Consider the following 72089-nt stretch of genomic DNA (forward strand, 5'->3'; position numbering starts at 1 on the left):
CTATTGAGTTTATCCACACACAAAAAAAGTGTAACTGATCACTTGAGCACAGTCTAGAAATATCTACTATGGGAAGATTTCATTTACCAAGGGATCATAATGATCCCCTTTGGCCTTAAAAGCCATGAACACCTGGGAAGCAGTGATGCTGAAAAAGAGTAGGCAATATCGGGCAGCAAAATGAGTTATGTTTGTAAGGCGGTATTGCACAGCAGCAAAAAATAGCCAATGAAATGATGAAAAGACCTCGCTTCAGGAATCAGAGAGGTAAGGGGCCTTTCCTTTGTATGAGCCAAATGGAAAGTCAATGGCTCTGAACGCTGTTAGACAAAAACCAGCGCTAAATCAGAGAAAGCCGGCAAAAGTAATTAGGAAGATGCAGCGATTGACCTCTGAGGCTAAGTGACGACTTAAGCTGTACGTACCAGAAATGTCAAGAGAGTTATTCTTAGATTCTGTGATCATTTGGTCTGACCTCCTTCATAACACAAGCCACAGAATTCCTACAGCAGGTCTTTTAGAACAGGGGCGGGGAACCTTTTTCAGATCAGAGCTGCTGACCCAAAGAAAAATCAGTCGAGGGCTGTGGGCTGTGGGGAGGTGGGGAGACAGTTGGAGTGCCCGCACAGGCTCTCCAATCCTGGGGGAGGCCCTAACTTTCGGGGGTCAGATCCATGCAACCCAGGGGCCACATCCGGGCCCCCAGGCTTTAGGTTCCCCACCCCTCTTTTAAAAGAACATCCAATCTTGATGTGAAAATGGCCAGTGATGGAGAATCCACCATCGTCCTTGCTAAATTGTTCCAATATTTTATTACACCACTATTATTGGTAATTCTGCCATTTCCATATAGTAATGGACAAGCCCCATTTTCCCATTGTGGCTGAGGCTTTTCACAGTCTGCATCAAGGACACATAGTATGAGTTGTAAATCTATTGTCAAATAATGACTTCAGTTTAACAACAGGCGTCTGTTTCAGTGAAAGTAGTTGGAAATGGGTAACTTCCAGGAAATGCTGGATGCCAGCTATATCACATTTTAGAGCTAACTTGTAATGACTGAAAAGACTACTGCGGTGAGATGAGGAGAAACAAGGAAAATTACCTCCAGATATTTGTCAAATTAAATAAAATACTCTGAATATAATGTTCTCCAAGTAAAAATGTTGGCTGACTTCCGACAAGTGACCTAGCGTACAGAAAATGATAACGTCCAGGTGTTTGAAAAGTACAATTTGCCTCAGAATCTATAGCAATTTCATGGCGCCTTTCTCAGTGGGGATAGGTGAACCGGTTCCGAAGAAAAGTTATGTCTACACTCTGATAACAAAACCTGTTCAAGTACTCTGATTTGGGCTGATTGTGGGGTAGACTTTCAAGCTTCCAGGTTCTAACAACATGGGCTTCATCACAAGCCTCACTATCTATATTGCAACTGGTCAGCTGACCAGGCTAGTTGCAGATATGCACCAGGTGTTTTACTGCAGTGTAAACATACTTTAAGGGCCTGATCCAAATCTCATTGAAGGCCAATGCACCTTACTTGAATAAACACCTTTCAAGCTGCTCAAGGACCACTTCTACCTCTGTTTTTTGCCACCACAGCAGGTAGACCTGACAGAATTCAATTTTTTTAAATAATATTGATTTTTATGTTTGTGCTTTTTCAATTTAAATTTTCATAGTTGCAGGAAATGGAGGAGAGGGCAGGGGGGTTGACAATAATTTCATGACAATATCCATGGAGAGTCAAGAAATAAAAGCTTCATCACTGTTAATACACAAACTGTCAACAGTGCATGTCAAAACATACAAAGTCAACATCTTCGAATCAAACTTTAAGAATTTCCCAGGCAAAGTAAGACCCCCCCCGCCCCGCTTAGCTGTACATTTAAATGATTATCGATTGAAATATTGTTTTGGTTTGTGTGTACCATGAAATTGAGGTTTCTCAATATTTACCCATAAAAATTCAAACTGCTAAACAGAGAGGAAATGGAGGCATGGGGTAAAGTAGCCACAAAACCTAATCCACCAGGAGTCCGCTGGAAGGAGGAACACAGTAGAGTGCAAAAAGTGGGCAGTGCTGGCAGGAAAGGAGGTGCGGCGATGGCAGGGGTGGGCAATAATTTTTGATGGGGAGGGCACTCCAAGAATTTGGAAAGTGGTCAAGGACTGCACTCTCCCATGATATTAATGGAGGAGGTGCGGTGTCTGGGATGGAGGTTGGGTGCAGAAGGGAGCTTGCAGTAAGGGATTGGGGTGCAGGAGAAGGTATGGGGGTCTGGGAGGGAGTTTGGGTGCAGAAGGGAGCTTGCAGTAAGGGATTGGGGTGCAGGAGAAGGTGTGGGGTCTGGGAGGGAGTTTGGGTGCAGAAGGGAGCTTGCAGTAAGGGATTGGGGTGCAGGAGAAGGTGTGGGGGTCTGGGAGGGAGTTTGGGTGCAGAAGGGAGCTTGCAGTAAGGGATTGGGGTGCAGGAGAAGGTGTGGGGGTCTGGGAGGGAGTTTGGGAGCAGAAGGGAGCTTGCAGTAAGGGATTGGGGTGCAGGAGAAGGTGTAGGGGTCTGGGAGGGAGTTTGGGTAAAGGAGGCAGTTGTGACCTGGGTTAAGAGACTAGGGTGCTGGAGTTTAGGTTATGACCTAGGACAGGCATGGGCAGTGACCGGGGGCAGGAGATTGGAGTGCAGGATCTGGGAGGGAGTATGAGGGCAAGAGGGGGGCAGAGGGTTTGGGTTATGTGGGGGAGAGGGGAAAAGGGTTGGGGGGCCAGAAGCAGGCTCTGGCTGGGAGACTTACCTGCTTGACACCCAGCCAGCAACCTTCTCAAGCAGACTCCCTGCCTGCTCCTCTCTGCACTGGCTGCAGGGACCATATGGTTTTTGAAGAGCTACAAGCCTCAGGGGAGGGGGAACGGTGCTTCCCAAGCTGCCTATTGACAACAGGCAGCTTCCATTGGCCAGAAATTGGCCAATGGGATTGTGCTGGGGGCAGGAGCAGTCTGCTAACCCTCTCCTCCCTCCCCTGGACTCACAGCTGTTCAAAAAGGACCCCGCAGCAATATTTCTCAGCAGCGTGTCGGGGGCAGTCAGGGAGTCTGCCTGAGGTTCCCCGCTGCGTCCGCGGGCAGGATCTGGCAGCTTAGCGGGCCGCATCCAACCCGCACAGTGTAGTTTGCCCAGGCCTGGATACATCTCAAATAGGCTCTGAAATGTCTTGCTCATTGAGACATGGGCAACATGAGAGAAAACTGAAACGTCCGCTGGGATGCCTTGTGCTGGGCTGACACTGTCTCAAGAATTGCTGCCACAGAGGCAGGGGCTGAACTTTTAGACACGTCTGCAAACTCTGACACTTGGAAAAATGCAAGATAAGCGGTGGCAGCTGGTCCTGAGCATAAAAGACAGGCCTGTAGGTGGCCAGCTAGACTTTCCCTCTCCCCTTTCCCATCCCCACTGACTGGCAGCCCTATGCCCAGTGGAAAACTGAGGCATAGTGGGGTCAGTGGAGCTACTGAAAGGTGAGATTTGACAACCCCAAAGAATCAAGGCCTGTATTTATCCTCAGAAGAAATACCAGAACATGTAGACAGCACCGGGCCAACATGCTCCAAGCCTGTTCTCGTACAGATGAAAAGGGAATTCAGTTCAGTTTCCATGGTCCGCTTAGCACGTCCCCTCACCTCTGAGGCTGTCAAGAAGGGGGGGCCAATTAGCGCCAGTTGCAGCAGCGGCTTTCACGCCGTGAACACCTGGGGCTGGAGGGAGACCCCTCAATTCATTCCACATACATTCCTGACCGATGGTAGCGACTGGGGCAATCGCGCTGGCCCGGTGATATTTGAACTGATGGCCTCCAAGCGACATATTCTATCATCCATCACTGGCCTCCTCTCAGCTAAGCACCAGCACTGTCGCCCTCAGCGTCAGTGTTATTTCAGCAAATGACTTAAGTGAGTACTGCTCTCAACACAGACGCCAGAAAGGCTGACGCTCCCGGAAGGCTGCAGAAAAGATTTTGGTCCTCTTGACAGCTCACATGGCACTGAAAGGAGCAACTTGTAAGCAGTTTAGTTTAAATCCTAAATCAACCGAGCGGATTAGAGTCGGGTCAACCCTCCCTCAGTAAGTGGTGGGGCAAAACTTCACTCTGATTTACATTAAGCACATTAGATGGTGTCCTGGCTTCTATCATTTTAGCTGTTTAACGTAAAGCCGTTTAAGGGAAAGTGGTTTTTTTAGGTTTCAGACTAATCAGGGCAATTTGGGATTGGTTGAATGGTGGTACAGACACGCACCCTCTTGTAGGCTAGCGATAATGGAAGAAACCCAATGTCCATCCTGTAATATGCTCCAATTTCATCTTTAACATGAAACTCGGTGAAGACATAAATATGCTGAAAACAGGTGAAAGTAAAAGAATCAACGTCTGCCTCTATCCCTTGGATTTAAGTAGAACCCAGCACTAATTTAAGGCGAGAAATTATTGATGCATTTTGCACAGCTTTCTATTAATCAGCATCAGATTGAGCACAATTTGCAAAATTCACGTGGCATCTATTAAACATTTTCTTCTAAGTAAGTAAATGAAAGAGATTTCCAAATTCTGGCAGGCACTTCATGCATCAGTAATGGGTGAGAGATACTAAACAGGGAGGGACATAGTAAATCTATGCAAAACTGTCCTCAGATCTCTGCTAAATTCATTTAATCCTTTTTTTAAAACATTTTAAGGCCAGTCAAATTCGATATATATTGGTACAATGCAGTGAAAGGTGACACCTTGGGTTGGAAGGAAATGTTGATGTCTATTAATGTTAAAGGACACTGCGACTGAAAAGTCCCAAAGGGGGCGCCATGTTAGTCTGTAACTTTAAAAACGAGTAGTCCTGTGGCATCTTACAGACTAACAAAAATATACAGAATCACAAGCTTTCATGAACTCATCGGGTGAAGTGGGTTTACCCCAGAAAACTCATGACCCTGTATAAATTTGTTAGTCTCCAAGGGTATGTCTACACTACAGCGCTATTTCAAAATACCTAATTTTGAAATAGTTAATTCGAAATAGCTTATTTCGAAATAATGTGTCTACACACAAAATGCATTTCGAAATAGCGTTTTTCTATTTTGAAATAGCGCTTCCACACTTAGTGGACATTGAATTGCATTAAAGGCTGGTTGGAACCACTTCTGGCAGGGCATCAGGTCAGAAGTTACCTTGTGGCCAGCAGGGCACCCTGAGAAGGGCTGGAGGCCCCCTATTTCAAAATAAGTGTCTACACAGCGATTATTTCAAAATAGCAATTTCGAAACTGGCACTATTCCTCGTGGAATTATGTTTACCAATTTCGAAATAAGCCATCTGCTATTTCGAATTAATTTCAAAATAATGGAATGGCTATGTAGACGCTAGGAAAGTTATTTCGAAATAACGGCTGTTATTTTGAAATAACTTTACTGTGTGGACATACCTCAAGATACCTCAGGACCACTCGTTGTATTTTATGCTATGGAAGGGTCTTTTAAACCACACCTGTATTACATGCTACAGACTTGGATTGTGTTACTTCCTCCATCCCACCCCTAACTGCAGACCTGACTGAAAGAGGTTTTGCAGAATATTCAACCCTATTGAAGGAGGAGATGCATAGCTTTCAATGCCTGCAGACTGCCAGGCATTTGAATACACTGCCACAAAGAATCAAAGATCTAAACCCGTGGTGTTCAATCAGTTCTGAAGCAGTTGCACTATAGTGACGACTGCTATAGCAAACTAGCCACATTATTCTGAAAATGTAAATAATACAGTAGATGCTTCGATAGCCAACTCGTCACACTCAACCGGCCAAATAGCCCCTTGTGACTAGTAACTAGCATGTTGGACACCATGGAGCCAAACAAAGCTTGCCATCTTCTGCTCCAAGTGCATCCTTCTTTGACCTTGTCTTCCCTAACAACAGCATGTCTTTTTTCCCCCTAAAACCTAAAACCCAACCTCTGTTGCAGACGCTGCTTCCCCTGGAACAGCGATTCCCAACCTTTTCCAGAGAGGGACCCATTTTGACAATTCAGGAAGACTTGGTGACCCAGGGCAATTCAAAAAATGTGTGAATGGCTCCTTCAGAGCCACCTGGTGACCCATAGGTTGGAAAACCCTGCCCTGGAGAGACAATGAGAGAGCAATTAACTCTGTTCAGTGCACTTCTGGACGGTGCTCTGATGTGACAGAGATGAGCCCTGTATGAGAACCTAAACCAAATGGAAGAGACTAGCTGGAACTAGAGAACCAACCCCGGTACCACAGGCAGAATTGCATGGATGCTCTACCCTATCATTAACTCCAGCAGCTCTTGGTGGAGATAGGCATTCTCATTGGCTTCTAGACGTATTCCCCCGCCCCATCATATTTTGCTGAATTCCAGTTGGCTCCCAGGAATAGTTCTTGTTCCCCCAATAGCAGAAGCCCACTCATTACTATTAATGCAAATGATTCCTAAGGAGGTAATGGGCTAGACTAAGCTTTGCCTGAACATTAAGTAGAACACCCTCACTGTGCTAATAACCACATCACCATTTCTACCGTGTGTCCCACAAGTGAGTTCTACAGATGGAACCCCGGGACATCTTTGCAAGAAACCAGCTTGTGTGGGTTTCTGAGTTGCAATGAAGCCAGAATTCAAACCACAGACCAAACTAGGATTCCATCGAAGTCTAAAGCAAAATCCCTACTAACTTCCCTATGGCTCGACATTCTCAGCAAGGTTTGCAAAAGTTCCCAAACCTCTTGAATCAACGTATGGTCCGTGGTAAGTAAATTCTGAGGAGGTTTATTGTTTCACAGTGAGCCCTGGTGCCATGTGGAGTGTTGGCTGATTCTACATGAATCCAGGTGCATCACAACATGACTAAGTAAGTGTCTCTCAGAGATTGTTGGCATTTGCTCCCGCACAAAATGCAAATTAAACTTTCTCTGTCTGCTCCCAAACCCACCCACATAACAACGGAGCAAGCATTTGCACAATCCCTTTTGCACTGTGAGTCTCAACACAGACCCAGGCATAGAAAAAACATTTCCCTTTCTGCTTTTAGCCTCCCAACCTGCCTCAGGCTTAGCTGGCAAGAAATACTGTGCATGTAAATTCTGCCATGTTCCAGGGTTCTTTGCTATTTGCTTTATTAGAATGTGTTGACTATATATTTTGCACAAAGCAATGTTGTCGTGCCAAACATTGTACCGATTCATGCATTATTTACTAGTTAATATCACAGAACAGATGTCTCTAAAAGAAATATTTTTTCCCCTTCCTGGTCTGGGCAGATGTTAAGAGACCGTGAGTTTCTCTTTGAAGGTCCTGAATTCTTTAGCGTCAGCAGGATTGGATCAAGCTCCAAACACGGCCTAAACAATGAATGCTTGCCAGCAGCCCTAGATGGATTAAGTCAGTCTCAATGTTAATCAGCTCTCCTGGCTCCTGGTTTCACCTCATCACATTAACCTTCCAATTTGTGTCTTACGTGGTTGTTAAATCACATCTATTATTAGGGATGGGGAAGATGCAAAAGGCATCCGATAGGGTACGTCTACACTGCATGCTTATTTCGGAATAAGCTATTCTGGAAGATATATTCAGAAATAGCTTATTTCAAAACAGAGCATCCACACTACAGGGAAGTCTCAAAATTAGTCCAGGCAGTGGATGGACTATGTAGATTTAGAGCCCCAGGAAGCACTGGGGAGAAATTACTTACAATAGCCCTGGTGAGGAACTATTTCAAAACAGCAGCAGTGGAGCGTCCACACTGCAGCTATTTCAAAATAGCTATTTCGGAAGAGGAGTTATTCCTCGTGGAATGAGATTTACAGAAGTCTGAATAAGCCACCTGTTATTTCAATATTATTTTGAAATAACAGAATTGCTGTGTAGACGCTTGCATTGTTAACACTAGCATTGTTAAAATTCGACACTTGCCAACAAGGACTTAACAAGAATTTGAACTATCTCACCCATTACCAAGACAGTTTCCCCAATTATCACCTGTAATACCATTAACTCACAAACATCCCACTCTCCCTACCTTTAATATCATCAATTCACAGACACTTACCTTCCTTCCTCCCTCCCCCCCCCCCCGCATCCCCCTTCTGTTCTGCAATGTGATTTGTCCTTTTCATATTTGTTCATTTTTTTAAATGTATCCTTTGGTATATATGGTTGTGACTACTTTCTTCCACTATTTGATCTGAGGAAGTGGGTCTGGCCCACGAAAGCTCATCATCTAATAAACCATCTTGTTAGTCTTTAAAGTGCTATATTGTCCTGCATTTTGTTAACACTAGTTATTCCAAAATAATGATGCAGTGTATATGCACACATAGAGTCCCTGGAGACTTTCCGTCTGACTCCCTTCAAGGGGGTGCCCACTAAATCTTACTTGGTGCACTATACCTGTATCACTGACTGATCTGAACTATACATACAATATGATGGGGACTAATTTGGCTCCAACTACTCAAGAGAGAGATCTTGGACTAATTGTGGATAGTTCTCTGAAAACATCCACTCAGCGTGCAGCGGAAGTCAAAAAAGCAAAGAGAATGTTAAGAATCATTAAAAAAAGGCTAGAGAATAAGACAGAAAATATCTTATTACCTCTACAGGCAGTCCCCGGGTTACGTACAAGATAGGGACTGTAGGTTTGTTCTTAAGTTGAATTTGTATGTAAGTCGGAACTGGTACATATTGTAGGGGAAACTCTAGCCAAACATTTCTCCAGAGCTCAGTTTTATTCTCCCACACCTCACTTCCCTCAGTCCTTTATTCTTAAGCTGAGGTGTCTGCTGAGAAAAGCCTCTCCGCGTCTTCCTGGTCTGCTGGGGGGGGGGGGGGGGGCGCTAGCTTCGCGTCTCCCTGGTCTGCTGGGGGGGGCGCTAGCGTCGCGTCTCCCTGGTCTGCTGGGGGGGGCGCTAGCGTCGCGTCTCCCTGGTCTGCTGGGGGGGGCACTAGCGGCGCATCTCCCTGGTCTGCTGGGGGAAAGCAGCTAGTGCGGGGTTGCCTCACCCCGTTTGTAAGGGATCCAATGTAAGTCGGATCCGTGTAACCCGGGGACTGCCTGTACATAAAACCATGGAACGTCCACATCTTGAATACTGCATACCAATGTGGTTGCCTTATCTAAAAAAGGGTATCTTGGCTTTGGAAAAAGTTCAGAAAAGGGAAAAAAAAAGTCCCATATGAAGAGAGATTAAAAAGACTGTGACTTTTTAGCTTAGAAAAGAGGAGACTAAGGGAGGGATATGATAGAGGTCTATAAGATCATGACCGGTGTAGAAAAAGTGAATAAGGAAAAGTTATTCACTTATTCCCACAGTATAAGAACTAGGGGTCACCAAATGAAATTAATAAGTAGCAGGTTTAAAACAAACAAAAGGAAGTTTTTCTTGACTCAGTGCACAGTCAACCTGTGGAACTCCTTGCCAGAGGATGTGGTGAAGGCTAGGACATTAACAGGGTTCAAAAAAGATCTAGATAAATTCATGGAGATTAGGTTCATCAATGGCTATTAGCCAGGATGGGTAGGAATGGTGTCCCTAGCCTCTGTTTGTCTGGAAATGGGTGACAGGGGAGGGATCACATGAGGATTACTTGTTGTGTTCCCTCCCTCTGGGGCATCTGATATTGGGCACTGTTGGCAGACAGCGTTCTTATGGGTGTTCTTATGTTCTTATGATCTTTCTGTGCTTTCATATTTTGCTTGTCTCTGTGGCATCTGAGCGCTGTGCAAGATTTTTGTCTAATACTTCTCTCCTTTTTGCATAGTACGTGTGCTGTGGGAGAGCGGCGTTAAAATCAGGAAGCCATTCATCTGACACAGAGGGCAGTGAGATTTGCATGTCAGCAATGAGTACTCCAAGTCACTGGCCATGTGATGAGCAACCTCTCCGCCCTGTGCTGTTAAGTCTCACCTTTACGAGCGTTGGCCATTCCACGGGCCCACTGGAACATCAATCAAACATCAAGGAGGCAGGTCATCAAGTGACATGGGTCAGTCCCGTGGAGAGCTGGGTCCTTCAGGACCAAAGCCCAGTATGAGATGGGCCATACCATTGTGAGTCAGAGCAGAGCACTGGGGTGTTGTGCCCTCAGACCCTTGCAAAGTGAGTGGCTGAGGAGTTCTGGAGTGATTGGAGCTTTTCCATCCTTGGCAGCTTTATTGTTACTTACAATGATTGCAATAAACAAGCCTCCAGGTTATGAATGCACCGATACCTGTGGCCAAGTCAGAGTGTGATGGGAGAAGGTCCCACCTGCTGGTCGCTATAAATCAAGGAGGGCATGTGTAGCAGCCCTGGATATCAGCCTACCTGGAAGATAGACTGGAGCCACCAGATCCTTCTGGAATCAGAGAGCAGATACCAGCCCATCCTGCGGTAGTGTAGTACTGCTGGCTTGTGCAGAGGGGGAAAAGCCAGGGTCATTCCTCACCACACCCTTCTCCGCCCTTTCTGTGGTTTCTAGCATCATCCCTCTCCCTTCTATTCTCATAGACATGGTATCAAGACATGCCCCTTTGCAGGTGAAGAGAAAGTTTCTTGAGCACAGGCCCAGACACAATTGGGCCAATAGTGTTAAAAAACGGGGCCGAGTGATTATTATTTGTAGCCCCTAGCAACTTCCACCAAGTTCAGAGCCCCATTGTGCTTGGTGTTATACATACACCTCGTAAGAGACAGTCCCTGCTTCCAATGGTTTGCAATCTACATAGACAAGATGAAGGATGGGAAGAAAGAGTTAGTTACATCCCCATTATAAAGCAGGGCAACAGAGGGATTAAATGACATGCCCAAGATTACACGGGAATTCTGTGGCAGGCCCAAAAATTAAACCAAGATCTGCAGAGTCCTAACCTGTTGCTCTAACCAAAGCCCAACTGTCCTCTCTGTGCTGCCTTACTCCCACAGGATGTGCACTTTCCACAGGTGCGTGTATGTGTGTGTGTTAGAGAGAGAGAAAGAGAAAGCCCATGCACCGCTAACATTTGGGAAAACTCATTTTCCAAACTGTGGTGAGATTTACAGAAGGAGCGGATCGGTTTCAGATAAATAGCTAGAAATAACCTGGACGTCACACTGCTAACGGCAAATTATCTAATTAGAAGGAAAAGAACCAAAGCCAACTGTTTGTTAACAGATTTCTCATTCCCCCACCTCCCCGAATCCAACCCATCTCATAATGACTCCCTAGTCATTACCAAAGAGTTAAACGCCACCCTGTGAAAATCAAGAATGTTACGAACGGGCCCAGCAAGGTAGCATGTGCCAGGCTGCACTCTCTCGCGAGCCACAGCAAGCGATGCTACATTTGGCTCCTGTCGGGGTGTGCATTAGTTAGGGAGAATAGGCCCACTCCGCCGGAGCTAACGCTCAGTGGTTAGCCTGCTCAGAAGAGCGGAGACATTTTGCTTGCGCAGCAAGTCTAGCAACACAATCGATGGGCCGTCAGAGCAAGGCTTGACTCTGCCTGGCCTTGGCACCTTTCCCAGCTGGGCAAAGCGCAGTCAGTTCCCACAAGCCGTCCACACTGTGCCCGGGTGCTGACGTCCATGCCCGGGAGTGGGCAGCGGAGTGTCAAGACCCGGGAGTTTGATTTCTGTAAAGGAGGCGTTCCTGACAAAGTGCACACAATCTGTCTTGTATGGCCTCCTAGGGCCCTTTGCAAAGTGATAGGCAGGTATCAGTGGGGCAGAGACCGGTGGCTGGGTTCACACGGCAGGCTAGGCTCAGCCCTGAGCTAGGACAGCAGTGGGAGAGGGCTAGCGGCAGAAAGAAAGCTGCAGCGGTTCAAGGTTATCGCCTTTTAAAGCAGACTGCAGCCCTGTGTCTCCCCTCCCCGCCCTGCCCCATCGAGTTGGCTGCCAGAGCTGGCTCCCCACTGCTGGGTGGGGGGGGGGAGAAAAGCCTCACATGTTGGAGTCAGGCAAGCTGGGGCTGGATCTGACCCACAGGCTCTTCCTGGTGGGGGGAGGAAGCTCCTGTACCCCCTTCCGCTTTTGCACCCTATCTCCTCGCCAGACCCCACCCCATTCCTGCAACCTCTCTTCTGCCCAGACTCCACACCCACAATCTACTCCTGCACCCTGCCACTCTCCCCCCACCCATCAACTCCCAACCTACTTCTGCATCCTCCCTCCCTCCCAGACCCCACACCCAAATCCCGCTTCCTGGCAGCCTCCTCCCCCCCACACTGAGCCCCGCTTTTGGGCCCCACCCCACAACCTACGGGGGCCCACAAAAATCTACTAGCCTGAGTCCTTCCCCTAGGGCTCTTGTATGTGAGGAGAATGTGAGGAGTGACTCTCTGCTTCTCAGTCCGGGGCCATGTCAATGAGGCGGGTTTTTCTTTCTTCTCACTTTTGTGCAGCCCATCACTGATTTTTCTCTGGGTCAGCGGCCCCTGGCTACCCAAAATAGGTTCTCCACCCCTGTATTAAAGGGAGCCCATAGCTGGTTAGTGCAAGTGATGGACAGGCGTTACCTTAATTCATTGCCTCCTCAAACCAGCTGCTGCCCATGTGTAGTTCCTTGGGCATCACAAATGTATGTTCAAGCGGCCCATGCACCGTCTGCTCTCAAATACCCTCTGCAGCACAGTGCACCCCACTGGTGTAGCAGGTACAGTTTGCACATACCCAGACCTTTGAGACAATGTGGATGAGCCGGGAACACTAATATCCTAGGAAAGGAACGAAGGAGAATCGTCTATGCAGACAGGTCTGAATCAATATGACGGAAATCAGGCAAAGTTTCCCATTGACTTCACTGAGCTTCAGATTAGACCGCAGGGGAAATATAGATGAATGCAACATATTCTCCTGTAATAGTGGTCAGGCCACCAGAGCTGTGTCTACACTGGGCCACTTATTCTGGAAAAGCAGCCGCTTTTCCGGAATAAGCTGCGAGCTGTCTACACTGGCCCCTTGAATTTCCGGAAAAGCACTGACGATCTACTGTATGAAATCAGTTGCTTTTCTGGAAAAACTATGCTGCTCCCACTCAGGCAAAAGTCCTTTTTCTGGAAAACTGTTCCGGAAAAGGGCCAGTGTAGACAGCACAGTAGTGTTTTCTGCAAAAAAGCCCCGATCGCGAAAATGACGATCAGGGCTTTTTTCCGGAAAAGCGCGTCTACATTGGCTGCGGACGCTTTTCCAGAAAAAGGGCTTTTCCGGAAAAGCATCCTGCCAATGTAGACGCTCTTTTTCCGGAAATACTTATAACGGAAAATTGTTCCATTTTAAGCATTTCCGGAAAAAGGGGCCAGTGTAGACGTAGCCCAGCTGTAAACCACCCCTTCCCTGAAAAGAAAACCCTTCCTGATGCAGCACTGGGACCATTCTGATTTCACAGGCAGCACTGTAGTGTGTAAGCCCATGCTGGAGGATTGGTTGAGTTCTGATCCACACCATCACTCTCCTAAGTCACAGAGGGCATGTCTACACTATGGAGAAGATCGACCTTCCGGAGGTCCATCTTCTAGCGTTCAAGTTAGTAGGTCAAGTGAAGAGATTTTTGTGGGTCCCCGTAGGTTGTGGGGTGGGGCCCAAAAGAGGCTATTAAAAGGCTATTAGCCAGGGGATAAAATGGTGTCCTTGGCCTCTGTTTGTCAGAGGCTGGAGAGAGATGGCAGGAGACAAATCACTTGATCATTGTCTTCGGTCCACCCTCTCTGGGGCACCTGGTGCTGGCCACTGTTGGCAGACAGGATACTGGGCTAGATGGACCTTTGGTCTGACGCAGTACGGCCATTCTTATGTTCTTATGTAAGACCCGTTAATTCAAACTGAGAGCATGTGCCTGTTGGTGCTGCTCGTTCTGCTCCTCACGAGGAGTAAGGGAAGCCAACGGGAGTGTTTGCTCTCATGGACCTCCCATTGTGTGGACGGCATGAAAACTCGATTTAAGATACATCAATTCCAGCTCTAATTGACTTTCCCTTTTAGTGTAGACCAGGACAGAGAACACCTCCTGAGTTGACCATCTCTCCCTGGCAACTCGCCTGTCCAAACAGGAAATTGCCGGGGAAACTTGATAGGTCACAGCAAAACGTGACCCACCAGGGTGCCGGCCACTTTGTTTGATGAGTCATTTTCTGCATCCCTGTCTGCTCAGAAAATAGTTTTACTCCTAGCCCAACCTACGCTGAAGGCCAGTCTTCTAGAGATGTCAGACCTCAGGATTGGTACCATGGCAACCCATTGCCATGACGATGCAAGTAGACCTGTCTGGAATTTTTTCAACAGCACTGGTTTTCTATCAGAAAACTGTTTAGTAAAAAACTGAAACATTTTGTGGGAAAGTGTCACTTTCAATGCCGTTTTCAATGGAAGCATGTGAAACCATGTGAAACAAGGTTAGAGAACATTGACACATTTTTTTCATCATCTGTTTTAATGTTTTAAATTTGTCTGTTGAAATATGACAACATTTATGTGATAGACTATAAAACATTGTTGATGTCTATTAGAGTGCTTTGACATTACTGACATGAAATGATCAAAACGGAGTATTTCAGTGTCTCGGAATTGAAATGTTTCATTTCTCTTCTGAAAGACATTTGAAATTTGTCTTTTCATTCCAATTCCAAACAATTTCCCCCCTGAATTGTTGGAATTCCCCCCTCCCCCGCCCCGGGATGGAAATTCTGTTTTCCAACCAGTACTAAATACATGATATTACAAATTCAGTGTTGTTGCACAAGCCAGTAGGAAAAGATGAGTTAGGAAGGAACCCATAGTTGCCTTCATTTATTAGCAATGATGCATGGATTTATATGTCAAACCCTCAGAGAGGTAGCCATGTTAGTCTGTAACTAAAAAAAACCTGCCTAAAAACTAGTGGTCCTGTAGCACCTTAGGGTGCTACAGGACCACTAAACTCAAAATAAGATTTCTGTGTAAACTACACAGAACCCTAAACTCAAAATAAGATACGCAATCTGAGCTATGCAAATTGCGTATCTTATCTCAAATCTATTTTGAAATAGCTTATTTTGAAATTTGGCACATCCATACAGCACCAAATTTTGAAATAATATGCTATTTCGAGCCATCTCTTACCCTTCGTGCAACGAGGTTTACCAGGATGGCAAAATAGAGCATCCGTTATTTTGAAAAAATATTTTGAAATAACGGGTGGCTTGTGTAGATGCAGGGTAGCTATTTCGGGATATATGAGCTTTCATCAGAAGAAGTGGGTTGTGCCCATGAAAGCTCATGATACTATATTTATCTTTCAAACCTTGTAGATTTCAACGTGCGCCTCAGTTCACATAGCATTTTTGTAACATCTGAGCAGATATTTCAAAGGGAAAAACCATTCATTCCACTGCAGGAATCTCAAAGAGAAATTCTATGGCTTGGGCTATGCAGGTGATCAGCTGAGACCATTGCAATTTCCTCCTCTGATCCTAAAAAAAATCTACAAATTGCTAAAAGAGTTTGTAATTCTTGAGACATCTTTAGGCTTAGAATCTAAATCCTGCCAGATGTTCAGTGCCCTCCGTCCCAATTGAACTGAACCCCATATAGCATGGCATGCTAATTTTGCACACCCCAACAGTCTGGATACTGTGTAAGAACATTTGAGAAACATCTGGTTTAGGATGATAGTCTGAAGTGTAATAATATGGTTTTTCTGTGGCCATATTGGAAGTCCTGTAGCCACAATGGAAGGCCTAAAGCCTTTTTTGCAGCCACACTGAAGAGCAGTTGCCATCGATGACCTCTCGAGGTCCCTTCCAGTCCTAGTATTCTATGATTCTATGATTAGTTGTAAAGCTTGGTGTCACAAACTCACAGTCTATCTAAACTGCATCAAAATAGTGTCACACCAGGCTCTTGAAAAAGAAATCGTGTCCTAATGGCCCCTACTGTCACCAGATAACAAAATAGATCTCAAGACGGGTAGAGAAAACTTAACTTAATAGCTTTTTGTCTGGCAAGAAACTGGTTATCAATAGTTGAGGTTGTGGAATCCTCATTCTACGATTATTGTCCTCACTTTCCTATTGATTGTCTGTGTGATCTCTGTTTTTTCATTGTTTCTGTTGGATGTCTAATTAATTTTTCAAGATGTAAATCAACGTAAGATGGTGGCATATGATTGGTTAGGTAATTCTGTTACAGTATGCTCTGATTGGTTAGTAAAATTATACTAAAATAATTGGTGAAGCTCTAGCTAAGCAGGACTTAAGTTTCACTATGTAACCTGGGATCCAAGAAGGAGACCAGGAGGAAAAAAGGGAAAGAGGAAGAGAAAGAAGAAAGGAAGAAAGGAACAGCAAGAAAAAGGATGGACGACCTGGAAGAAGAATTCACCTCCAAGACACAGCCTGAGACCCAAGCTGCAAAGACTCCTCTGCATGATTTTTGAGGTGCAGCAGCTCAGATCCCGAGAGACTGACCTTGCCTGGCCAAAAGGAGGGCTACGTCTAGACTGGCATGATTTTCCGGAAATGCTTTTAACGGAAAAGTTTTCCGTTAAAAGTATTTTCGGAAACGAGCATCTAGATTGCTACAGACGCTTTTCCGCAAAAGCACTTTTTGCGGAAAAGCATCCGTGCCAATCTAGACACGCTTTTCACAAAAAAGTCCCGATCGCCATTTTTCGCGATCGGGGCTTTTGTGTGCAAAGCAAATCTCAGCTGTCTACACTGGCCCTTTCGCACAAAAGTTTTGCGCAAAAGGTACTTTTGCCCAAACGGGAGCAGCATAGTATTTCCGCAAAAAAGCACTGATTTCTTACAGTAGGAAGTCAGTGCTTTTGCGGAAATTCAAGCGGCCAGTGTAGACAGCTGGCAAGTTTTTACAGAAAAGCGGCTGATTTTCCGGAAAAACTGGCCAGTCTAGACAAAGCCGAGAAGTCTGCCTGCCTTTATCAGGATTGGTGAGCATGACTCTGTGTGCTTAGCATGTGCATTCTGCTTCCTTGGCAATTGTCAATAAATAGAGAATACAAATATTAACGTGTAAAGCTCTTTCACTAGTAAAAGATCCTGCAGACCTGCTGGAAGTTACGCCCTGAGCCCTAGGAACTGGGTACGGGTGGGTGTTTAAATTAACAGGGTTGCACCTTGAGCCCTAGGAATTGGGAGAAGTTGTGTGTCTCTGAAGTGTGGAAGAGATAAGGAAATTTTGCGGGTAACAAAACTGAACCCAAATGAAGAACCGTGTAAGGATCGTGCATTTCTAATTGCTTTGCTATTCCAGTGTTCAGTGATTCACCATGGAAATGCCACTATCTCTACTTGAACTGGAGTCTTTCATTTTCCAATGTAAATGGGATGCAGCCCCGTGTGGACAGGAATAGTTTCTACTCTTGGTTCTGCTACTGTTTTCACTGCAGGACCATGGACCCAGCACCCTGGAGATGTCTCTTCACCTTGGTCCCTCTTTTTTTTCCTGCTTTGGGCAGGGGGTTGGACTCGATGACCTCCTAAGGTCTCTTCCAACCCTAGGATTATGCAACACCCCATGGAGAGCAATAATCAACCACTTTTGCTGTGGTTTGAGATATCTGAGTGAAAAGTGCTTCAAAGACCAAATCCTCAGCCAGTGTAAATGAGCTCCTTTGTTTGTTTTCTCCACTCTCCCTGACCTGCCATTCATTTTTGCTCTACTGACTGGCCAGCATTTTCGTTTCTTTAAATTTTGGCTTGAGTAGAGGGTGCCAAAAATGTTTCCCACCTTGGCTCATGCAACAGTCAGGGCTGCTCCTTCGGCATTATACCTGTAAAGCATTGATGTGTGCTCTGCTTTCTGATTCTCACACCCGCAGTGCAATGCAAACCAAATCTTTTGGAACTGGCTTTAAAAAGCATTTGTGCACTTTGGAAACCAGGAGACCACATTAAAGCGTGTAAGTGGACTAATTACTCGAATGGCATTACACTGCCAACTGAACGTGGGTTTTACAGCCCTGTATTTCAGTCCATGCTGTTTCTCGTTAATGAAGTTGCCCATAAAACAAACAGGGGGATAGTTATTTTTTAACTGACCTGCCAAACATAAAGACTTTTACTACCCAGGGTGCAGGACAGAGTGCAGGGCACAAGGACAGCATGAGCAACCCTGGTGAGGATCTGATATCCTAGGGACAAATCAGAGAAACCTGTCACTGCCTCCTGAATCTAAACTCATCTTCCCCTTGACATTACTTTGACTTGGCAATCTGGGGGAGGCAAAAATCACACTCTAGCACACCTCCATAGGCCAGGCTGACTATATGTCTGACAACAATAAAAGAAAATCGGAGTGTTCGTTACAAGTAGCCTGGTCAAGTGGAATGAGAAGTAGATGGGGACTTGGGAGACTAGGTTTTTATTTTCAGGTCTGCAGCTGGATGAATTTGGGCCTGGCTCTGGGCCTCAGCCTTCCCCTCTGTAAAATGGGGAGAGAGATACTGATCACCCTGGAGGAGTTTTTTTTCAGGTCTATAGATAAATATCTATGGAAGAGCATAATTATGAGCATGAAGCTGACTTTGTTGATCAGAGTGGAACAAAATGGTGACACGTTATGTCAGAATCTTCAGTGTTGTGTAAATAGATATACCGGAAGAAAGGCAAGGTATTAAAAATTAATGGCAAAATCACGAGTCTGTTTTCATTTGGTCCTTAATCAGACTAATGCCAATTTAATTTAGTAGGGCAACACTCACCCTGCTGCACCCAAGACTTAAATCAAAGACTCTATGGCCTTGTCTACACTGGCACATATTGTTGATAAAAACTGCCTTTTGACGACAAAACAGTGAGAGGGTTTACACTGCAGTGTGACTTTTTTCAGGAAAACACCCAATTTTCGTGGCAAAAAACTTCCACCTCTGTGAAAGACTTTTGTCTTTTCCCCTCCCTTTATTGTGGACAAAGAGCCAGTGTAAACTCTGCTGTTTGTTGTCAAGAGAAATGGCTTCCACCAGTATCCCACAATGCCTGCCCTTATGGCTGTGCTCAGTGTTTTGTGATCTCTGCTGCCCTGCAGGCATGCAATCCCTCCCCACCCTTCAAAGCTCCAGGAAGTCTCTGACAGCTGAGTGAGCTGCTCCCTTTGGAGAACAAACAAAGAGCAAATCATTGGAATGTTCCTGTTCTGCCTGACACTAGAAAGACAGCAGCGGGCAGACTGATGCTGTGGAAGGAGGGCTGGTGAGATGGCTGTGCTTCTTTGACATTCCTCAGCAGGAAGAGCTCACAGAGCTAGGAAGGACTCCCCAGAAGTGCAGGGATCAACTCTGCTTTCCCACAACGCTACCCTGTGGGATGCTTACCCACATTGCTTTGCTCTGTGTGTTGACCAGGTGCTAGCAAGGTGGCCATGAAATGTTAATAATGGGAGTCAGAAAAAAATGGCGTAACCAGCTCTCACTTTTGTTGACTTTTGCATGTCAAGAGCACTTTTGTCACCAAACCTTCCCAGTGTAGACACAGCCCAAGTAGGGCCTGAGCAAGTATCTCAAGACTGGATAGTCATTGTGAATACTCTCAGGCTGTGTCTAGACTACATGCCTCTGTCGGCAGAGGCATGTAGATTAGACACATAGGCAAAGGCAAATGAAGCCACGATTTAAATAATCGCGGCTTCATTTACATTTACATGGCTGCCGCGCTGAGCCGACAAACAGCTGATCAGCTGTTTGTCCGCTCAGCGCGCTAGTCTGGATGCTCCCCTGCCGACATCAAAGCCCTTTGTCGGCAGCCGCATTATTCCTCATTGGACGAGGTTTACCGGGGCTGCCGACAAAGGGCTTTGATGTCGGCAGGGGAGCATCCAGACTAGCGCGCTGAGCGGACAAACAGCTGATCAGCTGTTTGTCGGCTCAGCGCGGCAGCCATGTAAATGTAAATGAAGCCGCTATCATTTAAATCGTGGCTTCATTTGCCTTTGCCAAAACAACAAATCTACATGGCTCCGTCGACAGAGCCACGTAGTCTAGACGTACCCTCAGAGTAGAACAATGTAATATGATCCTAACAATAGACTAGCTGTCCTGACTAGCACACCCATCATACCATGAACGACCCCCACATGAAGTGATGGGTGAAGGGACCATCTTCTGGGAGGCTAGTAGTCAACTTCCCCATCATTCATAACAAGCACCCTCATTGAGTGAGGGTACCCAAGAAATGAGGTCCTCCCTCTGTAGTCTGTCCTCTGAGAGAAAAGGTAATTTTTCCTTTTCTAAATAGACCTTCATGTTATGACCAGAGAGGCCTCAGTTACCTTCACCTGATATAACTAGTTTAATAACAGTGAATGCATGGACATTATTATCTGTCCTTAATGACATAGTTCATTGGTATCGTTATTGTAGTATTCATTAGCCGCCCATCTGTCGCCCAGTGGACTCAGTGTATGTGTGGCTTTTGAGTTCTTTGGGGCAACATGGACACAATCTCTGCAGCCCAACAAATACGAAAAAAGACTTGTCAACTGAGCAAAGATTTCTACATTGTGTTTGTCGAGCAGGCCTTCCACACAGTAAATCACAAGGCCTTCCACACAGTGAATCACAAGAGACTATGGAAACTCGTTCAGAAATTTGGTTGCCCAGAGATGATGACTGCTAACAACTGCGTATTTCATGATGGCCAGGGTGCTGGGTGAGGTGACGCATCACAAGTCTACCTTGGCACTAAGGACACCAAGCAAATATGTGTAATAGATCCAGTTCTCTCTGCCATTGTCAGCCCAGTTCCTATGTGCATTCCAGCACTTGGACCAAGGTGTACACATCCAGGTTAGATTAGATGGGGTCTATTCAAGGTCCAGCGGTTCAGGACCTTCACCAAGAGAGCTCTGGTTCACTGATGACAATGTCCTCATTGCACACATGCTAGAGGACACTCAACTTAGTTGTGGACTGTTTTGCATATACCTCAAAATGCTGTGGTTTCAAAAAGACAGAGGCCATGTAACAGCCAACACCAGGCCACCTCCACAATGAACACCATGATGCCAGCATTGCAATTAACCAGTACATCCCTCAGCTTGGTCAGGAATTCTGCATACTTTCCAGCACCACCACATTAGACTCCATTCCTGGCAAAGGCCAGCTGGGCACGTGATGGGCTCCTCCTCAGACTGTGGAGGGAGCATGGAGTCTACTTCAGAACTGTGGTAAAAATATGTTGCGCTGTTGTCTTCACCTCACTCCTCTAGGGTTGCGAGACTTGGTGGCTCTACTGACGCCACGTCAAACAGCTGGATGGCTTCCACCATTACTGCCTCAGGTCCATTTTCCACTCCATGGGTGTGTCTAGACTACTGAGTTCTGTCGACAAAAGTGGACTTTTGTCGACAAAACTATACCTGCGTCTATACTACCACTGAGTTCTGTCGACAGAACGTCACAAGAATAGCCACTGAAAATACTGAAAGTGTGGCTATTCTTATAAGATTCTTCTACTTTGTCCCCATCATTGTAGTTGATGAGCACTTATGTAACTTTGTGATAGACCAGGGAATGGAATCTGGGTTTCTTAAGTCGTCTCTAGACTATTACCTTAACCAATGGAACAAACTTTCTTTTAGTGTAGGATTTAAAGCATTCCACAAGAGGGATTGATCCAAAGACTTCATTGACCTCTGAAGACACTGGGCTGGGCTCCAAGGCACAAGCAATTCAAGTTGAAGGAGGTAGAGTGGATATCATAGGGTACGTCTAGATTACATGCCTCTGCCGACAGAGGGATGTAAAATAGGCTACCCAACATAGTCAATGAAACGGGGATTTAAGGGAGCCACGAGGGATAAGAGAGTGGTCAACAAAGGCTTCCCTTGTTGACAGATCTGCGCCTCGACTCGCATGCTATGCCGACAATCAGCTGAGCCGGCACAACGCGGCGTCCATTTTTATTTTAATCCGGGAATATTTAAATCCCCACTTCATTGACTATGTTGGGTAGCCTATTTTACATGCCTCTGTCATACCCTTAGGGCCCCAGACTGTACTGTCTGTTGTGATATGGTGACACATTTCACACGTGTTGTTGTAACAATATGGTTTTTCTGTAGCCATATTGGTAGGCCTGGAACCATAATGAAAGGCCTAAAGCCTTCCTCTGCAACTAGACTGAAGAGCAGCAGCCATTAGCTGTAAAGATGGGAGTCATGTAGTCATAAAGCTTGAAGTCACACAGTCTATCTGAACTGCATTAAAATAGCATCATACCAAGCTGTTAAGACAGAGTTCCTGTCCTAATTGCACCCACTACCATCAGATAAAGCAATAGATGTAAAGATGGGTAGAGAAAATTTACCAGCATTTTGTCTGGCAAGAAACTGGTTATCAATACTTGAGATTGTGGAATCTTCACTCTATGATTATTGTCCTCACTTTCCTATTGTTTATCTGTGTGATCTCTGTCTGTTTTTTAATTGTTTCTGTCAACTGTATAATTAATTTTGCTAGGTGCGAATCAACTAAGGTGGTGGGAACTGATTGCTTAGGTAGTTCTGTTACTATCGGTTGTGATTGGTTAATAAAATTATACTAAAATAATCCGTTACGGTAGAGCTAAGCAAGACTCAGGTTTCTTTTTATAAACAGGGGTCCAAAAGGAAGTTCTTTGGGGAACCACCTCCAGGACACAGCTCTAAGATCAGAGCTGCTAGACCTCCACACTCTGCCACTCACACCGTGCTGAAGCTGGAGTCGCCTAGAAGGACCTGATCCTGACTGGCCATCAAGGCAAGTTCATCTGTTTTACTGGGAGCGGGGAGCACTGTATTCCTGGCGTGTGCCCCCTTTTTTTAATGAGTGTTGACAAATAGAGATGAAGTAGGATATTACCATGTAAAGCTCTTTCACTGGTAAAAGACCCCACAAACCCACAAAGTGTAAGGTTATGTCTGAGCCTACAAAGGGGTTAGCGTGGGTGCCTATATTGGACAGGTTACGCTTGGGACCTAGAAACAGATAAAGGTGGGTGCCTATATTGAGAGGTTTACGCCTGAGCCCTAGGAATGGGTAAGTGTGGGTGCTCTTAGAAAGAGTGAGTATTTTGTGTGGGTAACATTGTGGCATTTTTTCCTTTGGAGATATCCTTAGACATTGATCAGCTTGATTTGTTTCCAGGGACACAGTATTGAGGTATACATGTGGGCCTGGAACTAAGAAGTTTTGCAGTTGTTCTCTTACTGGAATTAACACCAATCCAGGCCTACAATTTAATTAACCTGGAATAACACCAGCACCGATTTCATATCGCAGATGAAAGAGCAGCCAAAAGAACTTGCTATGGAGAAGGAAATTTAATTGGAGAGCAATAATTGTCCTTCTTCCAGGAAAATGCAGGAGAGACTCCACACTGCTTTCCACCCCAGATCAGGAACCCCAGCTCTAAGTTGTTCCTTAAAAATAAAAGTGAAGCGAGAGTCCATTTCACAGCTTCTCTGAGGAGGTGATTTATATTTGGGAAAAGATCAAGACTACACATCACACAGTCTTGCGAAAGGAAATTTGCTCAGGAGGACCTGCTGGTAGGATGACAGAGGAAGCCATAAAATGGCTGATTACGGAGGTAGGTGCAGAATTCACTGGGGAGGTGAATACACAGATGGCTGTATGCAAAAGCTATTCTTCTTTGGATTGCAATTCACAGTAAGCCTTAGGCTAAAGTTCTTCTGTTGTGCATTAGCCAGCATGTGGCTAATTTAGTTCAAATACAGACAAATAGAAGAAAACACTAGAGACATGATATTTACTAGTTTACCTATGTCAAGTAAGCTGCGCCTCATATTGCATGGTGATATATAGCTGATTTGGGTGCTCCGGTGAATTCCCTAGAAGGTATTTCTCATCAAGATATCCAGTCGCATATCCTTATTAGAAGGTATGACTTCTATTAAATTACAGCCTTTTATTGCTTTAAATTGTGGGACACTTGAGGGAAAAAGCATATTTGACTACAGTGTGTATCGGTGAGGGGCAACCCAGGCTAATAAGTGGGCAGCATGAGTGGCCCTCCATTATCAGTGGGCCACAAGATTGTTGTAACCAAGATAGCATAATGCCGACAGATGGCACCAAACCTGGGACCTCTGGAGCTTAGTGCCTGAGCCTCCATCGCATGAGCCATAAAACCAGCTGGAGCTCAGCTAAGGCTGTAGAGCTCACTCATTCTATGTCCGCGTAAGTGGTCTAAGTGCCACGACATGGGACAGTGAACCACCCCCAGGATGTGTGGGGATTACAACAGTGTCGTTCTGCTCACGGCACTTCCGTACCTAGCATTTGTGGGGCGTGCCAATTGAACTGTAGCAGTGCTTTCGATGCAGAGAGAGCACACCGACTCCTACAATGTTGTTTGCCATCAGCATGCACCTCCCTTCACATGCCCTTGCTTTAAGGGTGTGCGACTTTTGTAATTCCAGTAGGAAAAAAACCCATACAGTTGAAAACCAGGCGCATCTGATAATCTTGTGTGTGGACAGCAGTAAACAGCATGTCCCATGGGCCACAGGCTTACCAGCCCTGGTGTGTATGGTGAAGGGCCAGAGTCCACGGAGAAGATGGGTTACTACACCAAGTCTTCTCATATGTACCAGGCTTAAGGTACATCCATCAAGAGAGACAGAGAGAAAGAGAGAGAGAAATGTTGTGTAGATTATAGATGAGGTAGCCAAGATGGAGTATTCTCATGATTCAGTCTGTGCGCAGATAACTCGACACATTGAACTAATCAACAAGGTTTCTGATCATCCAAAATGTGTTTCACGTCACTTCTGGAAGAGACCAGACACAAAAGCTATGCCTCCTCATGGCATTGACCTGTCAGCCTGGTTCTACTCTGTGGCGCCATTCTTGAAAATGCTGTTCTCATGACTAGGTCATTCCAGGAATGACAACTGCCAGGAACAGAAGAGAGGAATATTAGTTTTATGGTCTAGGCTTTAGGCTGGCATTCAGGTCACCTGGGTTCAATTGCAGACTTTGCCAGGACAATCGCCATATCATATTTGCCACATCAGATCAGCCCGGCTAGCCTAGCATTATGTCTCTTTCAGTGGCTAGTAACAGATAGTTCCAAAGAAGCAGCAAGAAAACTTGCAGCAGGAAGTTATGTGATTATCTGCCCTGGGAAAAAGTGTCCGCAATAAATCTGAACAGATAGAAGTTGGATCAAGATTTTAAGCTTTAGTTGCCTTCCAAAACTTGTTATTTATTTATTTGTTTATCTGTTTATTTAGTACCCACTGCTCTATCTCCAGATTTAGCATTGTCATCTATATAAACGTCTCATCCCACACTAAATGGGTGGCAGAAGCACTAAAATTTCAAGACCGAATCTATTATCAGCCAAATTAGACTTTCAAGGAAGTATTTTTAGAAGATAAGATCTAATTAGTTCATTGGTTAATGAAGTAAATCGAAGGAGATTGGTACCATAGCCAAACTTATTTATTGCATCAGCTAATGGTTAAAGTTCGGTGGGATGTTTCTTTTCATAGCCTTGTTATTGTTCTTGTGCAAAGCAAGAGTAAAACTTTATGAGTCTCTTGGATAGACTGTAGCACATTTCATGACAGGCCTGAGGCACCAGTGGGAGATATTTCCATAAGTACTGGATGCTGTAACCCTTTTACTGTTAAAAAAATGAGGACAGAAACCAATCTGACACTGTATTCCAATTGTAAAAGGTTTCCCAAAATAACTCCCTGCCTGTAATTATCTTTTGAAAAATTTCCCTCATATCCACGATAAATTAATTGCTTACTGCAGATCCTGTACATCAACTCTGCAACATTTGCAATCATGTATTAGCTCTTAGCCTGAAACAATGTGTGGGCTCGTCTCTCCTCTTATTTAAATGGGCATAAATCTAGAATCACTCTACTGTGCTCAAATGAGCACAGAGCTTGTCTCTAGGTAGGCAGAACCTAGCCAACCAATGCCACATTGGGGTCACTACCAGACTCCACCTTCTGCCTCCCAACCATGCATAGTGCAGCACAGCCCTCTACCACTTGAGCTAATGGAATAGCTCCATCGGCTAGTACCATCAGTAGACTGCTATCCCCAATGCAGACCAGCCACTAGAGGGGGACATTTCATGTTGTGTAGGCATGTGGTCAATAGCAACTCTCCATAGAATCAAAGAATCATAGAATCCTAGGGCTGGAAGAGACCTCAGGAGTCATCAAGTCCAGCCCCTCCCCAAAAGCAGGACCAATCCCAACTTAATCAATCTAGCCGGGGCTTTGTCAAGCCAAGACTTAAACACCTCTAGGGATGGAGATTCCACCACCTACCTAGGGAACCCATCCCAGTGCTTCAACACCCTCCTAGTGAAACAGTTTTTCCTAATATCCAACCTAGATCTCTCCCACGGTAACTTGAGACCATCGCTCCTTGTTCTGCCATCCATCACTACTGAGAACAGCCTCTCTCCAATCTCTTTAAAACCTCCCTTCATGAAATTGAAGGCTGCTATCAAATCCCCCCTCGCTCTTCGCTTCTGCAGACTAAATAAGCCCAAATCCCTCAGCCTCTCCTCATAGGTCATGTGCTCCAGCCCCCTAATCATTTTTGTTGCCCTCCGCTGGACCCTCTCCAATGCGTCCACATCCTTTCTCTGGTGGGGGACCCAGAACTGGACACAGTACTCCAGATGTGGCCTCACCAGAGCTGAATAAAGGGGAATAATCACTTCCTTAGATCTGCTGGCAGTGCTCCTCCTAATGCACCCTACTATGCCATTCGCCTTCTTGCCTACAAGGGCACACTGTTGACTCATATCCAGCTTCTCATCCACTATAATCCCCAGGTCCTTTTCTGCCCAGCTGCTACTTAGTCAGGCGGTCCCCAGCCTGTAACTATGCTTGGGATTCTTCCATCCCAAGGGCAGGACTCGACACTTGTCCTTGTTGAACCTCATCAGATTTCTTTTGGCCCAATCCTCTTATCTGTTTAAGTCACTCTGGACCCTATCCCTGCCCTCCAATGTATCTACCTGTTCCCCAAGCTTAGTGTCATCCACAAAAGGTGCAATCCATCCCCTCATCCAGGCAATTAATAAAGATGTTTAAGGGTCAGCCTGAGAACGATTCCTTGGGGCACTCTGCTAGAAACCGACCACCAACCAGACATCGAGCTGTTGATCACTGCCCATTTGGCCCGACAGTCTAGCCAGCTTTCTATCTATCTTACAGTCCATCTTACAGTTCAACTGTTAGACCAGACTGCATGAATCTTTCTATTTAAGAGTAACAGTAAGAGGTGTTTCCTAATCATGTGGCACTAAGACTTCGGTTTAGATCTCCAATGCTATCCATGAACCAACCTTCCTGTTATGAAGACAGGGTTGGCCTCTGGCCTGGCAAAAGCTGCTGGTCTGCTATTTGTGGATACTTTTATTTGTTTTTACATGCTGTTTGAATTTTGCAGGCCTGCCTCTGGAGCTTGCATTACTTTTAAATACCACTGCAGCATAGTATTCTAGAAAGAAAGTATTTTCCTGATCAGGTTATTCTCTTTACATCAAGACCTTGTGCTACGTTCAAAGGTAACCTAAGAGAAGGAGGTGTTTTTACAGTGGCAAGGTAAATGTTCCTTTTTGGAAAGCATGACTCTTCTCGTAAAATTGATGCATTGAAACAAGCACCGTGGAAATCCTTGTAGTCCCTTAGCCATTTCCCTTATCAAATATACTTGTGTAACAGAGTAAAAAGATATTGGGGCTAATTCACCATTATTTGGCTGTACTTTTGCACCATAATTCAGCTGAAACCTATGTGATATGTGGCTATCACTTAAATCAGTCCCCGTATCAAAAGACTGGAGGATAGTATTATTTTTTAAAAAGGCTCTAGAGGCAATCTGGGTAATTATGGGTTGAACTAGGCAAATTGGATGAAACTCTGATAAAAATCAGAATGGTCAGACACCTACAATTTGTTGGAGGAAAAGACAACACGGGCTTTGTACAGGAAAATCATATCTCGCCAATCTACTAGAATTCTTTGAGTTTGTTGACAAACATGTGGACAAGAGTGATCCAGTGGATACGGTGTACTTGGACATGCAGAAAGATTTTTATGGGGTCCCTCACCAAGGCTCTTAAGTAAAGTAAGCTTTCATGGCATAAGAGGGAAGGTCCATTCATGGACCAGGAACTGGATAAAGATCATTAACAAAAGGTAGGAATAAATGGTCAGTTTGAGAGGCAAATAGTGGTGTTCCACTGGGGTTTGTACTAGGACTAGTTTTGTTCGGCATAAAGTAACTCCTCACTTAGGGCATGTCAAGCCTGCTTTTTTTTTCCTAAAGGAGATATGCAAATTCGGTGCTAATTTGCATATCTTCTTCTGAGCACATTTTCGAACCCGGGTCTTTCGAAAGTGAAAGTAGTCTGGACAGGTTTTTTTCTTGAAAAAAAAAAAAACAACCCTTTTCGAAAAAAAAATGCTCTTCCTTAAAAAAGGAGGTTTAGCCGGTTTTTCGAAAAAGGGTTTTTTCCCCAAAAAACCCAGCATCCAGACTACTTTCACTTTCAAAAGACTCGCATTCGTAAATGCGATCGGAAGAAGATATGCAAATTAGCACCACATTTGCATATCTCCTTTTGGAAAAAAACAACAACCCTTAGTCTAGACGTGCCCCTGATGTTGTCCTGGTTCACGTTAGTTCATTGCTGTAGCATATCTATTAGAGCACATGCTCAGTTAAAGTTATGCAATGCTCCCTTACCATGGCATTTGGCAGCCTGCTTTGTCCGCTACTTGGAGCATTTTCTGAAAAAGCAGCTTGTCCTTATACAGGTTTGGAACCAGGGCAAGGTGGCAGCCTCTCATTATCTCCCCTCCTTTCCTTGTAAGGTCTGCGTCTGGGCAGCTGTAGTTCATCTGCTCCTCCCCCACTCACCACCATGCTACTTCTGCCCTCTGCCTTGAAGCTACTGCCAGGAGCATCTTGCTTACTGGGCAAGGAGGGGGAAGAGGGAGAAATCTCAGGATGTGCCCTCTTCTCTCCTTCCCCCGATCGAGCCTCCCACTGCGTACCACATCTCCACAAAGTGAGGGATCTACTTACAAGGCTGGGTTCTTCAAGTGGGGCCACTGTATTTAAAGGGGCAATGCACATCTCAGTATGCCTCTGTCTCTTTCACACACACACTTGGCACTGTGCAGCCGTGTATGCACCATCCAGAGGAGAGTAATTCACTCCAATGAGATAGTGTAGATCAGTGGTCCCCAACCTTTTAGGGTTGCTGGGCGCCTGGGGGCGGGGCCACTCACTCGCCGGGCACCTGGGGGTGGGGCTGTGCACGCGCCCAGGGGGGAGGCCACCCATACGCCGCGTGACCGGTGCCACCCATGCTCCACACTCCCGGGGCTGGTGCCGCTCCTGTGCCGCATGCCCAGGGGTGGGGCTGCCCATATGCCATTCTCCCGGGGCCAGCGCCACTCCTGTGTTGCACATCCAGGGGCGGGGCCACGCAGACACTATGCGTCCGGGGCCGGAACAGCCCATGCACCACATGCCCAGGACAGGCACCGCCATTGCACTGTGCACCCAGGGGCGGAGCTGCTCATACGCTGCACGCCTAGGGGCCGTCACTGCCCATATGCCATGCGCCCGGGGGCGGGGCAGGCCCTGATCACTCAGCGGGCACACAGAAATGGCACGGCGGGTGCCATGGCACCCGCGGGCACCACGTTGGGGACCACTGGTGTAGATGAATCTTCATGTTCAGTTTCTTCAGGGAAGTGTTTGCAGCCACTGCCATGCACCTATTGTCTTTCCTGCTGACTCTGGCGTGTGAGGCTACTTAACAACGTTAACCCTTAAGGACTCAGCCTAGTGCTAGTTCATCATTTAGTAGCAAGAGAGTCCCTGGGAAATAGTCTATCCTTTGACTCCACCCCCTTATCCAAGCTTCAAGATCACCATTGCTGTATACAGTATTCCATTGTTTAAAAATGTTTAAAACGTATACTGTATGGCTATGTCTAGACTACGCTGTATTTTTGAAAGAGGTATGCAAATTCCGCAGGATATGCAAATTCCACAGGAATTTGCTTATCTTCTTCTGATCTCACTTTTGAAAGCGGGTCTTTTGAAAGTGAAAGTTGTCTCGACACTTTTTCTTCGAAAAAAACCCCCTTTTTCGAAAAATCGCGTAAACCTCATTTTTTAAGGAAGAGCAGTTTTTCAGCAAAGCGGTTTTTTTTCCGAAAAAAACACGTCCAGACTACTTTCACTTTCAAAAGACCAGCTTTCAAAAGTGAGATCATAAGACCCTCTTTCAAAAATACAGCATAGTCTAGATATACCCTATGTGTACATACTGCCTTTTGTCTGTTGAAAAAAAATTCTGTGGAACGTAACCCCCCTATTTCCATTCATTTTGATGGGGAAATTGGATTTGCTTAACACTGTTTCACTGAGTGTGTAGCATTTTTCAGGAACGTTGCTAGAGCGTTAAGTGTGCAGAGGCTGTATTCTTTAATGATCTGGAAAAAGGCGTCATCAGCGAGGTAGCAAAATTACTCAAGATAGTTACGTCCAAAGAAGACTGTGAAGAGTGACAAAGGGGTCTTACAAAAATGGGAGGCTGGCGACAAAAGGGCAGATTGCAATTCACTGAGGATAAAGGCAAAATGATGCATAATGAAAAGCAGATTCTCAACTACACATAAAATGATGGGGTCTAAATTAGCAGTTGGCACTCATGAAAGACATCTTGGAGTCATTGTGGACAGTTCCCTGGAAACATCCGTTCAATGTGTAGTGGCAGTCAAAAAGCAAACAGAATGTTAGAAACCATTAGGCAAGGGACATATAATAAGACAGAAAATATCATAATGCCATTACCGAAATCCCTGCTGTGCCTGCATCTTGAATACTATGCACCATTCTGAATGCTCCATCTAAAAAAAAGAGATATTAGAAATGCAAAAGGCACAGCAAAAGGCAGCAGCAATGATTAGGGATAGGGAATAGCTTCTGAATGAGAAGCCGTTACAAAGACTGGGTCTTCTCAGGTTGGAGACAACTAAGGGGGATGATCATCACTGGTGTGGCAAAAAGGAATAAGGAAGTGTTATTTTCCCCTTTCCAGAACATGAGAACCGGGAACCATCCATTGCCATGAATAGGCAGCAGGCATACAAGAATCATGAGGAAGTATTGCTTCCGAAAACCTCTGGTCAACCGGTGGAAGTTGTTGCCAGGGGATGTTGTGAAAGCTAAAACCGTAGCTGGAAAAAAAAGAGCTAGAGAAGTTCATGGAGGATAGGTTCACCAATGGCTGTTGGTCAAGATGGTCAGGGATGCAACCCCATGCTCTGGTTGTCCATAGCCTCTGATTGCTAGATGCCGGGAGTGAACCACGGGGGATGGATCTCTTGCTTGGCCTTTTCTATTTCAATGAGGTCCTGACCCTTGCTCTTTGCCCTCAGTGTCAGTGAGGCCTGGAGCAGAAGGTCAACTTTAGAGATGCAACTGGAGTCGATCTTAAATTGGGTTTCCTCACCGTCCACACAGTGGGAGGTCGACAGGAGCCAACGCTTCCGTCGGCTTCCCTTACTCCTTGTGAGGAACAGGAGTACTGGCACCAATGGGGGAAATCTCTGAGTTTGCTTTAGTGGGTCTTCACTAGACCAGCTAAATGGAACCCTGGAAGATCAACCGCAGCAGCACTGATTTTCTGCATAGTGTAGACATGGCCTGAGTGTTTCACTTTCCCAGCTACACTGAGAGAGCATCAGGATTGTTCAGCAATATCCAAGAAAGGAGGTGTGGGGGATAGAGGGGTCTAATGCTCAGGAAGGGCTGTTCATTCAGATCTCAGGTTGTTTTATCCAGCTTGTGGAATATAGACTTATCTGGATGCTTTCTGTGTGACGTGGAGTTCAGTGGGCTATGCAAAGGGATTGAGTTGCTGCTGGAGTTCTTGCATGTCACCTCCCAACTAATTTCTCATGCCCTTCCCTCCCGCAGGAACACACTGATGACAAGTATCTGAATATCTGAGTCGTTAGTGATTATCTTTGAAAAGTCATGGAAGTTGGGAGGGATTCCAGAAGCCTGGAAACGGGCAAATACAATGCCCATCTATAAAAAGGGAAATTAGGACAAACCAGGGAATTACAGACCAGTCAGCTTAATTTCTGTGCCAGGAAAAATAATGGAGCAAATAAATAAGGAATCATATTGCAAAATATCTAGACGATATTCAGGTGATCCATTACAGTCAGCATGGATTTCTAAGGAACAAATCAAGTCAAACCAACCTGATTGCTGTCTTTGACAGAGAAAAATCCCCGTAGGAGGAGGGAAGCAGTAGATGTGATATATCTTGATGTTAATAAAGTTTTTGATACTGTCTTACATGACTTTCTCATCAACAAACTAGGGAAATATAGTCTTGATGGAGCATGTAAGGTGGGGCACAACTGTTTAACTGTTTCCAGAGGCTACGTCTACACTACATGTTTTGTCAAAAAAGGCAATACAAATGAAGTGCTGATTAGCATTTTCTCATGCTTCATTTGTATAATCTCATGCGATCCGTTTTTGCGCAAAACGGACACATCCACCCTGCATGTTTGAAGTGTCATTAGAGGAGATTTTAGAACAAATAGAAAAACTTAATGTTAACAAATCTCCGGGACCGGATGGCATTCATCCAAGGGTTCTAAAAGAACTCAAATGGGAAATTGCTGAGCTATTATCTGTAGTTTGTAACTTATTCTTTAAATTGGCTTCCGTACCTAATGACTGGAAGGTAGCCAACGTGACACCAATATTTAAAAAGGGCTCTAGAGGCGATCCTGGCAATTACAGACCGGTAAGTCTAACTTCAGTACTGGGCAAATTAGTCGAAACAATAGTAAAGAATAAAATTGTGAAGCATGTAGAAGAACATAATTTGTTGGACAAAAGTCAACATGGTTTCTGTAAAGGGAAATCCTGTCTTACTAATCTATAAGGGTATGTCTACACTACCACCCTAGTTCGAACTAGGGTGGTAATGTAGGCAACTGGAGTTGCAAATGAAGCCCGGGATTTGAATTTCCTGGGCTTCATTTGCATAAAGCCGGGCGCCACCATTTTTAAATGTCCGCTAGTGCGGACTCCGTGCCGCGCGGCTACACACGGCACGGAGTCCGCACTAGCGGACATTTAAAAATGGTGGCGCCCGGCTTTATGCAAATGAAGCCCGGGAAATTCAAATCCCGGGCTTCATTTGCAACTCCGGTTGCCTACATTACCACCCTAGTTCGAACTAGGGTGGTAGTGTAGACATACCCTTAGAGTTCTTTGAAGGGGTTAACAAGCATGCGGATAAGGGGGATCCAGTAGATATAGTATACTTGGATTTTCAGAAAGCCTTTGACAAGGTCCCTCACCAAAGGCTCTTGTGTAAATTACATGGCCATGGGATAAGAGGAAAGGTCCTTTCTTGGATTGAGAACTGGTTAAAAGACAGGAAACAAAGGGTAAGAATAAATGGTAAATTTTCAGATTGGAGAAGGGTAACTAGTGGTGTCCCCCAAAGCTCAGTCCTGGGACCAATCCTTTTCAACTTATTCATAAATGATCTGGAGAAAGGGGTAAGCAGTGAGGTAGTAAAGTTTGCAGATGATACCAAACTGTTTAGGATAGTCAAGACAGAAGCAGACTGTGAGGGACTCCAAGATGATCTCACTAAACTCAATGATTGGGCAGCAAAATGGCAAATGAAATTTAATGTGGATAAGTGTAAAGTAATGCACATTGGGAAAAATAACCCCAACTATACGTACAGTATGATGGGGGCTAATTTGGCTACGACAAATCAGGAAAGGGATCTTGGAGTTATCGTGGACAGTTCTCTGAAAATTTCCACGCAGTGTGCAGCGGCAGTCAAAAAGGCAAATAGGATGCTAGGAATTATTAGGAAAGGGATAGAAAATAAGACCCAGAATATCTTACTGCCCCTGTATAAAACTATGGTACGCCCACATCTGGAATACTGTGTACAGATGTGGTCTCCTCACCTCAAAAAAGATATTTTGGCCTTGGAAAGGGTTCAGAAAAGGGCAACTATAATGATTAGGGGTTTGGAACGGGTCCCATATGAGGAGAGGTTAAAGCGACTGGGACTTTTCAGTTTAGGAAAAAGGAGACTGAGGGGGGATATGATAGAGGTCTATAAAATCATGAGTGGTGTGGAGAGGGCCGATAAAGAAAAGTTATTTATTAGTTCCCTAAGTAGAAGAACTAGAGTTCACCAAATGAAATTAATGGGTAGCAGGTTTAAAACGAATAAAAGAAAGTTCTTCTTCATACAGCATGTAGTCAACCTGTGGAACTCCTTGCCAGAGGAGGCAGTGAAGGCTAGGACTATAATAGAGTTTAAAGAGAAGCTAGATAATTTCATGGAGGTTAGGTCCATAAAAGGCTATTAGCCAGGGGATAAAATGGTGTCCTTGGCCTCTGTTTGTCAGAGGCTGGAGAGAGATGGCAGGAGACAAATCGCTTGATCATTGTCTTCGGTCCACCCTCTCTGGGGCAGGCCACTGTCGGTAGACAGGATACTGGGCTAGAAGGACCCTTGGTCTGACCCAGTACGGCCGTTCTTATGTTCTTATGTTCATGTTTTTGTGCAAAAACCTCTTGCGCAAAACTGGATCAGAATAGATTATGCAAATGAAGCACGAGAAAATGCTAATCAGCACTTCATTTGCTTTTCCTCTTTCAACAAAACACATAATATAGACATAGCCGAAGAATAGTTTTCAATTGTTCACAGTCGTGCTGGAGGGGAATAACAAATGGCGTTCTGCAGGTACCATTTCTGAGTCCAGTTCTGTTTAATATCTTCATCAACTATTTAGCTAATGGCAGAGAGAGTGCATATATACAGTCTGCAGACAACACCAAACTGGGAGGGGTTGAAAATGCTTTGGAGGACAGGATTAAAACTCAAAATGACCTGGACAAACTGGAAAACTGGATTGAGACCAACAGTATGAAATTCAGTAAGGACAAATGCAAAGTACTCCAGTTGGGAAGGAACAATCAGTTACACATGTACAACATGGGAAATGAGTGCCTAGGAGAGTACCATGGAACGGGCTCTGGGGCATCATATTGGACCACAAGCTAAATATGAGTCAGTAGTGTTATACTGTTGCAAAAAAAGAAAAAAAAAGAAACATCATTCTGGGGTGTATTAGAAGGAGTGTTGTAATCAGGGATGATCTAGATGGTGTTCGGTGCTGAGCTGAGTGCAGGGGACTGGACTTAATGACCTCTCAAGGTCCGTTTCTGTCCTATCATTCTATGTTTGGCCTCTCAGTTATCCCCAACTGAAGTGAATGGGGTAGATCATGTGCCAGAGCTCATTTGCAAACTCTGCATCAATTATTCTTGGGTCAGGAAAAACAATAACGGCTAGAGTACTTGTTTTAAAAGTGAAAACAGAGACCAAGTCTGCCTGCAACCATCTGGCAAGTCCTTTTCATCTGTCCCATGCTTTGGAAAGTGCTCTGTTACAGTAATAAACAGCCTATTAGTAACTAGTCAACTCTGTTTCATTTGTACTAGGAGATCGTTTTCTACAACCCTTTGGGGAAACTGTGCTCCATTTCTAAACATCCTCTTCAAATATCTTTTCCCAAACAAAATTGCATTTGTGTTTGGCTAAGTGAGCAGTGAAAGCAATGTGGTATAAAAGTAATAGTAAATAAGCTCTACATTTATTATAACCCATTAAGCAAGGTCTTTTATTCCGTATCCGTGTGGGTTTTTTTCCTACAGGATGAGCAAATGTTCTGGGTAAAGCTGTAAAATACAAACACAGATAAAGCAAATAGGACAGAATTATCTCTGTGAGCTAGATTAGTTGGCAATTTCAGTCCCTCATACATGATATATGGTCACATCTTTTCTCATGCGTCTCTACACACATAATGCCTTCTCCTAGACATCATAGTTCAGGGACTGCAGCTAAAGAAGATTAGAGTTTTGCCAATCTTTTGTTGGGAGCTGCAAAAGGTTAGAGGGAGACTGCTCTCCATATAAACTTGTCAGCTCGGAGGCAATTCCAGTGTTTTTAACCCAGGGCACGTTAGCTTTACATTGCAAGTGTGTGATTCCTCGGACCTTGCACTCATCGGAATGTGAAAGAATTGCCAGATTTCTAGCGGGAATGTTCCTATGGGAATCAAAACAATGTTTAATCAGAAAGTGTACCCTCTACTGGCATTTTCACTCATTTAAAAGTAAGTCATAAAGCACACTTAAGCAATCTTGTGCAAGTCTTGAAAATGTAACTCAGATTTAGGAATAATAGCTATTTTGACACTTTTATGTTATGGTTTTGTTTCATTCACTTCTTCTCCCCTCTCACCACTCTGGTTCCTATTCGTTAGCCTATCCCCAGTTTCATCTGACCACAATTATTTGTTGCCCCCTCTACATTGTGTCAGGGTATTTGGGCACTTGACCCAACAAGGTATTTAAGAAAGCCATTGGGTGACAAGTGACCTCAAATGGCATTGATTTGGGGGATCAGCTGAGCAAGCAAGCATGTTCTATGGAAGTAAAAATCCTCAGTTAGTTCATTAGTTCATTATATTTCCTTGTGGACAGCTGAGGAGTCAGAGACACAGAGAGGTTATTTCCAAAAGTCTGGATCTGCAGAGGAGAAGAAGGGTGATGTTAACAAGGCTGAGGCTGCGCAACTGGGAAGAGGAAAGGAAGTCTATCATCGAGAGCAATTCTGCAGTGGCCTTGTTGACTCATTCCATCTCTGACCTCTATGGTTCTATAATAGATGAGCAAATGGACCAAAAAGAGTAGAAAGTAAGACCATATCTTCACTTGCTGCACTGAAGATTGATCTTCTGGTATTGGATTTAGTGGGTCTAGCTAAGACCATCTAAATCAAATGCTGAGAGCAGCTTTACTTGGCACCAGTACTTGCAGTAGTGAGGAGTAAGGGAAGCCGACATAAATGTTTGCTCCCATTGGCCTCCCTCTGCATAGATGGCACCAAACTTTGCTTAAGATAAACTACGTAAAATATGTACTTTACGTAACTGGAGTTGTGTACCTTAACCTGACCTTGCAGGTCTAGTGTAGACCTGGACTTAGAGAAGCAGATGTGGTCCATGATGTAAACAAGAGAAAAGACCCAGGGATCCAGGGGCGGCCCATGAGCATAGGCAGACTCGGTGGTTGCCTAGGGCGCCGCCAGCCCGGGGAGCCTGATTATGACATCACGGGGCGCCCCGGCACCCGATGATTACGTCATGGCCATTGACAGCCGGGCAGGTGGGGGCACCAATTGCACTTTCTGCCTGGGGCACCAGCTGCCACAGCTGGCCTCAGGCCGCTCCTGCAGGGATCCATTCTCCTTTGACTTGCTCTGTCTTCATGGGAATTACTCCTGGCTTACCCAAGGGTAAATAAGAGGAGAATCAGGCCCTTTCACAGCAGTTCTGAATGGGCTCTTGAAACCAAAGGGGAGAACTGAGGATGCATCTCCATATGCGGTACAGAGGAGGGAACTGCAACTGTCCAGCTGAATGATGGGCCAACTACGCATGGCAGGAAATCCCAACTAGAACAGTAAATATGGATCCTAGCAGAAATGGGCACCATCCTTCCAGAGTGGTGGGACTTTCACGTTAAGCAAGATAGGCCAGACATGCAGCTGATGTAAATCAGTATAGCGCCATTCTGTTTCTGCAGTAATACAACTGTATTAATTTTGTATCCAGGGACATCCTTAGGATTTACGGGCCCCTACACAGTACTATTAGATGGTGCCCTTATTCCCATTGGCAGCGTGGGAGGAGCAAGATTTAGAGATGTGATTTTAGGGATAGCAACATACTAATGAAATATTTTTAAAAAGCTAATTTTAAATGAAGAACCTGTAGACTAACATAGTAAATTCAGAAACAGACAGGATATCCCAGGGGTTGGCAAATATCTCTTAAATGGCTTCAGAACCACTAAACGGCTCTTTCACCAGTTCCACGTTCTGCTAATCGAGCAGCAGGCTATTTCACTTTTAAGTTAATTAGATCCTCTCTGAAGAAACCAGAGCCACAGACCAGGGAGAGGAAGAAGTGGGTGGATGAGCATTAAAACCCAGCGGTGCCCCATGTTTTTGGGTGCCCTATACAGCAGCATATTCTGTGTATGGCTAAGGATGGTTCTTTCTCTATTGGATAATGTATTTTGAATCTTTCCTATGAGACTCTGCAGTAATAAATACACCACACACATTACTTTGGATATTTTTAATGTCGTCTCCTGCCTGCTTAGCTCGACGTTCCCCATTGCCAAGGCTTACCAGTGGCGCCTCGGTTGCTCTGTTTATTTCCAGAAATATATAAAGGAAACGGTGACATCTTCTTGCAATAACTAATGCCAAATATCAATGGAACGTGTGTGAGTGTCTCTAAAAGTATTTCGAGGCTGCCAGAAAATTGGATATACACCCTGGTTCACAAGCCCTTGAAAAAAAATTGCTGATAATTCAAGGCACCAGAAATGATAAAGGAAATGCATTCCTTCTCTGCTTTCAAAACGTCCCCCCACCCGCCCTCTCCAAAAGGAGTGCCTAATGGATTTGCCTGCAATTTGGTAAATAACACACCGCCACGCTCTTCTGTCTGCCTCTCTCTTTGCTGCCAGGTTATTCAGTTCATCTCGTCTCTGCCCTGCCTTTTAGATTTCCTCACAAACAAGGCAGCAAACCTGGCAGCTGCTAGTTAACATTGTGTAATAAGATTCTGATTGCTTTCCGGGAGGAAGGGGGGAGTGCGAGAGACAAGTATATTATACCTTTGAGTGAAAGCAAAAGAGCCATCTCATGGTCTCCTTTAAATGTACTTATCTCTTAAGACAGAAATACCACGGAGCATATAAGTAAATAATGAGACTTTCATGTTCGCTGTGACAGCTGATTATAGGAAGAAAGGAAATCCAGAGAAACAGAGCAGACGCCTTGTCTGACCAGCATCGATACTGAAGCAGGAGCTATTCTACAATAGCTATTCAGGAATAACTCCCCAGGTGCAAACTCTAGTCCAGAAAAAAAAAGTGACTTCATTCCACAATGGTTACTGCACTTGGTGAGTGGAGAGATTATTCTGGAATAAAATCACGCTTAGGTCTCATCCTGGTTTCACAGTTAGACTGACTTACACCCTGAATGCTTGGGGTTTAACGTCTCTTCCAAAATTGTTGGCATTCATTTCCTAACTATGGCTACTCTCCTGGCTCTGCCGATTCCGACTGAGGATTTGTGTTGGCCCTGGTCATTTTTTAACCTAACCAGTGTCTCGATAGATGATGTTCTTCTTAATCTTTTTGGAAGAAGCATAAGGTAAAAATGCTGCTTCTGCCTCCCGCTACATCTGGTGACAGGATTCTGTGACTCTCCTTTAGTTTCCGTGGTGGAATTATTATTTCCAATTAAAAGAGCCTATCTCAGACCCCTAGACCTGGTCTCCACTGAAGGGGAAAGTTGACCTCAGATATGCAACTCTGTATGAGCCTGTGTCTACACTGTGCGATCTTATGCAAAAGCAGCCGCTCTTGCGCAAAAACTTGCTGCCTATCTACACTGGCCACGTGTTCTTGTGCAAGTAAACTGACGTTCTAATATATGAAATCAGGGCTTCTTGCACCAGAACTCAGATGCTCCCTCTCAGAAATAAGCCCTTTTGCCCAACTGTTCTTGCGCAAGAGGCCATTGTAGACAGGCAACATGAATTTTTTTGCGCAAGAGAGCCCTATGGTTAAAATGGCCGTCAGAGTTTTCTTGCGCAAGAGAGCATCTACACTGGCATAGATGCTCTTGCGCAAAAGCACATCTCGCACAAAAGCACATGCCAATGTAGACGCTCTCTTCTGGAAGAGTTTTTGCGCAAGAACTCTTCCGCAAAAGAGCTCTTGCGCAAGAAGCTGCACAGCAGGGCTTAAGTTGAAATAAGCAAAGCAAATTGAGCTATGTCAATTGTAGAGCTTATTTTGAAATAGCTTATTTCAAAATTGGGAGCATCTACACAGCACTTATTTTGAAATAGAGCACTCTTCCTCTGTTTTCCCTTACTCCTCGTACCATGAGGGTAACAGGAATCGGAGTAAAAAGCCCTCCAGCTCAACAGTCTTCTGATATTATTTTGAAATAACTGCCTGCTGTGTAGTTGTGGACTAAGTTATTTCGAAATAACACTACTTATTTCAAAATAATGATGCTGTGTAGACGTCCCCCTAGTGTGAGTCACTGCGCCATGTAGCGGCACTTAGACCACTTACAGCGAGAGATAGGAACAAAGGAACTCTACCGCCTAAGCTGAGAGTCATCTGGCTTTATAGATCAAGCTGTAGAAGTTCCTACACTAAGTTCCAAACGTCCCAGGTTCAAATTTGCCTGGTGGACAGATACTGGAGTTGACTTATCTTAAACTGTGTTTTGGCATCGTCCACACAGCAGGAGCTTGGCAGAAGCATGCCCTCCTGTCGACTTCCCTTACTCCTCATGAGAAGAAGGAATACCGGTACCAACAGGGGCACCCTCTCGGTTTGAATTAGCGAGTCTTCACTAGATCCTCTCCTTCAAAACCCGGAAGATTGACTGCGGCAGCATCTATCTTCTCCGTAGTGTAGACAAGCCCTCTAGAGAGAGTCGGTTCTTCAGAATAGTTAACTTCATGGAAGGGTCTGACTTGAGACATTAATAGAGACCAGTGGAGGGGTAGCCGGGAGGAGACCCGTTAAAGAGAATGAATATAGAAGGCAATAATCCATGCAGCCTGCCTGTTTTGGATTCTACTCCCAGCTCACTGATGCATTGGGTGGGGGAGGAGGGAAACAGGACAGGTTGGACCTCTGTTGTCCAGCATCCTCAGGGCCTGACCCATCCCGAGTGAGGGAATTTGCCAGATAATGAGAGGTCCCCTGCCACTGGCCTACCAGGATGCTCCTGCTCCCTGCAGTTCACTCCGCTCCAACCCCACTGCCCTTGGCTCCAGCCTGCAGTACTTGCTGGTAGTCCCCAAAACAGAGTTCCTCAGCCACGTGGCCCCGCTTCTCCCTCACCCTACTGAGGATCCTCGTCTGGGACAGGGATCACTTATCCCACGGCTGCCCTTCCGGCCAGGGTTCCCCAAGGATAGGGGTCTCACTCCCGGGAGCCAAGGCTCTCCAGCAGGACCACGGATGTTGCCGGACCAGAGAATCCTGGATTTCAGAGGTTCAACCTGTAGAGGCTTACGGCCAGATTCTGAATTTCATTCCACTAACCTCAAGCCAGCCAAAGCCCATGAATTAAAATGCTGTACTTCTAGAAGAGAGTGGTGTATGAGACAGGACACTGGACTACAAGACAGCATTGGGTGCCATTCCTGACTCTTTCAATAGGACCCTGGCCACACCACTGCACCTCTATGCGTGTCTGTTTCCCCCCCATTTCCACTTACATCTTAAGCTCGTCGCATGCATTTTTGTCCCACGTCTGTCACAGGGATGTCCATGCCCAGTCCAAGCCCCCGTGTATTGGCAAGATAAGTAATAGTGGGTGTGAGCAAACAAAGAACCACTCCCCGAAAGCCTAACACCTCACTACAGCTTGTCTCGGCAATTTAGGAAACCTCGGCTCTGTAGTACACTGAGCTGTTGCGAATGTGCCCAGCTGTGCAGGTTGATAGGCTACCAAGCTAACACCGCCGCTAATGAAAAACAGCTGCTCATTAGTCAGGCGAAAACTGGGTAGACTGTTTAGAGACGCAATTATTTTTACTGTTCTTGTCCCCTTCACCATTATAAGCAAATTATCTTCTCCAATCGTGTTAGACCGAGTCTCAGGTTGCACATTTTTAAAATGAATATGGTTCATTAACAGCATGATGAATATTTCAGCGTGATTATGGAACATAATGAACTATTTTTATTTTTTTTTTTTTACAGAAAAAGCCCTAGAAACATGTTAATATTTCACCGGTTAATGCCGCAATTAAGCGTGCTGCATCTTTTCCCCGGCTTTACAACGTCTCTCTTATTGTTGACTTCAGATTTAACTCAGATGTTGAAGCAGGTGACGAGCTGTGAGTTCTTTCCCTGGGCCGCTTGGACATTAGTTAATTCCTGAAGTATAATATCAGAGTGGAGGAGAAAGCCTCCAAGAAGAAAGGGAGATGTTGAAGCAATGCTGCATATTTCAAAGATAAAATGAAGTTAAGACCCCGTCCTTTATATGACTGACTCTCATAATATTAATGGGAGACTTGGTGTTTTTTCTCAAAGTCCCAGGTGCGGGAATCTCAAAATTGCATGGGAATTTCAGCTTTCCTAAAATAAAACTTTTCTAGGCTAATGATTGAGGAACATGGTTAAAAATATGAAGCAAGTGCCACTTAAAGGCTCAAAACCCAGAAAGCAACGCCAAACACCCCAAAGTATGTGAGTCGTATATATACATATAAATCTTCTGATTTTTTACAGATTCGGCCCCTTGCCACAGTATCCATTCCATTGTATGTCACATCCCTCACCAGCTTGCTTATAAAAGTAAGGGTTCATGATTTCATAGCCATATCTACGACTTTGCTGTCTCAGTTAAAAATCACTCAATGAGAGCTTTGCACCAGCTGTCTCTGTTATCCTCCAGTGAGATTGCAGATAAATGGAGACTGGGGAGCTAATGCTTCGGCTAGTGAAAGATCAGCTAATTGTATAGCTATCATGCCAATGTAGGGCTGTAAGGCACTTGGGAGATGTTCTAGCTCAGCCCCCTGCTGGGCCAAGTAAACTTTTCTTGGACGCCTCTTCCGGAGCTTGGCTAGCCTCAGAGTTACGAAGCATTTCCTAATATTTAACGCATCTCTCCCTTGCTGCTCACTAACCTCTTGTTTCTTGTGCTACTTTCAGTGGACATGGGGAACAACTGATCACCATCATCTTTCAAACAGCCCTTCACAGATTTGAAAACAGTTCTCAGGTTTCCCCCTCAGTCTTCTTTCCTTTCGCTTTTCTCGTAGGCCCGGTTTTCTAAACCACTTGTCGGGTTTGTCGATCTCCTCTCCAGTGTGTCTATGTCATTCCTACCATGTGGCTCCCAGATAAGGGGGCCAGACGGATTGCCTGGTCCCTGGGCAATGTGGAAGGGGTGGCTTTATGCCTCCGGCAGGGGTGGGGCCTGAGGTGGAAGGGGTGGGGCCTTGGATGGAAGGGGCGGGACCAGAACAGACAGACATAAGTGCTGCCTGGACCAAACGGCACCCCCTCCCCTTGGCCCTGAGAGCCGGCTGGAGCACATGGCATGGGGCTCTGGAATGTGCCACCTAGTGCTCTGGTAGTGATTCTAAGGCGCTCTCCTTTGTCCCTGCCCTGTCAGTGGGCCTTCCCCCAGAACTGGACACAACATGCCATCTGAGCCCTTGTCAGTGATGAGTACAGCGGTACAGTTATCTCCCCTGTCTCGCATATACCTTTGCTGTTAATACAGCACGAACTTATAGTTGCCTTTTTTGCTCCTAACTTGCTGTGGTTGACTCATTTTGAATTTGTGATCCACTAGAAGTCCCTACATCCTTTCCTGTAATAGTTCCATGCAGCCCTGTTATGAGCTTATTCACTGGCTTTTTCCTGCCTTGGTGTAGTTCTTTGCACTTGTCTTGATTGCATCTCCTGTTACCTGTCTCCCTCCACTGGCGTGCAATGGGAATAGTGAACAAGAGTTTTCATCTAGTATTCACCTGACAGACCTACAACTAGATACACCCATGGCCAGGGAGGGTGGGAAAGCCATGCCAGACCTCATAGCTCCCATGAAAAATAGTGAAGTCACCTGGCGCTTGCCTGAGAGGGGACATGAACTAGGGCTACAGCCATGTCTTTCTTGCTCAATCTGCCCTAAATGCATTCTTTCCCCCGGCCATGCCTCTCTGCAGTCTGAATTTTTATTATTATCAGCCTTTATTCACAGTAGTATGATGGTGATGCCAGGGCCCCCTTGTACAAGGCTGTGATGTATTCAGAGAGAGCTAGTCTCTTCCTGAAGAGCTGCCTGTCAAGTTACAGGGCCAGGGCTCAACAGGATTATGGATTTGCTTCAAGACAGAGTTGATTAGGGATAGATAGTTGCTTTTATTAATCTCTCTACATCACTCCTATTACAGGCTTAATACTGCCAGATGGTTACACAGCTACTGCAATGTGACACATCAATAAGCACAGGCAGAGCAATGCATATAAGAGTAACAGGCACTTGGAAATGCTTATGCTCATTTAGGCTGTGGGGAGTCCCATTCTGGTCAACTTGCACCCGGCCGCATTGGACGTGGCTCCAGCTAGGGTGATTCAGGACACTCTTCGAGGTCTAGGTCGAGGCCTCATGAAACCATTAACTCAATGTACATGCAACCAGGCCTTCTACAGGTCCTCAGTGCAGGATCTTTAACCCTGTTAAAATAGAGCACTGCCCCCTTGAGTTAAAAGGACAATTCCATTGGTAGGCAGCATTAGTAGGCTGCTATCCTTTAGGAAAACTAGCCACTCGAGGAGGTTGTGACACACAGCTCGCCCACTTAGCTCCTCCAGAACATGCCTCTGACTCCGTCATCTCACTGTAGCCTTGAAATGGGGCTAATGAGTGTGTTGCAAACTCTGCCCTGAAATGACCAATTAGAAAAATCAAAACGAATCTCCAGGTCTGCACAGCGACGCTCCAGCATGGTTCCGCCACGTGAAGCTACGTCCCGTAACAGCCGCCTTTAGCCCCATAAAAGAAAGGGATCATCTCTTCGGCTTTGTAGCGGGCAGGTAATAAACAGCTGCTAAGATCAAGGCAGAGGTGTTTAATCAACCACAAAAGCTGTTTATTGCAAGTTGACTGCAACATAATGGGGAGAATTTTTCTAATCGATATAATTGTTCACTAGAGCAAGGAACTAAGCCTCCCTTGGCAACTTTGCTATGGCCCCAGAAAGCCCCTTGTTATTTTAGTCCTGACACTCAAACTAGCCATGTGAGTTGGCTCTTATTCTGACTCATTGGAATCCTGTTACTCCAGTCCTGGTTTTCAGAACAGCTCTGTCAATATACCTCAACTCTGGCCTGCTACACCTCTGATAAATCCAGTCCAGCACATTCATAGGCCGTACCATTCCTTCTGGCCAGCATGAGCCAGTGCGTTCCTACCCGGAGTGCTTGGCCCCTTTAAGGCAGCCCTAGGAGGTTGCAGTCTTGGAGGTAGTCATAGGATGACTGCTCAGAAGCTACAACAAAGCATTCTGGGGGAAGAACATAAGAAAATAAGAACAGCCATACTGGGTCAGATCAAAGATCCATCTACCCAGTATCCTGAGGGAGGGAACGCAACAGGTAATCATCACATGATTCCTCTCCTGTCATCCATTTCCAGACAAACAGAGGCTAGGGACACGATTCCTTCCCGTCCTGGCTATTAGCCTTTGATGGACCTAACCTCTATGAATGTATCTAGTTCTTTTTTGAACCTTATTAAAGTCCAAGACTTCCCAACATCCTCTGGCATGGAGTTCCACAGGCTGATTGTGTGCTGAGTGAAGAACAATTTCCTTTTGTTTGTTTTAAATCTGCTTCCTATTCATTTCATTATTCACTTTTTCCACACCAGTCATGATTTTATAGACCTGTATCATATCCCCCCTTAGTCTCCTCTTTTCTAAGATGAAAAGTCCAAGTCTTTTGAATCTCGCTTCGTATGGGAACCGTTCCAAATCCTTAATAATTTGTTTGCCCTTTTCTGAACCTTTTCCAGTGCCAATATATCTTTTTTGAAATGAGGAGGCCACATCTTTATGCAGTATTCAAGATTTGGGCGTATCACGGGAAGGGAGCCCATCTATAACAAGAACAGCCTTTAGCTCAGAATAGAAAGATTAAGGAAGGTGAGGATGTCATATTCTCCATGATTTTTTTTTAAAAACAACTAATAGTCCTGCAGCACCTGACAGACTAACCAAAAAGGTAGATGGTATCATGAGCTTTCGTGAGCACAACTCACTTCTTCAGATGAAATCATATGTGCCTCATGGAGGCACCCTGGGAAAGAAATTAGCAAAGGAGCTGTTGCCAAACACCAGAGAGGGTGGGAAAAACCTCCCTTTCGCCATGATCTCCAAAAATATGGGGAGACCTGGGCTGGCCCTGTTGGAAGGACTGTTGCATCTTGGTGAGAAGCTGGAAGGACTGTATTAGTTGGCCTCTTCTGCTTTGCCCTGGAAGGGGATGTCTTAGTGTTTGGCTTGGAGGATGAAACTCCAGATCATCTCTTCAACTAGATGGAGCCTGGTGATCCACGATGGTAAACTGAGGCCCAGGTGTGCAATTGGGGAAGAATGTGCAAAGGTTTGGGGTAAACAGACCTCGGCACAGCCCTCAATACACTCTGCCAAAATTCACCAACCTAGCCCTACGATACTTTCTACTGCCCCCGCTACAGGCCTCCCACATACCTCTGAATTTCAGTCCGGATCTCGTCAATTACATTGTGAGCAAGACACGAGAAGTTGTTCTTCCACTCTGTTCTGCTCTGATTAGGCCTCAACTGGAATATCGTGTCCAGTTCTGGGCACCACATTTCAGGAAAGATGTGGGGAAATCCGAGAAGGTCCAGAGAAGAGCAACAAAAATGATGAAAGGTCTAGAAAACATGACCCATGAGGGAAGACTGAAAGAACTGGGTTTGTTTAGTATAGAAAAGAGAAGACTGAGAGGGGACATGATAGCAGTTTTCAAATATCTAAAAGTGTGTTATAAGGGGGAGGGGAAAAATTTGTTCTCCTTGGCCTCCGAGGATAGGACAAGAAGCAATTGGCTTAAATTGCAGCAAGAGAGGGTTAGGTTGGACTTTAGGAAAAACTTCCTAACTGTCAGGGAGGTTAAACACTGGAATCATTTGCCTAAGGGGCTTGTGGAATCTCTATCACTAGAGATATTTAAGATCAGGATAGACAGACACCTGTCAGGGATGATCTAGATGGTGCTTTGTCCTGTCGTGAGGGCAGGGGACTAGACCCAATGACCTCTCGAGGTCCCTTCCAGTTCTAGGATTCTAGGATTCATTCTCTCTTACACATGCACACAGAGACACCTATTAGTGACAGATGGCAGAACGAGGAGCAATGGTCTCAAGTTACAGTGGGAGAAGTCTAGGTTGGATATTAGGACAAACTATTTCCCTAGAGGGGGTGGGGAAACACTGGAATGGGTTACCTAGGGAGGTGGTGGAATCTCCATCCCTAGAGGTGTTTAAGTCCCGGCTTGACAAAGCCCTGGCTGGGATGATTGAGTCGGGGTTGGTCCTGCTTTCGGCAGGGGGCTGGACTCAATGACCTCCTGAGGTCTCTTCCAGCCCTAGAATTCTATGATTCTAGGAAAAATAGTTGTAACATCAGAGATCACAGTGTGTTGTGATAACAAGGAAAATCTTTAAACACGTATTTTACAAAGCCCTCAGAAGATCACATTATTTTTCTGGCAAATCCAGAACAAACTGTCCAGGTCAGTCAAACATTAGCCAGATGGTAAACTTACATGTGGGTGGCCCTTACACCCTCCCCTTTGAGGGTACGTCTAGACTGCAAGCTTCCTTCGAAAGAGAGCATCCACACTTCGAAACCGGATCGAAAAAGTGACCTGCTTTTTCGAAAGAGAGCGTCCAGACTGCATGGACGCTCTCTCGAAAGAAAGCCCTGATTGCTAGTCACAGAATGGCCACCGGGGCACCTGTGCTTTTTTTGATTGCTTCTCCTTTTGAAAAATGTCCCTGTTGTGTGTCCACACATGTCTTTTTTCAAATAAGGCGTTCTTCGTAATTTGAGGTTTACCAATGTCGAAAAATATCCTGCGTTCTTTTGCTTTAATTTTGAAAGAACAAGATTGCAGTGTGGATGCAGGTGAAGTTTTTTCAAAAAACAGGCAGGTTTTTTTGAAAAAACAATTTAGATTAGACATACCCAGAGTGCCCTTAGATGGCACACAATCCAGAACCCAACAAACAAAGGCCAGTTGGATGGTTTTACGTTGAAATGAGAGCCCAAGCTCCATTGTAAAAATAGGATCTGGATTTCCAGTCCCATTCCCCAAAGTCGGGAGAGTTTGGAACCAGGGTTTTGGTTTGGCCTGGTCTAGAGACAGCAAAGAAAAAAGCTCCCTTGAACGGAGCCTAGCTCATATGCCATCTACATACGAGCATAATAGTTCCTATGCTGCCTTTATTATCGACAGCCTGACACTTCTTAGAGGAACGACTAACTCTTAAGCCTCCTCATTCCAATTCATTTCTCGTGTAACAGTGCTACGTCCTGCCACGTGCCACAAGATTGACCACAGTCTCCATGTGGCATAAGGAATAACACCATATAGAATTCTGGTGGTGTGTCTTCCAGCTGCCTGATTCTGGAAGGGAAGTTGATGAGCAGAATTACCCATGTCAGTGACAGATTCGGCCATGCAGGCATGACATTTGGTATCTGAGGCTCATGCCAAGACAGTGCTGATCTAGAGAACCACAACACTCTGGTGGAAGTGGGCGAAATTAATCGGTCAAGCATAAGGTCCATGCACCAGCTATTGAATACAGCTGTCTCCTCTGCACTGAATTGAATTTCACCCACTGACAGCATTCTTAAAACAGAGTATTCATGGAAAACCTTTCAATTCTCACAAGGCATTTTTTTTGGTAAGGAGGATTAGTCCATAATAATAATGTACTCTTCCCTCCTGCAAATAAACACTGTGATTGATAGAGTGACTGATTTTAATTAACACTTGCTTCAAGAATAACCAGAAAAACCACTAGCGTCATTTCCCCATGGGATACATTGAGAAATGGCCTTCGTTTGAAAAGAAATCTAACTGGAATTTGCTTGGGATTCAGATCTCCACACTGATTTAACAGGCTGCTGGAAATCCTAACAAATATTGATGTGGTATCTTTTTTCTTGCTGGGTTTGTAACTCTGCATCATGACTCACAGATGCCCACTTGCATTGCATTGCATCACAATGCATAAAAGAGGAAATTATGTAGGAGACCTTTATGTACTTTTCTAACTTATGGAAGTTTTATTCTTTATGCTGTTTAGTCCCTTTGGCTGAAATAACCTCAAAGGCACCTTCTAGACATTATAAACTCAAGACACAGTCTGAAATTCCATTGGTCATGTTTTGCTTCACAGGAGAAGAGAAATAGAATTTCATCTCCTGTAGAACGACTTTCTGAGGTCATGATTTCACCTAACCCTCTGCAATGATGAGGTAACACCTTGATCTATTTCTTTGATAGATTTTCTACCTCAGGCAGTGCCCTTCAGAACTGGAAGTTAAATTCACTCCCACTACAGAGGATTACAAAGCTAATTGCTTGGGGGGCTAGAAGCAGATAACTGATTTTGTTTGAAGTTTAACTGAGATTTATTTGCCAGTGGTTTCAAAGGCGTAAAATGCAACCCTAAATCAATCCAGAGATAAGACCAACTCCACACATTGAGGTAAAGACCTCTCTGTGCCCCTTTAAAAGGGTGATCAAATTTGCGGTGTAGTAAATAAGAAGAAGAGGAATGGATTTGGGGTGGAGGGATGGAAGAGGAAAGAGAAGGCACAATGTTTATAATCCAAGATCCGGAGTTTTGAGAGACAGGAGTATTCACATTCCATTTCATGAGGCCTTGAAAATGATCTGCTGCGTTCATGGAGCTGGGAGGCTAGATTAGTAGCCAGTTATGTTAGATTATTGTTCATTTATTATGTTTTATGTGATGCTAGGACTATAGGGCTGTGTCTACACTGGCACCTTTTTCCGTAAATGCTTAAAACGGAACAGTTTTCTGTTATAAGTATTTCCGGAAAAAGAACGTCTACATTGGCAGGATGCTTTTCCGGAAAAGCCCTTTTTCCGGAAAAGCGTCCGTGGCCAATGTAGACGCGCTTTTCCGGAAAAAAGCCCCGATCGTCATTTTCACGATTGGGGCTTTTTTGCGGAAAAGACTACTGTGCTGTCTACACTGGCCCTTTTCTGGAACAGTTTTCCGGAAAAAGGACTTTTGCCTGAGCGGGAGCAGCATAGTTTTTCCGGAAAAGCAGCTGATTTCTTACAGTAAATCATCACTGCTTTTCCAGAAATTCAAGGTACCAGTGTAGACAGCTCACAGCTTATTCCAGAAAAGCGGCTGCTTTTCCGGAATAAGTGGCCCAGTGTAGACACAGCCTAGAAGAATAAGACTGGCCAACAGAAGGCATAAGTATTAGGCGTCTAAGAAGGGAGGGCTGAAATGCAAGGCCAACAGGCTGAAGTCTATTAGATTTTCCTTGTGCCATATTAGGCCTTCGGAGTTAAGAAATACTTGATGCAAATGATTGAAGAAGAACCCGGTGCCATAAGTTTAGAGAAAAAGTTATGCCAAGTGGTGGCATTGAGACAAATTAACTGTAAGATAAATTTTAGATCACAAAACGCTCTAGAGGCACATTTTCTCTCTAACGTGTCTTAAGCACAGGATACAGGCAGTGCACCGAATGCTAATGAGCAGGGATCGACAAATCGCTTTTTCTACTCGCCCAGGGCGAGTAGATTTCAGCCGGTCACTCCATTCACCCTATTTACCGGCGTTGCGCGCATGCGCAGTACCGATCTGGTGCATGTGCGGTGCAGGGCTGGCGAGTCGATCTCGCCGTGGTTTGGGGAGCCCTGATAACGAGGCTATGTATACACTACAATCATCTATCAGGTAAAGGTATGCAAATTGCGCTCTGCAATTTGCACACCTTTTTCGATTTTTTTTTTCAGAAGAGGATTTTCCGAAATTTGGCCCGTCTATACTGGGCCCAATTTCAGAAAAGTCTCCTTTTTCGGAAGAGCCCTTCTACCTCATGGGAGGAGGAAGACAGAGCTTCTGAAAGAGCGCGTCTGATTTTCTGCAAAAAAAAAAGCGGAAAAGCAGATGCGTTCCCTGGATGCAGCGGAGTTTTTCCGGTATCCCGGTATCCCGGAAAAACCCCATAGTGTAGATATAGCCTGAGAATAAAAGGAATTACACACAGCCTGTGGAAAATGGATACCTCTACCTGGGCCAACCCCTCCCTTCCTTGTGAGTGACAATCCCAAACCTGCCTGACTCTGGCTCCTAGGCATTACTGTCCTGCCAGGAGGAGGGAATCTATGGATTCTGGTGGCTAGGGCAGTTCTGCCCTGTCTCACTGAGGTGAATTTACTGATTGTAGCTGCTAGGTCTAATGTCCCAGCTGACGGGGGCAAATCTATTGACTTTGGCCATTGGGCCCCATTGCCCTATCTCACTAGAGCAAATTTACTGACGGTAGCCACTGGGGCATGCTCTTCTGACTGGGGCAAATCTATTGACTCTGGCCATTGGGCCACACTGCCCAGCTATTAGGGACGAGTACAGTGACAAGAAGACTAATGGCATATTAGGTTGCGTTAGGAGGAGCATTGCCAGAAGATCTAGAGAAGTGGTACTTCCCCTTTATTCAGCTCTGGTGAGGCTACATCTGGAGTATTGTGTCCAGTTCTGGGCCTCCCACTACAGAAAGGATGTGGACGCATTGGAGAGGGTTCAGCAGAGGGCAACCAAAATGACTAGGGGGCTGGAGCACATGACCTATGAGAAAAGACTGAGGGATCTGGATTTGTTTAGTCTGCAGAAGAGAAGAGTGAGGGGGGATTTGATAGCAGCCTTCAATTTCCTGAAGGGAGGTTCCAAAGAGGATGGAGAGAGGCTGTTTTCAGTGGTGACAGATGGCAGAACAAGGAACAATGGTTTCAAGTTACAGTGGGAGAGATCTAGGTTGGATATTAGGAAAAGCTATTTCCCTAGGAGGGTGGGGAAGCACTGGGATGGGTTCCCTAGGGAGGTGGTGGAATCTCCATCCCTAGAGGTTTTTAAGTCTCGGCTTGACAGAGCCAGGGCTGGGTTGAGTTAGTTGGGGTTGGTCCTGCCTTGGGCAGGGGCTGGACTTGATGACTTCCTGAGCTCTATGATTCTATGACTTTGGCCATTAGGCCTTATTACCTTACTAAGAAGGGCAAGTATACTGACTCAGGATTAGGAGACATAGGTTACATGCACACCAACCTTGAGAAAGATGAGGTGCCCTCGTCCTGCCATGGGAGGGGTTCTCCTCAACCCCATCACAAACACCCAGAACAATTGTGGCACTAACATGATGTTTGACACCACTGTGCTGATCCCTCTGCGTGTGCATTGCACCTCTGTCCCTTACCTGTTGTCTGGGTTGTCTAATTGGATTGCAAGCACTGTGGGGCAGGGACTGTCTATTATTCTGTGTTTGTGCTGGACATAGCACAAGGGGGGTGCTCATTTTTGGCCCACAGATGCTATTGAAGTAAACACGATCTAAACTAATTTTGAGGGAGGGCAGACAAAGTTCTCGAGTCCCAGAGTGGCCCATTATAATGACTCCCGCATCAGAGGATAAGGAGTTTCCATTTACCCTGGAGAAGGTTACCTAGATGTTAGCTCTCCCTACTTAATCCCTCCCTGGAGCATGAATGTAGCGAATGAGTGGAGTGATTTCTCCACTCCCCCACAATTCATTCACGCAGAGAAGAATCACATGTGATTCAAAGGCAGGAAGTTGAAGGTAATAATTGAGGATGGGAATAAGGCATGCATTTGTAAGTGAGGGTAATTAACCGCTTGAACATCTTGTAAAGGGTCATTGTGGATTCTCGATCCCTGTCCATTTTAAGATCAAGGGGGGATGCTTTTCTAAAAGATCTGCTGTAGTCCAAACAAGGATTGGTTAAGGGAAATACATACAATATGAGGGGGACTAATTTAGCTACAATCACTCAAGAGAGAGTTCTTGGAGGCATTATGGATAGTCCTCTGAAAATATCTACTCAGTGTGCAGCGGCAGTCAAAACAACAAATAGAATATGAGGAATCATGAAAAATGGGACAGAGAAGAAGACAGAAAATATCTTATTGCATCTATATAAAAACATGGTACGCCCACATTCTGACTGCTGCATACAGATGTGGTCACCGCATCTCAAAAATGATATATTGGAATTGGAAAAGATTCAGAAAAGGGCAACAAAAATGATTAGGGGTTTGGAACTGGTCCCATATGAATCAATCATAGAATCATAGAATACTAGGACTGGAAGGGACCTCAAGAGGTCTTCGAGTCCAGTCCCCTGCCCTCATGGCAGGATCAAATACTGTCTAGACCATCCCTGATAGACATTTATCTAACCTACTTTTAAATATCTCCAGAGATGGGGATTCCACAACCTCCCTGGGCAATTTATTCCAGTGTTTCACCACCCTGACAGTTTGGAACTTTTTCCTAATCTCCAACCTAAAACTTCCTTGCTGCAGTTTAAGACCATTGCTTCTTGTACTATCCTCAGAGGCCGAGATGAACAAGTTTTCTCCCTCCTCCTTATGACACCCTTTTAGATACCTGAAAACTGCTATCATGTCCCCCCTCAATCTTCTCTTTTCTAAACTAAACAAACCCAATTCCTTCAGACTTCCCTCATAGGTCATGTTCTCTAAACCTTTAATCATTCTCGTTGCTCTTCTCTGGGCTCTCTCCAATTTCTCCACATCTTTCTTGAAATGCGGTGCCCAGAACGGGACACAATACTCCAATTGAGGCCTAACCAGTTCAGAGTAGAGCGGAAGAATGACCTCTCATGTCTTGCTCACAACACACCTGTTAATGCATCCCAGAATCATGTTTGCTTTCTTTGCAATAGCATCACACTGCTGACTCATATTTAACTTGTGGTCCACTATAACCCGTCACATTAAAGAGACATTAAAAGACTAGGATTTTTCAGCTAAGAAAAGAGGAGTCTAAGGAGGGGATAAGATAGAGGTCTATAAATCATGACTGGTATGAGAAAAAGTAAATAAGGAAAAGTTATTTACTTGTTCCCATAATATAAGAACTAGGGGTCACCAAATGAAATTAAGAGGTAGCAGGTTTAAAACAAACAAAAGGAAGTTTTTCTTCATGCAGCGCACAGTCAACCGGTGGAACTCCTTGCCAGAGGATGTTGTGAAGGCCAGGACTTTAACAGGGTTCAAAAAAGAGCTAGATAAATTCATGGAGGTTAGTTCCATCAATGGCTATTAGCCAGGATGGGTAGAAATGGTGTCCCTAGCCTCCGTTTTTCTGGAAATGGATGACAGGAGAGGGATCGTTTGATGATTAACTGGTGCATTTACTTCCTCTGGGGCACCTGGTATTGGCCACTGTCAGCAGATAGGATACTGGGCTAGATGGACTTTGGGTCTGACCCAGTATGGCCATTCTCATGTTCTTGTGTTCTTAAATTGTATGGCCCGTGCTATGCTGGAGCCCAGACTAGATGGTCCATGATGGTCTCTTCTGGCCTGAGATCTGAGGAGTCCTTATGGTCCACATGTGATGAGGAGACTGTTGTAATAGGCTACTGAGTTAGTCAATCGGTAAGTGACCAACTCTGTGTGCCCAGCAACAAGGAGGAAGCAGAGGAAAGATTGTGGCTCTGACGCATATGTGTCTGAATCAATTTCTGCATCTCCCCTTCCTCTGGGCTTTGCCTAAAGTCACCATGTAACCCTAGGACTGTGCTAATGGTGGGAAAATAGCACTACTACAAGGTGTGGCAATGGCATTTCTGTCCATAGTCAGGTGATGTAATTTGGGACTTTGTATTTTAACTTTGGTGAAAATGCCTAGAGCAAAGAATGGATACCAAACACAACACATAACTCAATGGTGAAATAGTCTAACTGGTCAGGATGGAAAGCCAAGTACTAGCCAATTCCTATCATCATTTCAGCAAGGATGGAAGAAAATAACCTGGAGAGTCATCCTGCACTGACTGGAAGATGAACTAGATGAACTTAATAGTGTTTTCACTTTTGTTTCCTCGTAATTTCGAAAGCATCACAGAGGAGATTAGCGCTTTGCAGACATAAGAACAAAATCTGCTATCCAGAACGGCTGCTATCAGACTGAACCCAGAACCAATTCACACGGTTGTCCCTGCCATAGTTCTTCAAGACTCATAGACAGTATTAGATGGGGTTGGCTGGAAATTTTCCAGCTGATTGTTTTTCTGTTGGTGAAATCAATGCATTCCATGGGAACATGGCGAATTCTGAATAACGGTCACAGGAAGCCACAGATGAAAACCTGACTGCTTTCCTGCCGGTTCATCCACCTCTTAGCATCTTGTCATCTTGCTTGGAAGCCCTAGGACCTCTGACTCACAAATTTCCAAGATCCTTAGCAATTCAGCAGTCCAGTACAGGGCCAGAAATTTACAAAAAAAAACCCACCTCTTTTTAATTCTTCCCAAACTACTTTTAAAATGTTCCTCCCACAGAGAAGATTTGCAAATCTGACTCTTTTTTTTCTGATTTGCAATGATTTTCTTTTTTTTTTCTTCTTCCTTCTTGTGACATTTTCTGATGGAGGGAAACTCCATTTCCTGAAAAGCTCTTGTATTACAGATGTTCAGACACTGTGCTGCTCTTGCAAAAGCTGAGGTACAGACCATCAGGGCTATCAGCTCTGATGCTTCAGGGCGTAACTGCTGTAGGCCAGGTCAGGAAGAATTTGCTGTGTAGTATTTACTGTTGCACAATGGACCCGGTGCATTATGGATCTCTTCCCACCCTCCTCTGCAACATGTGGTCTTGGCCAGGGCGATCGGCAGAATTTCTGGGTCGCTGGGCAAGATGGGGAGGGGCCTCAGGCAGAAGGTGCAGTTCTGTGGGCAGAAGCCTCCCCCATGCAGTTCTTCAGCATTTCCGGGTTCTCAGAAAGTGATTAGAAAGGGCCTGTGACTCCCAGCCACCAGTTCCCAGGACAGCTGCCCCTTTTGTCCCCACATTGCAAACCTGGTCCGGGCCACTTTTGGAGGCAGGATAGCTCATTAGCATGGCCCACCTGTGCATAACACGGCAGCAATTCCCATTTTACCTACGTCCTTTCTCTCACACTTGCTGATTAGATTCTCCATAAGAGTTGAGGTGGAATCAAGGGATACTCTTGTCCTGGTCGACACTAGAAAATTAGGTTGATTTAGCTGTGGAGGCCGGGGTGTGAAAAATCCACACCTCTGAGTGGTCCTGTGGCACCTTATAGACTAACAGATGTATCAGAGCATAAACTTTCTTGGGAAAAGACCCACTTCGTCAGATGCATCGGACGAAGTGGGTCTTTGCCCACGAAAGCTTATGCTCCAGTAAAATTGTTAGGGTATGTCTATACTTGCTTCCTATCTCGAGATAGGGATGCAAATATAGTGTACCAAAATTGCTAATGAAGCACGGGATTTAAATATCCCACGCCTAATTAGCATAATCGTGTCCGGACGCCATTTTGAAATCGCATTATTGTGAAATAAAAAGCCCTGTGTAGCAGCGTTATTTCGAGACAAAACCCTTCTCTCAAAATAACTGTTAAACTTCATTGTATGAGGAGTAACAGTTATTTTGCAAGAAGAGTTTCCTCTCGAAATAATGCTGCTACATGGGGCTTTTGTTTTTGAAATAATGTGATTTCAAAATGGCGGCTGGATGCGATTATGCTAATTAGGTGTGGGATATTTCAATCCCGCACTTTATTAGCAATTTCAGTACACTGCATTTGCATCCCTATCTCGAGATAGGGAGCAAGTGTAGACATACCCTTAGTCTATAAGCTGTCACAGGACTCCTCATTGCTTTTGCAAATTCAGACTAACACAGCTACCCCTCTGATACTTAACCTCTGAGTGGGGTAGTTAAGCCGGCCTAAGTCCCTGTGAAGATGGCATTAGATCAGTGGAAGAATTTCTCCATCAACCTAGCTATTGTCTCCCGGGAAAAGGGCTTACCTACACTAATAGGAGATCCCCTCCTGTCAACGTAGGTGGTGTCCACCATGAAGTGCTACAGCTGCGGCACTTTAAGCATCAACAAGTCCTCTGTCTGTCCCATCTGTCCCAACAGCCAGATAACCCAGAGATGGACTTCTCTGTCTAGTGGGAATGTGAGACATTTCACTATTTCAGGCCGTGGAGCTTACTGCCATTCACAGGCAACTGTTTATTGACAAACCATGCAATAAATTTGGAAAGCACCCTCCTGTGGAGCCATCTGATGAAACCAAATTGGAAAGCTAATGGCCCTAGCCAAATACTTGCTATAAAATGCGGCCTCTTGTTTCAGCTCGCCAGGTGTATGCTGAGCAAAGTGAAGAAGGCAAATGTAGCATATTCCAACGTTCCATCTCTTTCGGTGTAGCATGGTGGGCATGTTGCTTAAAAACTAGCGTGGCATATTGTCCGACTGTCTGAACAGCTTCCTAGCAGAGCGGAGCAACGCGTTTGTAGCAAAATAAAGCAGCTTTTGGTTTTCTTGAATGCATCTGTTCTCTGGATTTATTCTCCGAATGTGCATCAGCTCTTCAGTGGGCATCAAGCTGTGATTTGGCTCTGCCAGTTTATACCGCCTGAGGCTACGATCCAGCCGCTACAAATAATTCGGGGTCTGTAGATTGTTGTGTGCAGTTTGGCACAATTTTGTGGTATTTGCTTAGGATATAACGATGGTCAGGCAACCAAGTTAATTAGACAGACTGTGAAATTAAAGTCGTTTTGGCTGGACACGTGGCAGTGGTTGGATAAAGGAAACTGAATATCAGGTTTCCAGGGTGAACATTAGTGTGTTTTGGAGTGGAGAGTGCTTTTTGGTTCTGTGTTTGGACTGCGTCCAGCAGAACAAGACTCTAGTCCCTGAACAGGTCCCCTAGGTGCTACCACAATAAAGGACAAAAATAAAATTTGTTTCCTGGGTGAAATGCACCCCTGGGTATAGGGCAAGCACAACATTCCTCCTCCCCTCCCAACTGCAGCCAGAATTGTCCCCTTACAGAAGTAGACAACCCTATTTATCTGACCTGCTTGGCCCTGATTGGCCTCTGTCTGTTACCAGCCCTTCTAGCTGCTGGAGGACCAATTTCCGCTGGTTCCATCAATAGCTTATCCTGACGTCCTTTTTAGGTAACCCATGGAGGTGTAAACTCCCAGCTTTCTGCAGTACTGGTACTACTCTGTGCACTGACATATTGAATGGTTTTCCTGAAGCCAGCACAGGACATATTCCAGGTGGGATGTAGGAATGAGGGATGTGGGAAACTGATCAGATTAGGTTCCAAGATGTTACTCCAGCATCCATCCCAATACCTGAACTTGGGGCATGTTTTCTTGCTTTTCTTCAATAACCATGAGACCGAAAGTCTTCCTTTAAAAAAAAAAAGAAATAAAAAAAAAAAAAAAAGAAGGAAGGCTGGGATATTTGTTCAATATGATGTGCCAGCAAGCAAGCCTAATTGATTGCATCAGAATGATCATATTTCCTAGCGGTGCATGAGGCATCAAGTAATGAAGTTCCCAGGTCTGGCTTAATGCTAATAATGTGGCTGGGGCTTTCCAGAAAGAAAAAAAAAGCCCCCATAATCAGGAGGCTTGTGATCAAATCAGGAGAGCTGGTGTCATGGAGATCTAGTCAGTTTAAAAAAAAAGAGGTAATAGTTTCACAGCTCAAACCTATGGACCAGGGGCTCCGAACACACCTTCCCATGCACCAAGAACATTCTGGCAGCAGTATAGAACTAGCAGCAGGAAGTCACTCTAATTCCTCTGTCCAGCTGGTGGGGGCCCCTGGGCTATGTCTACACTGGTGGGTTGTTGCACCAGAAGTCTGCAAATGAGGCTAAGCGTGGAATATCGCCGAGCCTCGTTTGCATATCTAATGAGCCACCATTTTGCGCAAGAGGCTCTTGCGCTAGGAGGATCTGTCTACACGGCCCCTTCTTGTGCAAGAAAAACCCTCTTGTGCAATGCTGTTATTCCTGTAAATAATCAGCGTAGCAGCGTTGCGCAAGAGGGTTTTTCTTACGCAAGAAGGGGCAGTGTAGACAGCTCCTTCTAGTGCAAGAGCCTCTTCTTCAAAAATGGCAGCTCATTAGATATGCAAATGAGGCTCGGCGATATTCCACGCTTAGCCTCATTTGTATACTTCTGGTACGACAACCCACCAGTGTAGATATAGCCCAGGTGGGTTTTAAATCATGTGGGAGTGGGAGGCAGGGCCGGGAGACATATGGGGAGAACGTGTGGGCCAGAAGGAGGGGCTGGGAGACACATGGCCACGGGGGAATGTGAGGGAACCCCCTTCCACCAGAGCCGGAAGGGAGTGCTCCCTGGCCTGCTAGAAGGATTTGAAGACTGGCACTGGCCTTAAGGTAAAGTGAGTTTGAGACCCCCTGTCTTAGAGGCTGCCGAAACTTAGGATACATCTACACTGCGACACTATTTGGAAATAACTAGCGCTATTCCAAAATAACGTAGTAAGTGTCTACACAGCAGGCAGTTATTCTGAAATAGTGTCAAAATACTGTCAAACTGGAGGACTTTTACTCCGACTCCTGTAACCCTCATTGGTAGGGTTGCCAGGTGTCCGGTATTGACCTGAACAGTCCAGTATTTTCACCTCCTGTCCAGTAAAAAAAATCCAGAAAATACCAGACACTTAAAATGTCTGCTATTTTCTGGATTTTTTCCCTGCCAGGAGGCGAAAATATTGGACACCTGGCAACCCTACGACACACTTGGCAATTGTGGGGCTGTGTTCGGTATTTTTGGTTAAACTATCTGGCAACCCTACTCATTGTGTGAGGAATAAGGGAAGTTGGAGGAAGAGTGCTCTATTTCAGAATAAATGCTTTGTAGATGCTCCTTGTTTCGAAATAGCTTATTTTGAAATGATACGCAATTGACGTAGCTCAATTGACGCAGCTTATTTTGAGTTAAGCCCTGCAGTATAGATGCACCCTTAGACCCTAAAAGTTGTTTACGTTTCACCAGCAGCCACTGCAGTCCCTAAAGTAGCCCAGTGCAAAGATGGTTTAAAAGCCCTCTGCCTGGCCAGCAACTTTTGTGCTGCTCTTCTCAGAGGCCCAACACAGAATCTTTCAGACAGTTTGTAAAGTCCATCTTAGAATTGCACAGTCAGGTCTGGCTTTCAAAGGAGGAGGTCCAAAAAACCCTGAGAGCAGTGTAACCCATGCACCTAGGCTGTGTCCAGACTCAGGGGTTTTTTCGAAAAAAGTAGCCTTTTTTCGAAAAAACTTCACCTGCGTCTAGACTGCAGCCTCGTTCTTTCGAAATTAAATCGAAAGAACGCGGCTTTTCTTTCGACGGTGGTAAACCTAATTCCACGAGGAAGAACGCCTTCTTTCGAAAGTGCTCTTTCGAAAGAAGGCGTTCTTGAAAGCAAACAGGCTTTTTAGAAAGAGAGCATCCAGACTCACTGGGTGCTTTCTTTCGAAAAAGCGGCTTGCTTTTTCAAAAGTTCCGCGTGCAGTCTAGACGCACTCTTTCGAAAGAGGCTTGCAGTCTAGACATAGCCCTAGTGTGGTTCACCGTTCCATGTGGTGTCACTTAGACCACTTATAGTAGACATAAGCACAAGGGAGCTCTAGAGTCTAAACTGACAGACAGCTGACTTTATAGCTCAGGCTGTAGAGGCTCTTACACTAAGCTTTAAAGGTCCCAGGTTCAAATCCACCCTGAGTTGCTACGGTGGTTTTGGAACCACATGCCCAAAAAGAGGTTCTTCCTGACCCAAGTAGTCACATCATGCTCTGAAGAATGACTAAGTATCTCCGTTCCCAATGGCATTTTAATCCTTTTTATACGAATTCTGGATAGTCCTGTAATACACATAATAGCCCAGTCCTTTTGTGACTCCTGCTAAACTCTGAGGCTATGTCTACACTATAGCCTCTTGCGCAAAAAGTATGCAAATCAGGCGACGAGTGGAATATTGCCACACCTCATTTGCATAATTAATGAGGCTCTGTTTTTGTGCAAGAGGCTATTGCGCAAAAAGGAGCCGTCTACAAGAGCCGTTTTTCCGCATTTTTTTCATGTAGTTGGCTCTTTTGCACAAGATCCTGTATACCTCCTTTTTTGAGGCATAAAGGATCTTGTGCAAAAGGGTTTTTTTGCACAAACCGGACCCGTCTACACGGCTTGTTTTTGTGCAAAAACCTCTTGCACAAAAAGCATTGGCAGAAATATGCAAATGACAGCACAACAAATGCTAATGAATGCTTCATTAACATACTCTCTGCCGGCAAAAGCCTGCAGTGTAGACATAACCTGAGATCAAAAGTTATCTTGTGGCAGTGAGTTCTTTAGGCTAATTGTGCATGAGGTAGAAGGAAAAAAAACCATTTCTTTTAACAGCCTTAAATTTGCTGCCTTTCATTTTCATTGGATGTCCCCTTTTTGTGTATCGTAATAAATAAACGAAAGGAGCTATAAGAAAATGGCTTTTGAAATATCTTAAAGCTAACGTGACACTCTGTTATGCTTTGAAGATTTTTTTGAATTATCAGCTTTGCTTGTGATTAAAGCTCTCTGTTGTAAACTGTGAAAGTGCGTGTGGTTTTGAATTCAGTCGGTCCCACAAACTTTCTTTCCAAACCTTGTACAACAGTAATCCTGGTTTAAAAAACCCCCACTGTAATCACAATTCTGCTCGTCTCATGCACGCCTGGGTCTTTAGCGTCATAAAATACAATATATGGATTCTGAGGGATTTTATTTTGGGGGGAGTGGCATTTTGAAGTTATCTTAGCCCAGCACAAAGAATGAGCCATTGTTATACTTAACCTTTGTGGGGAGACGCCACAAATAACCTACCAGCTCAGAAAGGAATAACAATGCTCCTTATTCAAGATAATTGTCTCCATGGGATTTTAGGGCCTACAGTATAGAAGCAATAAAGTATCTGGGCAAAATGTCACTTCCTTTTCTTCCCGTATAATTGCTCATTATACAGCTGTTTCGCGCACAATGACTGTGACAGATTTCTGCAGTGGAGCTTAGAATCTCCAAATTTGCTAATGAAAAATATTTAATCCGTTCTCTCCTAGTCAAAGCTTTCATTGGAATGGCTAGCCAGGCTGCTGTAGTGTAAAAGTCATGTAACCATCCGAGATCCCTTCATGTGTGCACGAACAAAAGCGACAACAGAAACAGGGGGGTGGGGAATGGAACTTTTGAGTTCCTGCTGCCAAAACACGTTGCCATCTGAGCTGGTCGGAGAATCATCCCGAGTTCTCAGAGTTACATTGAATTGACATCAGTTTAGTGAGACGGCCAGAAGGGGGCGACACAATCATATGGACTGGAGCAGCCATTTTCATCGCAAGGAGGCCATTCCTCGGCCCCACTCACAGCTCCTTCCAGCTGAGCTTGCATTACAAAGTTCGAATGCCTGACGCCAAAAAGCTGCAGCTTGCCAGTGGCTAGGAAAGAAGGGGCTATGGGTGAGCTACTCAGGCAGCAGGGAATGGGAGATGCATGCATAAAGCCAACAGGCAAAACTAAACCTCGACAGCTTGATCCAAAAGCCAGATGGCTCTGAGCCCAGGTTGCAGAGCAAATTCATTCTCTCTCTCCATACGTGGTCTCAGTCCCACTACATGGGACAGTGCACCACACCCAGTAGGTAAGTGAGTTACACATGTTCTAAAGTCATTATTGGTCCCATTTGGGGGTTGTCTTTTCCTTTCCTGTGTGAAAGTAGAAAGAATTATACTGTAAGAAAAAGATGAATTGTGCTGTAATAACTGAATAAGTTGAAGGAATTCTGTTTGTCTTTTTAAGAGAAAGAAGAAAAGTATGTTAATGTTGATTGTAGGTATGCAGATCAAGGTGCTAGCCAATTTGGGCCTGAGTTTAACAGGAAAAGGAACATTAAGTGACAGGAAACAATTCCAGATAATCAGGGAGATATAGCAAGGAGATTGCTGTGTGCTTAATATTGAAATGAAGATACTTAACCACACTAATAATGTGAAGTTTTGCCACACCCTTTGATCTTGTTAACTTGGCCTTTTGACTGTATAAAATCAAGGGGTTTGAACCTTGTATGGTACTCACATTTTCTCCATGCATTCTAGCAAAGCTTTGCAGAATAAACAGAGCAGTCTGCCAAATCTGTGAGTCCTGTCTGACTTTGACACCTGAAACACTGCCAGGGACCACAGACTAGAAGCTTTTCAGTAACAAACAAAGGTTCACCAGGGAGGGAAAACACACAGTTGAGCCCAAAGAAGAACCTTGTGGAGGCTCTTTATACAATATATATATATATATATATATATATATATATATATATATATATACACACACACAGAGTTTTTTTTGTACCAGTACCTATTTTCCCATCATACCTTAATTGAATGGGATTCCACTCTGGTATACTGGCACCTATTTCCTGCGGTGGTTTGGCTCTCGCTCGGGACACATGGTATGGCTCTTAAAGGAGCCACAAGCGCATTCTGGAGTTTTTTTTTTTTTGCTCAACAACTTTGAGCCTGGAAACAGGCACATTTTTTTCATTCAAAAACAAGTACTTTATGAATTTATGGGTGCATTATTTCACCATCCCTGTAAACCTTGTTGCAGGAGGGTTGAGGAATGGCTCAAAATAGCCCATTATTTCAAAATTTGGTGCTGTGTAGACAGCGTCAAAATTTCAAAATAGCCTATTTCAAAATAGACTCGAAATAAGCTATGCAATTTGCATAGCACAAATTGCATATCTTATTTTGAGTTTAGGGAGCTGTGTAGACGCACCCTCAGAGTGGTGCTGTGTAGACGCACCCTCAGAAAGTGCTTTTTTTTGGTATGAAAATGGTGCCTGTTTATATAATTGTTTGTTTGTCTTGCAGTCATGCCCTTAGGTCCTGATCAGGATGAGAGCCCCATTGTGGTAAGGGCTATCCAAACATGTGGCCTGCTCCCTTCTTTGCATCTTGTGCTCAAATATGATGAGGGCTCTTCTGCTCCTTCCCACAGTCCTCTTGGTGTAAGAGCTGTCTCCCATCGCAGCTCCTGCCCGTTGCAGCTTTCATATGCTGCTCTGCATCACCTTCCAAATCTCACTTGGTTTTTATCCATGTCTATACCTCTCTCTCTGCTGTAATATTGAACTCCACGCCTTGGTTTTGGATATTCTTTGGATACTGGTTTATAGAAAAGATGTGTGGAAGAAAACATTGCCCTCACTCTGCGTTTGTAAGTAACAAGTAGCCAGAGGCAGTTTTATCACGAGATGCAGCAAGGGAAAACTGGTTTGGACAGGGCAGATCTTCGAATACAAGCAATTATGAAGCAGTTTATATACTGTCCATTAGCTATAACAACAATAACAATTAGTCTCCTTCCCATAACAAACACCAATGGCTAACAGTTATTTTAGTTCCACCCAGATGCTCCTTATCCCAAGGTCTCTGCCAGAGTCAGCATTCTATCCTTATCTCCGTATGGAGGCGAGAGGCAAAGGCAGTGTCTAATTACAGATCTCGCATTGTCAGGCCACAGACTTAGCCTGACTCTTGCTCTCTTGTTAACAAGACCAAGATGGCTGCACACAAATTCCCTTATTCCCTTTTCCTGCCTCCACAGATGTTATTCAGATTTCCTGACACTGGTAGAATTATTGATTGAGATGCTTCTATGACTCCTCTCCTGGAAGTATCTGAGCATCTCCCAACTACCCTCACCTGGGAAATGGGGAACAGTACTATCCCCTTTCGTGGGTGGGAAAGTGAGGTGCAGTCAAACTGAATGACTTGCCCAAGGTCATGGAGGAAATGTCTGTCAGAGCTAGGAACAGACCCAGAATACCAGGCACTAACGTTCTCTTTCATTTTCCAAAGGCATAACAAGACCTGATGCCTGGAACTTGAAGCCAGAGAAATTCAAATTAGAAATAAGGCAAAATCCTTACTGGTGAGGGTGATTAATGACTGGAACAGACTGCCAAGGATGTGGTGGATTTTCCATCTCCAGCTGTCTGTGGCCCAAGACAAGTATTTTTTCGAGAGTTCCTTTAGTCCAGTGTTTCTCAAAGCGGTCCGTAGATCCACTCTTGTGGAAGCAGGCTCTTTGCTGGCCAGGCCTCTCGCGCGTATTGCCACCAAGCAAAAGGTCAACTTCCCCTTGATGAAAAACCCTTACACTATGTAACTTAAAGATCAGCGACGAACTGGAACCAAACCCAGACCTGAAAAGTTCATGTAAAGTTCGTGCTGGTTGTGCTGACTGTGCCATGCCCGATAAGGCAGAAAAGGAAAAACAGGAAACAATCTCACCCCCTTACTCCTGTCACTCAACAGACAGGGTCTGCTAGCCTATCACAAAAAGTGCGCAAAAGCTTTCTCTATAAAACAGCTTCCCCTCCTATATCAAATTGAGGAATTCCGAATAATCATTGGAAGGCAGAATACGAGCCAGGTCCAAGGACTGATCACCCGAGGGCCACCTCCCGCTCACCCAACCAAACGAGTTCCTGTAGAGCGTAACATATTCCAACTATGACATTGTTGCTGTTGTACTTTGTGGTTTTTTTAAGTGTGAGTATTGCTATGTAAACTTAGTTAAAAGTTTTGTTAAGAAATATTGTTAAGAGTTTTAGATAAATAATTAGACTCATGAGTAAGATTGATGTAAATGTAACTGTTGATCATCCCTGGTCCCTTACTGATAACTATTGGGACTTAGAAAAATCTCAGGGAATTTTCCTTTATTGTATTGCACTTTGCTTATTGCTCCTACTAATAGTTATTTGGCGGCCACGCATGTAAGAGACTAATAAAGAGAAGCTATAATCGGAAGCATTCTAATAAAAGTTTAAAAGGTATTTAGCAATAGTTTGCCTGTTTCTGCGCCTCCCCGGGGCTAGCCACATTTCCGAACCTTTTACTTTAAACCACAACTCTGAGGGTGCATCTACACAGCATCCTAAACTCAAAATAAGATATGCAATATGCACTATTTTGAAATTTGGTGAAATTTTGAAATAACGTGCTATTTTGAGCCATCCCTTAACCCTCCTGCAATGAGATTTACAGGGATGGCGAAATAGCGTGCCCATTATTTCAAACAAGATTGGAGCCATTTTAACAACAGAGGGGTTGCCGTGTTAGTCTGCAACTTTGAAAACAACACGTAATCCTGTGGCAACTCAGACACTAATATATAAAGATCCATGAGCTTTCATGGATAAAACCCACTTCATCAAATGAATCAGTACTCATCGGATGAAGTGGGGGGGGTTTTACCCACAAAAGTTTATGGTTCTATATATTTTGTTAGTTTCTAAGGCTATGTCTAGACTGCAAGCCTCTTTCGAAAGAGGCTTTTTTTGAAAAAGCCTCTTTCAAAAAATAGTGATAGAAATGTAGCCGTGTTAGTCTGGGGTAGTTGAAGCAAAATGCAGGACAATGTAGCACTTTAAAGACTAACAAGATGGTTTATTAGATGATGAGCTTTCGTGGGCCAGACCCACTTCCTCAGATCAAATAGTGGAAGAAAGTAGTCACAACCATATATACCAAAGGATACAATTTAAAAAAATGAACAAATATGAAAAGGACAAATCACATTGCAGAACAGAAGGGGGATGCGGGGGGGTGGGAAGGGGGAGGAAGGAAGGTAAGTGTCTGTGAATTGCTGATATTAAAGGTAGGGAGAGTGGGATGTTTGTGAGTTAATGGTATTACAGGTGATAATTGGGGAAACTGTCCTGGTAATGGGTGAGAAAGTTCAAAGACTTGTTAAGTCCTTGTTGGTAAGTGTCGAATTTTAACATGAATGACAGTTCAGAGGATTCCCTTTCAAGTGCAGATGTAAAAGGTCTTTGTAGCAGAATGCAGGTGGCTAAGTCATTTAGAGAGTGTCCTTTCTGGTTAAAGTGGCAAGAAACTGTTTTCTCTTTGTGATCTTGTCTGATATCTGTTTTGTGGGCATTAATCCTTTGGCGAAGTGTCTGAGATGTTTGTCCAATGTACATAGCAGACGGACACTTTCGGCACATGATAGCGTAGATTATATTTCTGGATGCGCAGGAATATGTGTTCTTGATCTTATAACTCACTTGGTTAGGTCCAATAATGGTATCAGCAGAATGAATATGTGGACAAAGCTGGCAACGGGGTTTGTTGCAAGGGAAGGTACCAGGGTTGGTATTAGTGTGGTATGTCCTGTGGTGGTTGGTAAGAATCATCTTGAGGTTAGGTGGTTGTCTATAGGAGACTATGGGTCTGTCTCCCAGAGCCTCTTTGAGTATGGTATCCTGTTCCAATATAGGCTGTAGTTTATTGATAATGTGTTGGACAGGTTTAAGTTGGGGGTTGTAGGTGATGACAAGTGGTGTTCTATTGTTGGTTTTCTTGGGTCTGTCTTGAAGTAGATGGTTTCTAGGTATTCGTCTGGCTCTTTCAATTTGCTTTTTTGTTTCTCTGGGTGGGTAGTTGAGATTTATAAATGCTTGGTAGAGATCCTGAAGCTTCTGGTCTCTGTCAGTGGGGTTAGAGCAGATGCGGTTGTATCGAAGGGCTTGGCTATAGACGATGGATCGTGTGGTGTGTTCTGGATGGGAGCTGGATGCATGTAGGTAACTGTATGAGTCAGTGGGTTTTCTGTAGAGAGTGGTGTCTAATTTTCCATTGTTCAAAGAGAAAACAGTTTCTTGCCACTTTAACCAGAAAGGACACTCTCTAAATGACTTAGCCACCTGCATTCTGCTACAAAGACCTTTTACATCTGCACTTGAAAGGGAATCCTCTGAACTGTCATTCATGTTAAAATTCGACACTTACCAACAAGGACTTAACAAGTCTTTGAACTTTCTCACCCATTACCAAGACAGTTTCCCCAATTATCACCTGTAATACCATTAACTCACAAACATCCCACTCTCCCTACCTTTAATATCAGCAATTCACAGACACTTACCTTCCTTCCTCCCCCTTCCCACCCCCCCGCATCCCCCTTCTGTTCTGCAATGTGATTTGTCCTTTTCATATTTGTTCATTTTTTTAAATTGTATCCTTTGGTATATATGGTTGTGACTACTTTCTTCCACTATTTGATCTGAGGAAGTGGGTCTGGCCCACGAAAGCTCATCATCTAATAAACCATCTTGTTAGTCTTTAAAGTGCTACATTGTCCTGCATTTTCTTTCAAAAAAGAGCATCTAGACTGCAAGCGGAACTTTCGAAAAAGTAAGCCGCTTTTTCGAAAGGCAGTCTGGATGCTCTCTTTTGAAAAACCCCTGTTTGCATTCAAGAACGCCTTTTTTCGAAAGAGCACTTTCGAAAAAAGGCGTTCTTCCTCGTAAAATGAGGTTTACCACCGTCGAAAGAAAAGCCGCGTTCTTTCAATTTAATTTCAAAAGAACGCGGCTGCAGTCTAGACACAGGTGAAGTTTTTTCGGAAAAAGGCTACTTTTTCGGAAAAAAACCCTGAGTCTGGACACAGCCTAAGATGCCACAGAACTAGTTGTCATTTTAGCAACAACAAAATCTTCCCTTTTTTTTTTTGAAGTGCAAAAAATCTTCCAAAATCAAAATATTTTGACCCTTTCTAGTACTTGCAGCTATTTCTGTGTTTTAATTTGTATTAAAAACCACAAATCAACACCATAACCTGGCTGTCCATAACCTTGACACAATTTGCAAATTGAAAGCCCACATCCACATGTGTAAGTCAGCAAAACTTCATCGATGGCAAAGTATCCAGCACATGACATTTGAAGACCTGTTTAACGTGGCCCTCTGCCAAAAATAGCCAAGCAGAAAACACATGAGGCAAATCCTTCTCATCACTCAGAATTCTTCCTTCTCATCCCCCAACAGTTTATGAATAGGAACAAAAAATAAGAAGTCTCTCAAACTGACTGTTCATTACAACTCTGCACCTAATTTGAAACCTTTAAAAGACAAAGTCAAGAGCAGCTTTCACCAGGGATCATTTTTGAACTTAGAAATCTTTTAGTTTGATTTGTGGCGATAAAAAAATAAGGAGGAAAATACAAAGGGAAACCCACACTTTTTGCAGCACTCAGCTATCTGACTGCAAAGAAATTAAATGATACTGATTTGACACAGGAGCAAGGGACATGATAACAGTATATGGGAATATTTTTTTTCACATGGAGGGAGAAATGAAAGAATGAGCTAATTGCATTTTTATCTTAAATGGAAGTTAATAAATTACCATTTCAAAGTGGGATTTGCATACCCCATCACTTTGCACAGATTAACTTCTGCTTTGATATCTTTTTTCCCCCTCTCTTGTATTATTTCATCTTTCTGATGAGCTGTTAGGAAAAAAAAAAAACGCTCATGGTCATTAAGAGATACTATAGTCCTTTTCACAAGAGCTAAGAGTGTTAAAATCACAAGTGTCCTGGCAGAAGTCCAGCTTGAGTAATTATGCACTGCCCCGCGTAACAGAAAACCTCTGCCCGTAACTTCATTTTTCTGTGTTTTACTTTCTAAAATTTGTCTGATAGTATTCCCTTGGGCTCTTAAAATACACCTCACTGTTATTTCAAGATAACTAGAGTTATTTCAAAATAACAATGGGAGAGTCCAGAAATATAATTTATGCAATCATGTGCCAAAAGTGTCCATCTGCTATGTACATTGGACAAACGTCTCAGACACTTTTCCAAAGGATCAATGCCCACAAAACAGATATCAGACAGGATCACAAAGAAAAACCAGTTTCTTGCCATTTCAACCAGAAAGAACATTGTCTCAACGACTTGATTACCTGCATCCTGCTTCAAAGACCTTTTAAGACTTCACTTCAAAGAGAATCCTCTGAACTGTCATTCATGCTTAAATTCGACAATTTACACTCAAATTTGAATAAAGGCGCTAATTATCTTACCCATTACAAAGATAGCTTCCCCAATTATCACCTCTAATATCATTAGCTCACAGACATCTACCTCCCCCCCTTCCCCCTCCTCCATCCCCCTTCTGTTCTGAAATTTGATTTGTCCTTTTCATATGTGTTCATTTTTTTAAATTGTATCCTTCGGTATATATGGTTGTGACAATTTTCTTCCACTATTTGATCTGAGGAAGTGGGTCTGGCCCACAAAAACTCATCACCTAATAAACCATCTTGTTAGTCTTTAAAGTGCTACATAGTCCTGTTTTTTGTCTCCACGGTCATTCAGTTATTTCGAAATACATTTGAAATAATGGACGGCTTATTCCGATTTCTGTAAACCTCATTCCACGAGGAATAATGCCTCTTCCAAAATAGCTGTTTCGAAATGAGGCATGTGTAGACGCTCCACTGCTGCTATTTCAAAATAGCCCCTCACCAGGGCCTTTCTAAGTTACTCCCCAGTGCCTCCTGGGGCTCTAAATCGAGATAGCACGTGTGCATTAGGGAAACCTGCCTCAGACTAATTTTGAGGCTTCCCTGCAGTGTAGACGTGCTATTTCAAAACAAGCTATTTCAGAATAACTATCCCAGAATAGCTTATTTTGAAATAGTGGTGCAGTGTATACGCACCCTTAGAGGTAACTGATTTCTGTAGACTTTATACAGTACATTCTTTCACACTGTACCCTTGATTCCTGTAAGCTTATGCAAACTAATCTCTACATAAATTGTTTCCGGCATTTTCCTATGTATAGCTTGCTGTATACAGCTGATTTGTGTATCTGCTATACAGAAGTTTGCTAGCTACACAGAATATATGTTTTGTTTAGCCTGCACCACGGAACTTGGAAATGGAAAAAAATGCTGAGATTCCATCCTCCAGTCCAACTCCTTTTTGATATTGGATTTTACACTTGTGAGTCACAAAAGCAACACAAACTCTGGGATACTTTGTGATGAAAGAATCTCTTATACATATAAGTTCCCATATGATCGAGCTATTTTATTATGCCAAGCTCTGAAGTCCTGTTCAGTTTTATCTTGGTCAGTGGACACGGGGAGCCCGTGGCAGCTTGCAGGATTGTAGCCAAGAATGCAAATTGGGAAAAGGCATGGACACACAGGAATCCAGATGTATGCCAAAGCAGAGGCTGAACGCCAGTCAAAACCTTGATGTGATACATTAGAAATGGTGGGGAAGCCAAGATAAGAATGAGCTATGGAGTCAGGGGAGAAAAAGTGAGACCATCAAAGGAGTCACACGTGTAACTAACGAATCCAGTGTGGGGATTTTGTCTCCCCCTACTGGCTGGTTCATAAGAACATAAGAATGGCCATACTGGGTCAGACCAAAGGTCCATCTAGCCCAGTATCCTGTCTTCTGACAGTGTACAGCGCCAGGTGCCCCAGAGGCGGTGGACTGAAGACAATGATCAAGCAAACTGTCTTCTGCCATCCTTCCCCAGCGTTTGACAAACAGAGGCCAGGGGCACCATTTCTTACCCCCTGGCTAAGAGCCTTTTACGGACCGAACCTCTATGAATTTATCTAGCTCTTTTTTAAACTCTGTTATAGTCCTAGCCTTCACAGCCTCCTCTGGCAAGGAGTTCCACAGGTTGACTGTGCGCTGTGTAAAGAAGAACATTCTTTTATTAGTTTTAAACCTACTATCCATTAATTTAATTTGGTGTCCTCTAGTTCTTGTATTATAGGAACAAGTAAATAACTTTTCTTTACTCACCCCTCTCCACACCACTCATGATTTTGTATACCTCTATCATATCCCCCCTCAGTCTCCTCTTTTCTAAACTGAAAAGTCCCAGTCTCTTTAGCCTTTCCTCCTTTGGGAACCTTTCCAAACCCCTAATCATTTTAGTTGCTCTTTTCTGGATCTTTTCTAATGCAAAAAAACCCACATTTTTTTAGGTGAGGAGACCACATCTGTAAGCAATATTCAAGATATGGAAATACCATAGTTTTATATAGGGGCAGTAAGATATTCTTCGTCATATTTTCTATTCCTTTTTTAATAATTCCTAGCTTCCTGTTTGCTTTTTTAACTGCCGCTGCACACTGCTTGGACATCTTCAGAGAACTATCCATGATGACTCCAAGATCTCTTTTCTGAGATCTACCATTTAGTTGTAGCTAAATTAGCCCACATCATATTGCATGTATAGTTGGGCTATGTTTTCCAATGTGTATTACTTTACACTTATCCACATTAAA

General features: G+C 44.5%; 1 long non-coding RNA gene across 4 annotated transcripts; it reads left to right on the forward strand.

Annotated features, from left to right (window-relative positions):
- Positions 1–37333: 37333 nt before the first annotated feature.
- On the forward strand, positions 37334–42252 carry LOC112546219 (uncharacterized). Of its 4 annotated transcripts, XR_016348597.1 has the most exons (4): positions 37334–37619; positions 38386–38645; positions 38965–39136; positions 41976–42252. It is a non-coding gene; the product is annotated as an uncharacterized LOC112546219 (long non-coding RNA). The 4 variants fall into 4 exon arrangements; XR_003089863.3 differs by lacking the exon at positions 38386–38645 and having other exon boundaries at positions 38907–39136; XR_016348596.1 differs by lacking the exon at positions 38386–38645 and having other exon boundaries at positions 38911–39136.
- The last annotated feature ends 29837 nt before the right edge of the window (positions 42253–72089 follow it).

Source organism: Pelodiscus sinensis, chromosome 2 (genome assembly GCF_052426305.1).
Source record: "Pelodiscus sinensis isolate ZL-2025 chromosome 2, ASM5242630v1, whole genome shotgun sequence".
Classification (NCBI taxonomy): Eukaryota; Metazoa; Chordata; order Testudines; family Trionychidae; genus Pelodiscus; species Pelodiscus sinensis.